This window comes from Oncorhynchus clarkii, chromosome 10, assembly GCF_045791955.1.
Source record: "Oncorhynchus clarkii lewisi isolate Uvic-CL-2024 chromosome 10, UVic_Ocla_1.0, whole genome shotgun sequence".
Lineage (NCBI taxonomy): Eukaryota > Metazoa > Chordata > Actinopteri > Salmoniformes > Salmonidae > Oncorhynchus > Oncorhynchus clarkii.
The window spans coordinates 46,089,933-46,154,041 of NC_092156.1; the positions used below are offsets into that span (position 1 = coordinate 46,089,933).

Below are 64,109 nucleotides of genomic sequence, written 5' to 3' on the forward strand. Positions count from 1 at the left end.
ATATTGTGTAATGTTACCAATAGTTATACTGGTATGTGTTACCAGTGCTACCAGTGATTTATCAGAACTGACATAGTTGGTGTTCTCTTAATTGGACTGTAAAGTAATGTTTTGGTAAAGTTTTAGGATGAGGAGGACAGATGACAAAAGTACCTAATGTAAAAGTGTCTGTTGTGATGAAAACAGGCTTTGAAGAGAAATGTTTGCGTTTTAAAGAAAAGGATAGTGAGAGAAACAGATGTGCTAACACTTGTATTTGTGTATGATACAAGTGCAGATTGTAAAAGAGAGGACTCAAACACTATTCTCTAAATGTTTGCGAAGAGTTCAAACGAATATCAGAACAGGGATGCTGGTTGCAGCTGTATTGACATAATACTACATTTGTGACCTGTACAATTCTGTATGGACCAAAATTGGATGTATTGTGTATAGCCACGGAAAGATATGAAAATTAAAAATACACGTATAGGCCTAACATATTTAGGCCTAACATATTTTCTAGGGATTTGTTCATAGAATGATTTGTCGTAATGATTTATTTGGGGAAAAAAGCATGAACTGGCGTACACCCAGAGAAAATTATTTAGTTTAGAGGTGCTGACTAACTGCAAATAATCGGTAAACTATAAAAATAAAGAGAGTCGCACACTGTATATATATATATATATATAAACTCCCAGTAATTTATTGGGTGAAACACCAATGTTTCGGCATCACTGTGACTTCTTTATTTTTATATGTTACAGTTTGTAATGATTTATTTTGACAACATAGTCAAAAGTTTGGACACAGCTACTCATTCAAGGGTTTTTCTTTATTTTACTATTTTCTACATTGTAGAATAATAGTGAAAACATCAAAAATATAAAATAACGCATATGGAATCATGTAGTAATAAAAAAAGTGTTAAACAAATCAAAATCATTTTTTTGTATTTATTGGTTCTCTTAATTTTGATAACAGAGATGAAAATGTATTGAATTTAAGGTTATTTGTTGAACAAAAAAGGTAAATATTTGTATTACGTCTTCACTGGTAGCTAGCTCTGCACTGAAGTTTATTTGAATCATTCTTTGTCATCCTCAAATCCGACAGAGTGTAGTGGAAAATTACTCCCAATATCACAAAGAACTGCAGGAAAACAAAGATCTAATTCTCCATGTTGCTATTTTCAGCTTTTCCTCAGCACATTTAAGTGGCATTTTAAGTAACGCCATTTTACAATATTTGGGCCTATTTGCTGAAATTAAACTGATTTTGATTAATGCATACATTGTCTCAATGCAAGAGCAACTACAGTAACACTTTGATTTTGTGTTACATCCTGAATTAAAAATGGATGAAAAATATTATTTCTCACACATCTACATACAATACCCCATAATGACAATGTGAAAACGTGTTTTTAGAAATGTTTGAAAATGTATTGAAAATGAAATACAGAAATATCTGATTTACACAAGTATTCACACCCCTGAATCAAAACTTTGTAGAAGCATCTTTGGCGGCAATTACAGCTGTGAGTCTTTTTGGGTGTCTCTAAGAGCTTTGCACACCAGGATTATACAACATTTGTCCATTACTCTTTTCAAAATTATTCAAGCTTTATTAAATTGATGGTTGATCATTGCTAGACAACCATTTCCAGATCTTGCCATAGATTATCAAGTCGATTTAAGTCAAAACTGTAACTAGGCCACTCAGGAACATTGTGTCGCCCTTGGTAAACAACTCCAGGTGTAGATTTTGCCTTGCGTTTTAGGTTATTGTCCTGCTGAAAGGTGAAATTGTTTCCCAGTAAAATGAACCAGGTTTAACCTCTAGGATTTTCTTGTGCTTATAGCTGTATTTTGTTTATTTTTATCCCTAGTCTTTGTCGATGACAAGCATACCCATAACATGTTGCAGCCACCACCATGCTTGAAAATATGAAGAGTGGTACTCAGTGATGTGTTGGATTTGCCCAAAACAACACTTTGTATTCAGGAATATTTTTTTTCTCTCAGTATTACTTAAGTGCTTTGTTGCAAACAGAATGCATGTTTTGGAATATTTTTTATTCTGTACCGGCTTCCTTATTTTCACTCTGTCATTTAAGTTAGTATTGTGGAGTAACTACAATGTTGTTGATCCATCCTCAGTTTTCTCCTATCACAGCCAATAAACTCTGTAACTGTTTTGAAGTCACCGTTGGCCTCATTGTGAAATTCCATAGTGGTTTCCTTCCTCTCCGGCAACTGAGTTAGGAAGGACACCTTTATTTTTGTAGTGACTGGGTGTATTGATACACCATCCAAAGCCTAATTAATAACTTCACCATGCTCAAAGGGATATTCATTGTCTGCGTTTTATTTTGTTTTAGACACATCTGCCCTTCTTTGCAAGACATTGAATAACCTCCCTGGTCTTTGTGGTTGAAATTCACTACTTGATTGAGGGACCTTACAGATCATTTGTATGGGGTAGTTATTAAAAAATCATGTTAATTAACCACTATTATTGAACACGGGATGAGTCCATGCAACTTATTATTTGATTTGTTAAGCACATTTTTACTCCTGAACTTATTTATGTTTGCCATAACAAAGGGTTGAATACTTATTGACTCAAGATATTTCAGTTGTACATTTTATTAATTTAAAAAACATTCTACAAAGAAAATTCCACTTTGACATTATGTGGTATTGTGTGTAGATCAGTGGCACAAAATCTCAATTTAGTCCATGTTAAATTCAGGCTGTAACACAATAAAATGTGGAAAAAGTAAAGGGGTGTGAATACTGTCTGAAAGCACTGTATATTTCTTCTGCAGTGAAGATTTGTTTGAATACTATTGCATGCAAAAAAAATGTTTTTATGCCTATGGAAGTTGATGCAATGCATTCTGTACTCACTGTCCAACACAATATGGCGATTCCAAACCAAGTGACTCCAGAGCAGTGTCTGATCAAATGACCAGCAATGTAATCATAACAACCCGAAAATAAAGATGACATTTTATATTAGAGCACTGTACTGTTTCATGCAACAGAACCCCTCTAGTCACTTCCATAATGGTACCACACATCAGTCAGATCTAAACTGGAAAACAGTGCAAGAAATAAAGGTTCTTCAATGGTTCCGTGGTTCTTCAGTGTCCGTTGGGATTCCTGGAATAACTATTCACCAATAAATCTTAGAAGTATTATAAAGGTTCTCTTGGAGTGACAAAAAGCTTCTTGAAAAGCAGGTGAGCTGCTGCTTTGCGATCGAAAATGTACTATTTTCAAACAGTCTAAACAAAAAATGGCATCATATTCAGACATCTTTGCCAGAGGCAAGCAAGTCCACGTGCCAATGTACTAACGATCTTGGTAAGTCACTTTCTATTTCTAACAATATTACTGATGTGTTTAATGAGCAATTAGATATGTATTTTCACAGTAGCTTGACATTATCTATCACTAGCAATCCAAAGCTAGCTAGCTAGCATTGCAAGTATTTCACTAGCTACTGCTAGCCAGCTAGCTACTAAAGGGGCGTCTTGCACCCCAAAAGTATGAAGAGGGCAGTAAGTACGTGAGGATGGCTGGGGGGGTTCTTCTAAGCTAACATATGGAATTGTTTTAAGATGGTCATAGCATGGATCATTTAGCTATTTTATTTGGAATTGTAGGACCCCTTTAGGTATCATAAAATATATTTACAAATTATTTTATTAAATATTGAATTTGACATTTACTACTATAGCCAATAGAAACACATTGAATAACACATTCGTAAATGGCAAAAAAGACAGTCAAACGATTTATCTTAAGGAATAAGGTTTGGTCTTATATCTAAGAAATATTTGAGTTTTTTTTGGATACATATTTAATGTTGGCACTTATTTTTGTTGGCACAAAACTACCTCCCTACTTTCATTCGTTTGTATGGGTTACCTTCAGATGAGTCCCATGACACTCAGGGTCGTAGAGAAAAATGGGCATGACGCCTTAGCTAGGGAAACCTTTGGCTTTGCCCTTTTTTGCTGTCCTCCCATAGACTTTTGTTTGTGGGGCAAGAATGAGAAGTTGGTGAACACTTCTGTGTGGGAATGGACAAAGTCATATTTGAAAATGACAGGCGCATGCAGGAAAGGGATGACGCCCATTTTGCAGGCCTTTACATGGTTGATGGCTCCCATAGTGTCCTGCTGTGACAGCACTGTCTCTAGGCCAAGGATAATCAGCATCTGTGTTCTGCAGCCTGAAGTGGGACTCACACTTCACCCAGTCCTCTGACCCATACACTTCACAGTACTTAGACTGCAAGAGGAGCACTCTGGTTACTAAAACACTTCAGTTAATAGAGTTTATTCAGAAGTTTATACAGTTCTGACTAGAGGGAGTGAGTACACCCGGCCTGAGGAGAGACACATGGAACGAGGGGTTAATACGGTAATCGGGGGGAAGCTGTAACCTATAACATACCTCGTTCAGTCTCCTCAGGACTTTAAATGGCCCCACAAACCGTGGACCCAGCTTCCGGCAGGGCAGGCGGAGGGGCAGGTTTCGGGTCGGGAGCCAGACCCGGTCCCCCGGTGCAAACACCGGGGCCTCACTGCGGTGACGGTCTGCGCTGGTTTTCTGGCGCAGCACGGACCGCTGGAGGTGAACATGGGCAGCGCCCAGTTGTCCACCGCAGGAGCCTCGGTCTGACTCTGATGCCAAGGAGCCAGAACCGGCTGGTACCCCAGTACGCACTGGAAGGGGGAGAGGTTAGTGGAGGAGTGGCGGAGTGGCGGAGAGCGAGTTCTGAACCATCTCGGCCCAGGGCACGAACGGCGCCCACTCCCCCGGCCGGTCCTGGCAATAAGACCGCAGAAACCTACCCACATCCTTGTTCACTCTCTCCACCTGCCCATTACTCTCGGGGTGAAAGTGATCGAGACCCCCAGACGTTCCATGAACGCCCTCCAGACCCTCGAAGTGAACTGGGGACCTCAATCAGACACTATATCCTCAGGCCCCCCATAGTGCCGGAAGACGTGTGTAAACAAGGCCTCCGCAGTCTGTTGGGCCGTAGGGAGACCGGGCAGAGGGAGGAGACGGCAGGATCAGGATCGTGGTGTGGGGGGAGGTGAAATCGGTTAGAAAATCAATCGACAGGTGCGACCAAGGCCTCTGTGGAACGGGTAAGGGGTGTAGCTTCCCTCTGGGCAGGTGCCTAGGAGCCTTACATTGGGTTCACACTAAGCAGGAGGAAACATAAACCCTCACGTCCTTAGCCAAGGTGGACCACCAGTACTTCCCACTCAAACAGCACACTGTCCTACCGATCCCTGGATGACCAGAGGAGGGGGACGTGTGAGCCCAATAGATCAGCCCGGTCACGGACGGCAGACGGAACGTACAGACGCCCAGCGGGACACTGGAGGGGAGCGGCCTCTGCACGTAACGCCTGCTCAATGTCCACGTCCAGCTCCCATACTACCAGCGCCACCAGGCAGGAGGCCGGTAGTATGGGGGTAGGATCCATGGGCCGCTCCTCTTGTGTCATATACTGCCGGGACAGTGCGTCTGCCTTCACATTCTGGGAACCTGGTCTGTAAGAAAGGGTGAAAACAAAACGGGTGAAAAACATGGCCCACCTTGCCTGACGAGGATTCAGTCTCCTCGCTGCCCGGCGCCGAGGTAAACAGAGCCCTTAGATGACCAAAAGCCCTATCCGCCTCAGCCGACCACTGCAACCGAACCGGACCCCCCTATAGCAGTGAGGTAATGGGAGCTGCTACCTGACCAAAACCCCGGATAAACCTCCGGTAGTAATTGGCAAACCCTAGAAACCGCTGCACCTTCTTTACCGTGGTGGGAGTCAGCCAATTACTCACGGCTAAAATGCTGTCACTCTCTATCTCCATCCCTGAGGTGGAAATGCGGTATCCTAGGAAGGAGACGGACTGCTGGAAGAACAATCATTTCTCAGCCTTGACATACAGGCCATGCTCCAACAGTCGACCAAGCACCTTGTGCACCAAGGACACTTGCTCAGAATGTCATCGATATACACCACTACACTTTCTCCTATAGAGCTCCATTTTTATGGAATGGTCTGCCTACCCATGTGAGAGACGCAAACTCGGTCTCAACCTTCAAGTCTTTACTGAAGACTCATATCTTCAGTGGGTCATATGATTGAGTGTAGTCTGGCCTAGGAGTGTGAAGGTGAACGGGAAAGGCTCTGGAGCAACGAACCGCCCTTGCTGTTTCTGTTATATCTGGAGTACTTCTCCTGTCATATCCAGTGTCCTGTCTGAATTTAAGTATGCTCTCTCTAATTCTCTCTTTCTTTCTCTCTCTCGGAGGACCTGAGCCCTAGGACCATGCCTCAGGACTACCTGACATGATGACTCCTTGCTGTCCTCAGTCCACCTGGCCGTGCTGCTGCTCCAGTTTCAACTGTTCTGCCTGTGATTATTATTATTTGACCATGCTGGTCATTTATGAACATTTGAACATCTTGGCCATGTTCTGTTATAATCTCCACCTGGCACAGCCAGAAGAGGACTGGCCACCCCATATAGCCTGGTTCCTCTCTAGGTTTCTTCCTAGGTTTTGGCCTTTATAGGGAGTTTTTCCTAGCCACTGTGCTTCTACACCTGCATTGCCTGCTGTTTGGGGTTTTAGGCTGGGTTTCTGTACAGCACTTTGAGATATCAGCTGATGTACGAAGGGCTATATAAATAAATGTGATTTGATTTGATTTGATTTACACCCTGCCCGTGCAGGTCCCTAAAAATCTCGTCCACAAAGGCTTGGACGACCCGTATGGCATGACAAGGTACTCATACACGGGCGCAGACCTCCCTAGCCACTGGAACAATGGGGATCCCTAAACTATGGGCGAATGATCTGTCTATAAAATTCCCAGCCGCGCCTGAATTGACGAGCGCCTTATTCTGGGAAAGCGGGGAAAACTCAGGAAAAGTAACATGCAAAAACAGGTGTGCAACAGAGGGCTCTGGGTGAGAATGGTGCCGGCTCACCTGGGGTGACGCCAGAGTGCCCTGTCTGTTTCCCTCGAACCCCAGAGGAACCAACCCGACACCGATCAGCACTGTGACCTCTGCGGCCACAGATGGTGCATGTGAAGGAACCTCCTCCGGTCTCCCTGAGCGCAGCACCTCCCAGCTCCATGGGTATCGGAGCGGTGGTGCTGGGGGATAGAACCGACAGATCCCGATCTGGATGTCCGCGGGTAGCCGGCAGGTTATCTAGCCGAATTGACAGGTCCACAAGCTGGTCAAAGGGGAGGGTGGTGTCCCTGCAGGCCAACTCCCGGCAGACGTCCTCGTGCAAACTGCAGAGATAGTGGTCAATCAGGGCCCTGTCGTTCCATCCCGTGCCGGTGACCAGAGTCCGAAAGTCCATCGCGAACTCCTGGGCGCTCCTCGTACTCCCTGGGAAGTGCGAGACGAATCCCACTGGAACCGGGTGCGGAGGGGGTGAGTAGTGGAGACCCCTGTTGTGCTGGTGGGGGCGCTGGAGGGACTCCCTGTCTCTACCAGCGGTCCATCGTCTGGACGACACGGTCCATGGCGGCGGCGCGATGGTGAAGCATTGCCGCGTGCTCCTGGACGCGCTCCTCGACTCCGCTACCAGGGGTACCTGCTCCTGCTGACTCCATAATTCAGGTGTGGAATTCTGTAATGGTGTGCGTAACTGGCTGCAGGGAAGTCAGGGGCAGGAGAGCAGAAATGCGTAGCAAACAGAGCCCTTTATTGAGGCGAACAAAACACCGCACTCAGAAAACTAAACACACATGGGTTACAATAACCCGCCGCAAACCAGTACACATACATTTACACAGAACAATTCCACACAAAGACATGGGGGGAAACAGAGGGTTATATGCAAGACCAGTAATGAGGGAATGCAAACCAGGTGTGGGGGAAAACAAGATAAAACAAATGGAAAATGAAAGGTGGATTGGCGATGGCTAGAAGACCGGTGACGTCGACCGCCGAACGCCGCCTGAACAAGGAGAGGGACCGACCTCGGCGGAAGTCGTGACATATACAGTTTCCAGAGAGGAAGGAAACCACTCAGGGATTTCACCATGAGGCCAACGGTGACTTTAAAACAGTTTCAGACATTGTAGTTACGCAGTGGAGATTTTAGCATGTAAATCTTGGTGTGGCAAACTAAAACACCTTTTTTTACGCCAGCAAACCCACTACACAGCACAACACTAAACAATACATGAATTGCACTATAACAGTGACAAATGGTGTCCACACACTGTTAGAGCCTACAGTACATAAAGCTGTCCCAAAAGCAGAGTCCCAACAAATTACCACTGCTACACCTGGCTATCAGCAGAGCCTTGTCTGGCAGTGAAACAGTTCATTCAGCCTCATTTACTGCCTTTTAAAAAAACATAGCTGAAATGGCTGACTTGCTTAAACAAATGTGGTTTCTACTGACAATTGAGATGTACAAACTATGGCATAAGGGGATGATGAGCAGATCAGAGGCAATCCGTAATTTCAATTAAGACATCAATGAGCGTGCTAGGACAGACGTAATGAATTTAACTATTACTTTATATGTGCACTTTTGAAATGTACAGTGACAGAATTCAGAACATGGGCCATTCTTACAGTGTTCTCGCTGTACACCAAGTCAGAACTGTAGGATAAATAAATGGGGCATATAAGCAATGAAAGCTCTTACAATATTCAATGAATACATTTCTCTAAAACAGGTTAAAGGCTACATGTGCACCACCAAGTCAGAACAGTAGGTGAAATTAGGATGGGAAAATAGACCAAATTATTATATTGAACTCACGGAAATCACATTTCCCAGTTCTGAGTTTCCAGTTGTTTTGAGCGTGGCAGAAGTCATGCTGGATTGACAAGATGGCCAATGTTGAATGTTTATAATTTTAAGCTTGGAAAAGAGACCCTTAAACCAAGACTTGAGACCACACACCGACTACCCTGAATAGCAGGCTAGTGATCGCTTTGCAATGCTTGCAGTTAGCCACTGGTTCCTTCCAAACCACTCATTGTTAAATTTGCAATATCCAACTTGTTGTGTAATGTTTATGGCCGATGAGCACCGATATGTTTTATCTATAATTTATCTTCATGTGACAAGGATCAAAAAGGATTTGCCAGTAGATTGTCGACTTGATTCATGATGATGACTGCTAGCTTGCTTGCTAAGATTTTGAAAGTATGATGTTGAAATGAGCAGTCCAATCAAAGCTGCTGTAGATATGTGATTTGACGTCATTTTATCTGTGGCCAATGACATTGAGCCTTCTTGGATGGGCACTTCTAATGTAACTCTATGGGTACCCAAGGGGCTTGACTTTTCGAGCTCTACCCTTTTTGCTGGGCTCATTTGGTGGTGACATAGTTGATGCGACTCATTATCTTGAATGGTTCTATATAGCGAGGATCGAGCTTCTGCGAGTCCACCTTTAAGGGAAGATCACAGGTGGACAACCACACTCGTTGACCTGGTCGGAGGAGCTGAAGAGTTCTTCGGTGACGGTTTGCCTGATGTTGGTGTCGGGTAGAGGACCGGAGCAAGAGGATCACGCTCTGATTCAGGTGTGGCAACATCGTCGAATAAACGCCTCGGCTGATGGCACCCCCGTTTCGGGCCTCTTGTTCAGGAATCGACCAAACTGACACACAAACGGTGATAGTCCCGTGGACGAGTTCGTCAGTGTGTTATGAGCATACTCCGCTCAGACAAGGAACTTGCTCCAGTTGCTGGTCTGAGTGGAGGAACTTCTCCAGCTCCTGGAAGGCCTTCCAATCCAGTGTGACAAACTGGGGTCCACGATCTGAGACAATGTTCTGGGGAAGTCTGTGTAGTCGAAATACATGGATAATCATGAGAACAGTGGTCTCTTTCACGAAAGGCATCTTGGTCATGAACTCCAGTGTCCGCCTCAGGTACTCCAGTGTCCGATTAACCCATGGATGCCCATTTAATTTAGAGGAGTGTCCCCATTGTAGTACTAAGGACCGGGATGATCACGGAATGTAAAGTCTGTTAGTGGGACCCACGCCGGTGTCAGGGTCTCTGGTCTGGGCTTGTCGGACCGTGGTCTCAATACTCCATATCACAGGGGCCACAACGTGTGAGCTGTGGATGATGGGCACCAGCCCTCTCCTCGTTAGAGACATCATGTTGACGGGACAGGGCGTCTGCCTTCTGATTATTGGATCCCGGGCTATAACCTAGTGTGAAATCGAACCTGTTAAAACTTCTTTGGGATAGGTGGAGCGCTAGCATCCCACCTCGACAACATCCGGTGAATTTGTAGAGAGCAAAATTCAAAATACAAAAATCATAATATTAAACATTCATGTATATACAAGTGTCTTACATCGTTTAAAAGATTAACTTCTTGTTAATGCAACCGCGTCATCAGACTTCAAAAAGGCTTTATGGCGAAAGCATACCATGCGATTATCTGAGGACAGTGCCCCACACATTAAAGCATTAAAAACATTTTCCAAACCAGCAGAGGCATCACAAAAGTCAGAAATAGTGATAAAATAAATCACTTACCTTTGAAGATCTTCCTCTGTTTGCAATCCCAAGGGTCCCAGCTACACAATTAAAGGTTGTTTTGTTCGATAAAGTCCTTCTTTATATCCCAAAAAAGTCAGTTTATTTGGTGCGTTTGATTCAGTATTCCAACCGTTCCACTCGTTCAAAGTGCATACAAAGTAATCCCAAATGTTACCAATAAACTTTGTCCTAACAAGTCAAACAATGTTTCTAATCAATCAAATCCTATATAAATTATACAATTTAAGACGGAATGTAGTATGTTCAATACCGGCGATAAATAATGAAGTGCACCCCTCATCCATGTGCGCCACAAAATGACCATTTGTCCAAAATGAAAGCCACCTTGAAAAACTACAATTACTAAGTCATTTTTCAAATGACTGAAACCCTTTCTAAAGACTGTTGACAGAAACCCTTTCTAAAGAATGTTGACTGTTTCTATGGAAGCCATAGGAACTGCAATATGGGAGGTAATTCCTTTGAATCTCCCATAAACAAGCATTTGAATGGACTGTGACCTCAAAAAAGACATTTCCGGATGGATTCTCCTCGGGTTTTCGCCTGCCATATCAGTTCTGTTATACTCACAGACATTATTTTAACAGTTTTAGAAACTTCAGAGTGTTTTCTATCCAATACTACCATACATATCCTAGATTCAGGGCCTGAATAACTGGCAGTTTACTTTGGGCACGTCATTAATCAGAATTTCTGAATACTGCCCCCTAGCCCTAAAAAGTAAAAGAAAAACACAGAGCCCACCTAGCTTGGCAAGTGTTCAACCTCTTGGCTTCTTGAACAGAGACCAAGTTCTTATGGACCGTCCAGATCACGAAAGGATTAGGTGACTCCTCCAACCAGTGGTTCCACCCCTCAAGAGCCCACTTAACTGCTAAGAGTTCCCGGTTGCCTATATCGTAGTTGTGTTCCACTGGCGAGAACCGCTCGGAGAGAAAGGCGCATGGGTGCCGTTTCTTGTCCTCCTCGTTCCGCTGTGAAAGGACTGCCCCTGCTCCGGTGTCCGAGGCGTCCAACTCCAAAACAAAGAGATGAGTCGGATCAGGATGAACGAGGATGGGTCCAGAGGTGAAACATCCCTTGAGCTCCATGATTGCCCTGTCACCCCCGGGATCCAGCAAAAATGGGTCTGGGTTTGGACCGTGAGAGACACTGCCACCACACCAAAGTTAAGTATATAACGGCTGTAAAAATTGGCAAACCCGAGGAACCGCTAAACCTACTTGAGTGAGGTGGGACGGGGCCAGTCGGCGACCACCTCAATCTTTACAGGGTCCATTTGGATGCCTGTGGTAGAGATAATGTGACCCAGGAAGGAAACCTGGGATTATGTGGAACTCGCACTTCTCTATCTTGACATATAGCTGACTTTGCAGAGGCGTCTCAGGACTTGGCGGACGTGCAGTATGTGTTCTGGAAGGGTCTTGGAGAAGATCAAGATGTCGTTGAGGTAAATAAAGATGAACCGATTCAACATATCCCTCAATGTGTCACTGACCAATGCTTGAAAGACTACTGGTGAGTTCAATAATCCAAAGGGCATGACTAAATACTCATTGTGGCCATTAGGGGTGTTAATATGTGTTACCCATTAAGAAGAAGCCTGTACCAGCAGGGGATGTGGAGTGGCGAATGAAACTTGCCTTCAGCGACTCCTGGAAGTAACTGTCCATGACTGCTGCGTCAGTGGTCGAAAGGGAATACAGACGACCCCAGGGAGGTGTGGCGCCAGGTAGGAGTTCTATGGCACAGTCGTAAGGACGATGAGGGGACAGGGTGGAGGCCTACCTCTTACTGAAGGCCTCCCAGAGGTCGAAGTATTCGGGAGGGAGAGCAGAAAAGTATTGGTCTTCAAGGGATGCTGGAGGTCATGGCAAGGCTCCCTACCCCAGTCTAGTAGGTGTCCCGTGGACCAAGAAACTAGTGGGTTATGTAGCGCTAGCCAAGGGTACCCTAGGATAAGGGGGTTCTCGGGAGCAGTGATCAACAGAAAATGAAGAGTCTCACACGGAACCCAAACTGGCTGCGCGAGTGCGCCATCGTGCGCCATCATGCATACATTTATTTTGTCCCCCCACACCAAACGCGATCACGACACGCAGGTTAATATATCAAAACAAACTCTGAACCAATCACATTAATTTGGGGACAGGTCGAAAAGCATTAAACATTTATGGCAATTTAGCTAGCTAGCTTGCACTTGCTAACTAATTTGTCCTATTTAGATAGCTTGCTGTTGCTAGCTAATTTGTCCTGGGATATAAACATTGAGTTGTTATTTTACCTGAAATGCACAAGGTCCTCTACTCCGACAATTAATCCACACATAAAACGGTCAACCGAATAGTTTCTAGTCATCTCTCCTCCTTCCATGCCTTTTCTTCTCTGGACTTTATATTGCGGTTGGCAACTTTCATAAATTAGGTGCATTACAGCCACTGACCTCGTTCGTCTTTCAGTCACCCACGTGGGTATAACCAATGAGGAGAGGTGGAGACATGACTTGCAGCGAGATCTGCGTCACGAATAGAACTGACTTCTATTTTATCCCTTGGCAATGCAGATGCTCGTTGGTGTGTGCGGTGTAGTCAGCCTGTCAGAGTGGTCCACCCCAACCTGCAGTAGAATGATCTTGGTCTGATATTCCACTGCCAATGGGGCGTCCATCGAGGGTTTGAATCTGCAGAGGGATGGTACATTTCATGCAGGGGATCTGTAACTCTGGCGAAGTCTTAATCAATGAAATTATCAGCGGCCCCAGAGTCCACAAAGGCTTGAATATGGTGCTGACGGATGTCACAGTGGAGGGTTGAGGTGGTGACTGGGTCGCCGGGAGGTAGCTGCACAACTCATCACGGTCTCCACCTGTCCTGGCGAGCCCTGGAATTTTCCGTAGGTAGCACGGAGATGGCCAAGACCTCCGCTGTAGCCTTCGTGCATGCACATGTCACTCTCCTGTGGACTCAGATATGTGCAACCCACCTGCATGGGATCCTACATGCTGGGCCCAGTGGGCTTGGGGTGCTCACGAAACCGGAATGCTGGAGTGGTGTCTCACCCGTTCCCGGATGTGGTTGTCGGTCCTGATTTCCAGCTTTATCAGGGACTCAAGGTCCTCTCCCAGTTCCTAACCGGGCCAGTTCATCTTTGATGGAGTTAGACAGACCCTGGTGGAAAGCGGTCATCAGTGCCTCTGTATTCCACTCACTTTCGGGGGCGAGGGTGCAGAACTCAATGGCGAAGTCAGCCACTGGTCTGGCCCCTTGGCAAAGGTTGAACAGTCGGCTGACCACTTCTCGTCCGCCTACTGGGTGGTCGAAAACTCGTCGCAGCTCGTTGCAGACTTGTCGCAGCAGTAATATGGAGCTACAGGACGGTGGCTCCCACACCACATTTGCTCACGTCAAGGCCTTGCCCGAGAGTAGAGAGATGATGTAGGCAATTATGACCCGATCGGTGTGGAACGAAGAGGACTGTAGCTCGAACACCAGAGAACACTGAGTGAAGAACCCCTTGCATCCTCCCGGGTAGCCGTCATACCGCTCGGGGGCTGGGATCTTGGGTTCCCGGTGCAGGTTCCCGGGAGGAACCACTATGACGTCTGTAGCTCTGGACGATGAGACCTGGGCATTGGCTCCTCCTGGGTTGGGGGCGTGCAGTGGTTGGAGGGACTCGGCAAGCACCAGAAGGGTCCCGGAGATTTGGGAGAGCTGTCCTTGCTGCCGTCCTAAGAGTGCTCCTTGATGGGCTACCACATTCCGGATCTGGGTGATATCTGCTGGGTTCATGTTGTAACGTGGTAAGGTTGTACCCAGGTGCAGAGAAGAGACCAGATGAAGAATCAGTGGTTAAGGATAAACATAATACTTTACTGAGAAACAGTAGTCATAGGATCGCAGTACACTTAAAAAAACAACAAACACTAAGTCTCGAAAACTCACTCAGGAAACGCACACGGAATACAATTCAAGCTTCTGCAAAGGACCACAGAAAACACACCTCAAAACACAACAGGGACACAATCATGAAATAATAAGATACACCTGAGGCCTATAAAAGTCTCTATGGCGGTCTCTGCCGCCCTCTGGTGTCACGAGGAACCATGACAGTTCCTATAAGTGACAGAACATTGAGCCAATCACAACACAACTAGAGAACATTACCAACCCCTACGCTCTATTTTCCAATGGCTTCCTCACCACCACAGAAAGCACTGAGCTAGGCTGAAACACCTGCATTTTGAAGCTGCCTTACTCAATTAAGCAAAACAGAACAGCTGTTTGTATGCAGCTTTATTAACTCAATGATTTGTATATTTTTTTTTACTTTGTTTGCAAACTGATTGTGACATGCAAAACAGGCATCCCCCCTCAAAAACAATAAAAATATATGTATGTACACTACCGTTCAAATGTTTGGGGTCACTCAGAAATGTCCTTGTTTTTGAAAGAAAAGCACATTTTTGGTCCATTAAAATAACATCAAATTGATCAGAAATACAGTGTAGACATGGTTACTGTTATAAATTACTATTGTAGCTGGAAATGGCTGATTTTGAATGGAATATCTATATAGGCGTACAGAGGCCCATTATCAAGAATGTGATATCCAATGGCATGTTGTGTTAGCTAATCCAAGTTTATAATTTTAAAAGGCTAATTGATCAATAGAAAACCCTTTTGCAATTATGTTAGCACAGCTGAAAACTGTTGTCCTGTTTAAAAAAGAAATAAAACTGGCCTTCTTTAGACTAGTTGAGTATCTGGAGCATCAGCATTTGTGGGTTCGATTACAGAATCAAAAGGCCCAGAAACAAATAACTTTATTCTGAAACTCGTCAGTCTATTCTTGTTCTGAGAAATGCGAAAATTGCCAAGAAATTGAAGATCTCGTACAACGCTGTGTACTACTCCCTTCACAGAACAGCACAAACTGGCTCTAACCAGAATAGAAAGAGGAGTGCGAGGCCCCGGTGCACAACTGAGCAAGAGGACAAGTACATTAGTGTCTAGTTTGAGACACAGACAAGTCCTCAACTGGCAGCTTCATTAAATAGTACCTACAAACACCAGTCTCAACGTCAACAGTGAAGAGGCGACTCCAGGATGCTGGCCTTCTAGGCAGAGTTGCAAAGAAAAAGCCATATCTCAGACTGGCCAATAAAAAGAGAAGATTAAGATGGGCAAAAGAACACAGACACTGGACAGAGAAAGATTGGAATAAAGTGTTATGGACAGACAAATCTAAGTTTGAGGTGTTCGGATCACAAAGAAGAACATTCGTGAGACGCTAAAAAGATGATGGAGGAGTGCTTGACGCCATCTGTCAAGCATGGTGGAGGCAATGTAATGGTCTGGGGTTGCTTTGGTGGTGGTAAAGTGGGAGATTTGTACAGGGTAAAAGGGATCTTGAAGAAGGAAGGCTATCACCCCATTTTGCAACGCCATGCCATACCCCGTGGAAGGCATTAAATTGGAGCCAATTTCCTCCTGCGAGAGGACAATGACCCAAAGTACAGCTCCAAACGATGCAAGAACTATTTAGGGAACAAGCAGTCAGCTGGTATTGTGTCTATAATGGAGAGGCAAGCACAGTCATCAGATCTCAATTCAATTGAGCTGTTGTGGGAGCAGCTTTACCATATGCTATGTAAGAAGGGCCCATCAAGCCAATCCAAATTGTGGGAGGTGCTTCAGGAAGCATGGGGTGAAATCTCTTCAGATTACCTCAGCAAATTGACAACTACAATGCCAAAGGTCTACAAGGCTGTAATTGCTGCAAATGGAGGATTCATTGACGAATGCAAAAAAATCATTATTATTAACCTTGTCAAGGTCTTGACTATATTTCCTACTCATCTTGCAACTCATTTCATGTATGTTTTCATGGAAAACGAGGACGTTTCTAAGTGACCCCAAACTTTTGAACGGTAGTGTATATATTCATTTATTTTGCTAGAAAGGTTCTGCCCCACCTGCCCTGAATGACGGGTCACCACTGTAGTTACACCACAATACTACCCTAATTGACAGAGTCAAAATAAAGTATTTAAAAATATGCATCCTGTTTGCAACAAGGGCCTAAAGTAATACTGCAAAAAAATGTGGCAAAGCAATTAACTTTTTGTCCTGAATACAAAGTGTTATGTTTAGGGCAAATTCAATACAACACATTACTGAGTCATGTTATGGGTATGCTTGTAATCGTTAAGGACTGAGGAGTTTTTCAGTATAAAAAAGAAACATAATGGAGCTAACCGCAGGAAAACCTGGTTCAGTCTGCTTTCCACCAAACACTGGGAGATGAAATCACCTTTCAGCAGGGCAATAACCTAAAACACAAGGCCAAATCTACACTGGAGTTGGTTACCAAGAAGACAGTGAATGTTCCTGAGTGTACGAGTTACAGTTTTGACTTAAATCTGCTTCAAAATCTATGCAAACTTAAATGGTTGTCTAGCAATGATCAACAACCAATTGTATAGAGCTTGAAGACTTTTCAAAAGAATAATGGGAAAATATTGTACCATCCAGGTCTTAGAGACTTACCCAGAAAAACTCACTGCTGTAATTGCTGCCAAATGTGACTCTAACATGTATTGACTCAGGGGAGTGAATACTTATTTAAATTAGATATTTCTGTATTTAATTTTCAATAAAAATTTCAATAAACAGGTTTTCACTTGGTCATTAAGGGGTATTGTGTGAGAGATATGATAAGATTTGAATTCAGGCTGTGGAACTGTCGGGTTCACCTTTGGGTCATAATAGGGGCTATACCAAATGTTTGATGTATTATAATAATTGACTATGCTTATGTTGTATTAATGTAAGGGGAGGGGTTATAAGACCCCTCCCTCCTTACATGTATAGGGTCCTAGACTACAGATTAACAATATATATATTCATTATAAAGGTTTAGTATTGTTCCACAGTTTTTTCTAGTCTCTGCCTCTTATAAAGAAACGGTCTGAGAAATGTGTGACTGTGAGACAGAATTCTGCAGGTGATAAGAGACTAGTCAGACATTCCACTATAAATCAACTTGGGGAGTGGACATTTACTGCTGAGCTTTTAAATAACACTGAAACTCTTGTTTATATTTATTTTATTTTATTTTTATTTCACCTTTATTTAACCAGGTAGGCTAGTTGAGAACAAGTTCTCATTTACAACTGCGACCTGGCCAAGATAAAGCATAGCAGTGTGAACAGACAACACAGAGTTACACATGGAGTAAACAATAAACAAGTCAATAACACAGTAGAAAAAAAGAGAGTCTATATACATTGTGTGCAAAAGGCATGAGGTAGGCGAATAATAACAATTTTGCAGATTAACACTGGAGTGATAAATGATCAGATGGTCATGTACAGGTAGAGATACTGGTGTGCAAAAGAGCAGAAAAGTAAATAAATATAAACAGTATGGGGATGAGGTAGGTAAATTGAGTGGGCTATTTACCGATAGACTATGTACAGCTGCAGCGATCGGTTAGCTGCTCAGATAGCAGATGTTTGAAGTTGGTGAGGGAGATAAAAGTCTCCAACTTCAGCGATTTTTGCAATTCCACAGCACCCAACTCTGTTTTCACCCACCCCGAATCCACAAATGGATCAGACAATAGGCAAGGGTCCACTTTTTCCAAAAACTTCACTCCTACTGTCACAGACTCCTGACCGTCAGTGCAAGCCTTGGACTCCGAGAACTTCACCACACCTACCACCACAGATAGCTTTTCTTAAACAAAATGTGGAGGAAAAAACTGGGGGGGGGAAATAGAATATTAGGCATATACAGTGCATTCCGAAAGTATTCAGATCCCTCACTTTTTCCACATTTTGTTACGATACAGCCTTATTTTAAAATTTATTAAATAATTTTTATTCCTCATCAATCCACATACAATACCCCATAACGACAAAGTAAAAACTGGTTTTTTAGACATTTGGGGAAATTTTAAAAGAAACCCAGACATACCTTAGCTACACATGTATTCAGACCCTTTGCTATGAGATTTGAAATTGAGCTCAGGTGTATCCTGTTTCCATTGATCATCCTTGAGATGTTTCTACAACTTGATTGGAGTCCACCTGTGGTAAATTCAACTGGACCCTGTTTAGAAAGGCACACACCTGTCTATATAGGTCCCACAGTTGACAGTGCTTGTCAGAGCAAAAACCAAGCCATGAGGTTGAAGGAATTGTCTGTAGAGCTCCGAGACAGGCTCAGATCTGGGGAAGATTACCAAAAATTGCTACAGCATTGAAGGTCCTGAAGAACACAGTGGCCTCCATCATTCTTAAATGGAAGAAGTTTGGAACCACCAATACTCTTCCGAGAGCTAGCTGCCTGGCCAAACTGAGCAATTGGGGGAAAGGGCTGTGGTCAGGGAGGTGACCAAGAACCCGATGGTCATTCTGACAGTGCTCTAGAGTTCCTTCCAGAAGTATAACCATCTCTGCCGCACTCCACCATTCAGGCCTTTATGGTAGAGTGGCCAGATGGAAGCCACTCCTCATTAAAAGGCACATGACAGCCTGCACCTATAAACTCTCAGACCATGAGAAACAAGATTCACTGGTCTGATGAAACTAAGACTGAACTCTCTGGCCTGAATGCCAAGCCTGGAGGAAACCTGGCACCATCCCTACGGTGAAGCATGGGGTTGGCAGCATCATTCTGTGGGGATATTTTTCAGCAGCAAGGACTGGGAGACTAGTCAGGATCGAGGGAAAGATAAACGGAACAAAGTACAGAGAGATCCTTGATGAAAACTTGCTCCAGAGGGCTCAGGACCTAACACTGGGGCGAAGGTTCACCTTCTAACAGGACAATAACCCTAAGCACACAGCCAAGACAATGCAGGAGTGGCTTCGGGACAAATCTATGAATGTCCTTGAGTGGCCCAGCCAGAGCCTTGAATTGAACCAGATCAAACATCTCTGGAGAGACATGAAAATAGCATTGCAGCGATGCTCCCCATCCAACATGACAGAGTTTGAGAAGATCTGCTGAGAAGAATGGGAGAAACTCCCCAAATACAGGTGTGCCAAGCTTGTAGCATCATACCCAAGAAGATTCAAGCCTGTAATCGCTGCCAAAGGTGCTTCAACAAAGTACTGAGTTAAGGGTCTGAACAATTACGTAAATGTGATATATACGTTTTTTATTTTTAATACATTTTCTAAAAAACTGTTTTTGCTTTGTCATTATGCGGTATTGTGTGTAGATGGATGAGGGAAAAAAAACAATTTAATAAATGTTTTAATAAGGCTGTAACGTAACAAAATGTGGAATTAGTCAAGGGGTCTGAATACTTTCCGAATGCACTGTATGTGTTAATACACACAGGGTTAAAAAGAGTGATGAAAGGACTCAAGAAGGTTCAGATTACTGTGACAGTATTGTGGCCTTGATGCCCAGAAGCTAGGCAAAACATGCAATAGGCCTAGTTATTCTACCTGTATGGTCTCTAGGCCTATATCTAAAAACATAAAGGAGTCTAACCTGTTCTAACATGAACTGAAGCGGCTCCTCTGGCCTGTCAAAAAACAGGTTTTTAATAATCTCCTGTAGAGAGATCACAAAAAAAGACTGCAAACCCTGCATGCCTCATGATCACCAACTTTTGTTTCACCTCAGGAGGTGCTTATTTTTCTCACCTGAAAGATCTGAAGAAAGTTATGGCTTTCCATGTAGGATGGCACAGAACGAAAAGACAGATCAGCAGTATCGATTATAAGCACTTTGTTGTTCCTGGTTCTGCCATCTGAGCAGAAAAGTTATTAAATTTCCATTTTGCAATACCGCATATGACACTCCAAAAAGTGTATAGGTTACAGTGATGCAATTGGCACGAAAAATGACCTCTGGGGAATGAAAGAGTAAAATGGTCTGGCAAATTGTCCATAACCTATTTTTCCACTGGTGGTCGATATGCATTTGAAAGTGACAGGTTCTGGAAGAAAAAAATAATGGGTCTATAATTTTGTCTTCTCTCATTAGCCTACCTGCCGAACACCTGCCCTCACCTTCGTTAACAGAACTGCAGGAAAACAGTGCCCGACAGGCGGGGGTGAAGGACACTGTCTACTGGTCACCCCGCCTCCCACTAGCACAGTAGGCGGAAGTTTGGGGTGACACCATGTGCTAGCTAACTAGCTTGTTTGCGACACCGTGTCATGTGCTAGCTTGCTAGTTAGCCTATACTACCACTGGCACAGCAGGTGGAAGGAGGGGGGAGCATGTGCTAGCTTGCTATTGTGCATTAACCCCACCTACTGTACTGGTGCGCCACCGCCTCCCGCCTGTCCTAACTTAAAAAGTTACAAATAGAAGTATAAAGAGGGCTTCCCAAATTCAGGAATGTCCACATGCAGGAACTCCCCGAATTGCACTCTTCGCGACACCGAGCAAGTGTGGGTAGCTGCAGCCCAACATGGCGACCAGAGTAAGAGTGAGTGGGTGTATCGAAAGGAGTGGGTTTATGGAAAGCGAATCAGCTAATTGGGCAAATTTGTTGGCACTCCAGACTATTTTGCGTGGCGGATTGGACTGCACAAGTCGACATGAAGTGCTTCCTACTCTCTATCACGGTCCTGTCACCGGCGGTAACTAAAGTGCCATTTTTTCTCTCACATGATTTTATTTTGAGTAGGACAGCAGCCTACACAAGAAATAACTAATATTGATAACCATCTAGATGTCACCTTGATGCATACAGTACCAGTTAAATGTTTGGACACACCTACACATTTCTGGGGTTTTCTGCAGAATAATAGTGAAGACATCAAAACTACCAAAAAGGTGTTAAACAAATCAAAATACAGTATATTTAATATTTTAGATTCTTCAAAGTAGCCACCCTTTGCCTTGATGACAGCTTTGCACACTCTTGGCATTCTCTCAACACGCTGCATGAGGAATGCTTTCCGGCATATGCTGAGCACTTGTTGGCTGCTTTTCCTTCACTCTGCAGTCCAACTCATCCCAAACCATCTCAATTGGGTTGAGGTCGGGTGATTGTGGAGGCCAGGTCATCTGATGCAGCACTCCATCACTCCTTGGTCAAATATCTCTTACACAGCCTAGAGGTGGGTTTTGGGTCTTTGTCCTGTTGAAAAACCTATGATAGTCCTACTAAGCAAAAAACAGATGAGATGGCGTATCGCTGCTGAATGCTGCGGTAACCATGCTGGTTAAGTGTGCCTTGAGTTCTAAATAAATCACAGACAGTGTCACCAGCAAAGCACCATCACACCTCCTCCTCCATGCTTCATGGTGGGAACCATGCATGCAGAGATAATCCGTTCACCTACTCTCACAAAGACACGGAGGTTGGAACCAAAAATCTCACATTTGGACTCATCAGACCATAGGACAGATTTCCACCGGTCTAATGTCCATTGTTTGTGTGTTTCATAGCGCTTGATGGTTTTTGCGACTGCACTTGAAGAAACTTTCAAAGTTGTTACCGAGTGACTGACCTTCATGTCTTAAAATAATGTTGAATTGTAATTTCTCTTTGCTTATTTGAGCTGTTATTTTTTAACAAGGCACACCTGTTAATTGAAATGCATTCCAGGTGAATACCTCATGAAGCTGGTTGAGAGAATGCCAAGAGTGTGCACAACTGTCATCAAGGCAAAGGGTGGCTACTTTGAAGAATCTAAAATGTAAAATATATTATGATTTGTTTAACACTTTTCTGGTTACTACATGATTCCATATGTGTTATTTCATAGTTTTGATGTCCTCCCTATTATTCTACAATGTAAAAATAAATAAAAACCCTTGAATGAGTAGGTGTGTCTAAACTTTTGACTGGTACTGTATATTTCGTCTACTAGTCAATTGGGAGGGCATGAACAGCAACAAGAATGGGACACAGTGCCCTTAGCTCTGCTTGACAAGCACTACTGTTCGGCCCTTGGGAAGTAGCTACCTAGTATCCAATATCAGGGTGACAGCTGCACACGCATAGAACGCATTAAGTACACCCGCCATCAATACTTTTAATCAAAAATAAACAATTGCCAGTTTTATAACTTAAAATGAACAATTATTTGTGTAAACCAAACAGTGAAATATGACTCAGACTCATCCTCTGGCTTAAAAAAAGAAGTCCAAACTCTCACGGTAAGGTAGGTCAATGTATGGTAGTTGCATGGTAAGAAACTGAAGAAAAAAAACACTGATCAATGAAAACCATCAAACCTATAGCAGAGCACTTTTGACTCACATACTTTTTTCCACACGCCCACTAATTTCCTTTCGACACACCCACTCGCCCATAATCCAGTTGCCACATTGGGATGCAGCATCCAAAGATTTTTATAACTAACCCAAGATACACCACAGCCTGCCATTTCCAACGGGAACAAATGAGTCATATTGGGCAGAACAAACAGGAATAGAGGGAGGGGGGCAAGCACGAGCTAGCGAGATCCTATTGGCTAGTTATATCATTGATTTGCGTATTTCCGTTAGGGAACATCTACTCTGTGATGGCGCGTGTGCATGAACCCAATTCACCATTGCACTCCTGAACAACGCAATTTCTTAAAACTTTGGCAAAGGGTAAAATCTACAAAACTTAGTCCACTCGTGTTCGTATAAGAATGTAGTTTTGGGAACAGAAAATTGTATTGAGATTAAACTTTTACTCGATTATAAAATGTGCATTATTTCGGCCAAAATCCATTTCGCTCGATCTTCTCCCACTGCCGGCCACTGAGCTTCCTCTCATCACCATATTTGTTGGTGAGCGGAAAAGCCCAACCCGATGCTTCACACGTATACATCTGGTGAAATGTTTGGCTCATTGTTCCATCTGTGGCTACCCCTTCTCACGCCGCGGGTGTCCTCCATTAACCCGCAATGAAATTACACTAAAAAAATATATCCGCCAGATGGCGCTCATAATCAACCAAATGCACATGTCTCACAAAATCCGGAAATCTACAATTCGGGATGAAAGTTTACCATGAGAAATGGCGATTGTTTGAGTACATTGTAGTTATGAGATGTGTCTTGCGGGACTAAGCAAAATAGGAAATACGCGTATTTAATGATAATGAACTACGTTTTCTCAATGGTTCCCGTCATGTTGTCTTTCTTAGTCTAATTTCATAGTAGGCCGAAGCACGCGTATTATTTAGGCTATGAGTCACACCTAATTATCCTACAACAGAGCATTAAGCATGAAACAGAACCCCCTGATAAGCATCATTCCAAGAAAGAACCTACTTCGGGTTCTGCAGATATGTTCGACATCTCATGGTGTTGCCGGTAACGAAAAGCCCATGATGTTTAGAATATACAATAAACATTAACTTCAGCTTTAATTAAGGCTGATTATTCAAGTCTAGACATCAGACAAGCGCGCTCGCACACACACACCTGTCACTGTCTAGACAGGGAGGGGGCATGAAGGCCGGAGGGGGGTGTGGGGACTTGAAAGATCTACTATTGCTATATTTTATGCCAGTCAGAACATATCTGTGAACGCATTGGAGAACAAAACAATTTAATATTGCATTACTCAATCTGATTGGCCAGCTAAACCGTCAGCATTTTTTAAAAATCTTGGCTTGAGGTCAGCTAGGGACGTTAAAAAATAAATAAATGAGAAAATAGAAATGCGTAGAAAGTAAAAGACACGGCAGCCAATCTAGCTTGTTGGTACTAAAAATGATAGGCAGCAACGTCATCCAATATGAAGCTGCAAACCAATCGGTAGCAGTTACTGACAACGACTTTGTCCAATGCAAAGTACAGACACATGATAGACATAATTCTTCAATTGACTGCCCTTTTGATCAATGGAATATTGAAACTAGAGTTATTCTCTTTACATTATAAACCAAGCGTCATGATTCCAATATAGGCCTATATAATTAGATATATATATATATATATTTTTTTTATTTTTATAAAAGCGTGTAAGAGGAAATGAACCCTTGATGACTTGAATGAAAATTATTTCCTTAAATAACATTCTGCGAATACGTACATTCTGCATGGATGAACATTTCAAGACACAGAGAGTGGAATTTCATTAAAACTACGGTCTTCGGTTGTTCATATTGGATCAAACAACCCTGTCTGCGTAAGAGGACATGTACTATTTCGGAGCCACAATGCCATGGAGACAGTTTCACCGGCCCACTGCACTCCGTAGAGAGGGTGCACGGCTCAATGATTGGGGCAAAACCACGTTGACCGATTTATGTTCCAACCTACATAGCTCAAGAGAGGCTCTGTTCCAATCGTAAGTGAAAAGGCGTGCCTGTCCAAAATATTCAACGTATAGTTAAAAAATGGGAGGGCGCACTTGAACTCGTTGAAGTCCTTTATGAAGGTAGGCTGCAGCGTGTGTTTATTGATGAGATGAAAGAAGATGGAAGTGAGAAATGAAATAAAGTAAGGGAAAATATTAAACAATTCGAAGCCTTGCCGGGGAAAAACCGGTGAAGCTGTGAATCGCTGTCGCCATTGGAAAAAAAGCTTAGGAGAGCAGGTAAGAAATAGGAAAAGTGAGGGAAGGGGCTGGTGTTAAAACGGTCTATGTTAGTCTATTTATAAGAATATATTACAGTTATTCCCAATATATGATATATACTAAACTTAAGTAAGTGAAGTAAGTGAATCTTAAAACATACAGACAATTTTACGCTTAGTTCCATTGCCTCCATTTCTGGATTTCCCAACCAGATTTACAGCAGAATCAGTAAAACTTTATTTCCTTCCAGCATTCCAGAGCCTTATTGAATTAGAACGTAAATGCAGAATGATATACGATATTGTGGGGTCTATTGATTACAGATAGTATGGATTTACAACAGTCAGTTTACGTTACACCCGACCAAAAAGACGCTCTGCTCACTTTCATGACGTCCTAGGTTGCCCATCTGTCATTATTTTCAACATCAATGCTTATTTCCTTAGTTTTACTCCTTTCTATTCTGGACAGAGATATGAATTGTGTTGACTGTTCTACTTCGGACCGTCACGTTATTATGAATGGGGCTCCATGGTTAAGACTGTATAACACAAATTAGACAACATAAGGATAATTTACAATGAACATCTGGAGTTTAGTGCATGCGGTGTGGTGCGTAAAGCGGAATAAACTGATATATAAGGGTCAATCATTTGGGAATGAGAAGGAGCAGGCATACAATTTAAAACCACTATGTTGTATCTCCGTCTGTTGGCTGTTTTCTCGGACTATGTCCAAATGTGTCCAGCCCCCTACCAAGTGAACACTTGTTGGACCGAACAATGGGCGAAATAGAACTAAAATTGCAATAAAGCCCTCAAATATTTTAGTTTGGCACATGCTGTACCTAAATTAAAATGAGGATGCAAGGTGTCAGACGTTTGTCAAATGAAATTATACATTAACATCTGCCTGACACAGAAAGGTAGCCTACACATTCAGCCAATATCCTAGGCTAAAACTATGAAAGACACTGCGGATTTAGTTTCACCGATAGAATAAAAACTGTCCATCTGTTCTGGATTTTGGTGCCATGTTTTACAAAATGAATGCTCTCTTTTATTGTCACGATCTTTGTTGCGCAATTCCAGCTATATTGACGTACATGACCGTATAGGAAATTAGAAGAATATCATATAGAAGAATATCATATAGAAATATGATATCATTAGGCATAGGTCTATAGTCCTATGGGAGACAGTCCGGTTAGTTTGATAAATGACGGCACAGGGGTGCTTGAAGCAGTGAATTGGCTCATCAAGATGTTGGTTTCTCCAACTTCAAACAGTTTCATTAGTTTTAACAATTTTATTGACGGTTTATTTGACAGTTGATCAGTGGGGCAAAACGTCCTATCCATCTCTCAAAGTTGTTGAGACTATTGCCTCTGCACCGCATGTTGGATGTCAGCACCAGACTTGGTCAAAAAGGTTATGAGTAGCCACAGCCTATATAGTCTATTAGAATGAAACATTGTACAAATGTTGCAGGTTGAAGAGATTTATGGGTGAATAACAAACTTTATTGAATCAGTCAGAGATGGTTCACAATGTCCTTTTCGGATTATTACATTTTTAAATATAACTGTTTCGGTTTGGCTTGTTTCCCATTCACCCCCCTATAACAGTCTTCTAATGGTCATAGACTACTGTGGAGGCATGTCTGCCCTATATAGAATAGGCTTACTATATATAGCTGGAATATACCGGTAACTCCACAACAGAAACCTTGCTTGGCACTGTGAGTTGTAATGGATAACCAGCCGCACGTTTTTAAGCACATGTGCACTGGCTGCTGCAGGCATGAGTGTGTTGAGTTGCGCATCTTATCCTAAATGATCTCGTGAATCATAGGCTGTAGACATAATGAAGAATAGTGTTGAACTGTAGGATAGCAAACACGCATCGAAGAATCCATTTTTTTTTCTCCAAATGCCTGTTGACAAGTAGCCTACGTTTACCGATCAATACACATCTTGAGCTAAGATAAAACTCATAACTGAAATGCACATTATAAAGTTTATAGCCTACAAGTATGTTCCCTCCCATTTTTGATATCCATTTCCCTTTTGATGATGAGATTGAGATATGCAGTTTTATGTTAAGTTTGATAAGTGGTTTGATATGGAAAGTTTTCATTTAACACATCCACCATTGTAGTGATTGAGGCTGTATGCAGAGTGGGCCTATGCTTTGATGGAGGGAATTATAACTATTGTAATGAGTGCAGTATCACACATGAAGTATTGCAATTCAAGCCTGTTGGTTGGACATTTAGGCCTACTCTTTCGAGCGATTTTGGCATCCAACAGCCTTTTCTCCTCTTCGGTTTCAAGTTAAATCCAATTTTCTTACAGAGTTCATTCATTCAACCACAACACATAGTAAACAGGCCCAGTTGTCCATAATTGTCACATTTTCATTGTAATCCCATTAATAGTGTAACTACATACACATCGTTACATAGTACTTACAACTATTACAACATATTTTCAGATTGTGAAGAAAAACCTCACTGGTTATTCAGGCTACAATTCAGAGGGGCAAGCAGAGTTGAAGGAGTTTGTTTGTTAACTATGTCTTACAAGAACTCTTCATATGAGCAATCACAAAACAAATATTTTAAATGCAAAATGTCAAGTTTCGATTCATGATAATTGATTCAGTACTTTGTCCATAGCGATACGTCTGGATTGGCTCACAAAGACACTGCCAGGACATCAAATGTGATCTGTGATGTCATTGCAAGGTGGGGAGGTTTTGGAGGTGTCCAGTTTAAATTGAAAGGTAAGCCATGTGCCTATTTGTGCTCACAGAACAAAAGTTTGATGAAAATGTAATGGCATACCCTTCGGCTCTCAAGGGAACCACCTGATTGCTTTGTGTGGCTAATTCCATAATCATGCAATGGGTACCACATCTTGATTAGATATACATTTTTGAAAGAATTGTAACTATCACAAAGCCAGAGGAAGACATTGTATTTGCCGTTTTAATATTGCTTCCTGTCCTCTTTTGCTCAAGCACATAGTAGAATGGTTTCAGCCTCTCAGTTTTTGTAGTTCTAGCTTCCAACCAACTTAGGCCTGCTGTTCAATCAAAGCTGCCCCCTATGCAAATACTGTAGTATGTTCTACAGTGTTAGCAAGCCCAGCTGTCAGCTCTCTGGCAAATGGTCACTAAAATATTGACATATTGAGACATTTGTAAGTGCATCCTCTCCACAGAATGCATCCACAGAAGGCCTCCCTTTCTCTTCAACACAGCAAGCTTTTAAACTGAAGACGTAGAAAACTGTAAATTAGCTAAGCAACAGCTGTGTTGCTCTCATTTGCTGAATAAATCAGTAAGTGGCAAACTAATGCTCCCGACACATTATGTAATGATATTTTAGCATTGGGCTATACTCAGAAACATATATTGGTGTGGTATCTAGGGCACAGATTACAATATTGTGCATTTTTTGAAAGCCCATTAAAGGCTTTTCAGGAGCACGCTGTAAGATGTCCTGCTGCTAATAGCTCCTTTTAGCCCAGAAATATATCCTGAAAATGTGACAAAGAGTTCACATTATTATGTCATGTCCTCTAGTCTACATGGGGGGGGGGGGGGGACGGAGACGGACAAGCATAAGATATTCAGTAGTAATTGTCTGAGCATATATGTAACATGATTTAAGCTTAATAGTGCTATTGTGCCCAAATTGTGTAACAGATTTCTCTTTCAGCTTTGAAAGGGATACTTCGAGATTTTGTTAATGAGGCTCTTTATCTACTTCCCCAGAGTCAGATGAACTCATTGATGCAATTTGTATGGCTCTGTGTCCAGTATGAAGGAAGTTAGAGCTAGCAGATACCCATAGACGTCCAGTCATTGTGCTAATGCTAGTTAGCATTGGTTCGTAAAAACAACTCTAACTTCCTTCATACTGGACACAGAGACATAAAAATGGTATCCACGAGTTCATCATTGACAACATCTCAAAGTATCCATTTAAGGCCTAGCCAACACGCAGAAATGTGGCCACACTGCTACATATGAGTTTGTGGATTGTTTATATGAGTTGTAATTATTTGGAAATATTTTAGTATTTGCTGTTTAACATACTTCAACCTTACTTTGCGTATTGTAGCGACCTAGGCATTAGAAACCATTCATCGACTACTGCCAAGGACATATGCCTAGTAGGCCAAGGAAGTATTGAGGCCATGGAAAGAAAGTTGAGGAGGGGTAGAGTGCAGTGTGCCTTCCATTGCTAAGTGTACCACAATCACTGCTAAGAAGTGGGTTCTCTTTTAATTATTCGTTTTGACATCCCATTCGTGGGATTCACCAGAATTTCCTAAGTAACTCGAAGAACCAATCATACATGTCTGTCGGAGACAGACAGGTCGAGTGGTGAATGAAGGAGCCCCTCCCCTGATATTAAAGAGCCACTTGCCTGACCTGTGATCATTCTCACTTCTTTTCCTCACAGAAGACTTCTACTTAGTATTCTTCAGCACAACTTGATCTGTTTTCCTGCTTAACTGTTCACCGGTGTGCAGTCAAGGTTGCACCAACAAGCACAGGGTTATCAGATCTCATATTTTGTCCTGGGTGACTTTCCTGAAAGGATACTTTCTACTTCGGGTAAGAATTAGCTTCACCGCTTTTCTTCCTTCATCTCCTGTTCTAGCTAGTGTCACACGGCTAGCTACGGAGACTTGGCTAGCTTAGCTGCAAGGCTAGCTATCCTACCGACTAGGTTTTATACCTGCAATGGTAGAATTACTAGTTCGCTCTCTTGTTTAGTTTAACCCACTACCGGCTGTGACTAGATCGACCGTCCTGCTTATCAGTCGAGAAGCCATGCTTTTGTTCATCGCAAGACGAACATAGCGCTAGCTTCCTTTGGCTAACTTTGTGCTAATTAGCTAGGCTACTAGCCCACTTGGTGAATACTAGCTACGTTCACATTGTTATATGATTAGCTTCTCCGACCAGCACTGTGTTAACTAGCTAGGCTACTAGCCCACACCTGTATTTGGGGAGTTTCTCCCATTCTTTTCTGCTGATCCTCACAAGCTCTGTCAGGTTGGATGAGGAGCATCGCTGCACAGCTATTTTAAGGTCTCTCCAGAGATGTTGGATCGGGTTCAAGTCGGGCTCTGGCTGGGCCACTCAAGGACTAGTCAGAGACATGTCACGAACACCACTCCTGCGTTGTCTTGGCTGTGTGCTTAGGGTCGTTGTCCTGTTGGAAGGTGAACCTTCGTCCCAGTCTAAGGTCCTGAGCACTCTGGAGCAGGTTTTCATCAAGGATCTCTCTGTACTTTGTACTTTTCTGTACCATCGGGTTCTTCTTCACCTCCTTGACCAAGACTCTTCTCCCCCGATTGCGCAGTTTGGCTAGGCGGCCAGCTATAGGAAGAGGCTTGGTGGTTCCAAACTTATTCCACTTATTCCATTTTGGTACCCTTCCCCAGGTCTGTGCCTTGCCACAATCCCATCTCTGAGCTCTACGGACAATTCCTTTGACCTCATGGCTTGGTTTCTGTTCTGACAGGCACTGTCAACTGTGGGACCTTACAGTATATAGACAGGTTTGTGCCTTTCCAAATCATGTCCAATCAATTGAATGTACCACAGGTGGACTCCAATCAAATTGTAGAAACATCTCAAGGATAATCAGTGGAAACAGGATGCACCTGAGCTCTACAGACAATTCCTTTGACCTCATGGCTTGATTTCTGCTCTGACATGCACTGTCAACTGTGGGACCTTATAGATAGGTTTGTGCCTTTCCAAATCATGTCAAATCAATTGAATTTACCACAGGTGGACTCCAATCAAGTTGTAGAAACATCTCAAGGATGATCAATGGAAACGGGATGCACCTGAACTCAATTTCGAGTCTTAAAGCAAAGGGTCTGAATACTTATGTAGATTTTTTTACCTTTATTTAATTAGGCAAGTCAGTTAAGAACAAATTCTTATTTTCAATGAAGGCCTACCAGAAGGCAAAAGGCCTCCTGTGGGGACAGAACAGTGGGTTAACTGCCTTGTTCAGGGGCAGAACAACAGATTTTTACCTTGTCAGCTCGGGGATTCGATCTTGCAATCTTTTAGTTACTAGTCCAACGCTCTAACCACTAGGCTACCTGCAGGGATTGCTTTTTTTTCAATACATTTGCAAAAATGTCTAAAAACCTGTTTTCACTTTGTCATTATGGTGGAATTGTGTATACATTAATGAGAACATTTTTTAAATATTTTTTTTTAAAGAAGACTGTAACGTAACAAAATGCACCGTATTCCCGGTTCTTTGATATTATCTCACCTAGGGTTGCACATTTTGGGGAATATTCAGAGGTGGAGTCTTTCCGTGGGAATTAACGGGAATACATGGGAATTAACGGGAATATATGGGAATTAATGGTAATATATGCAAATGAATACAATTTAAATGTAGATGTTTTTTGCATTGGATATGTTTACCATATCATATGGAGACAGAAATATAAACCTTTTACCTTATCATAAGTAGACATAATTGCAAATGGTTAAATCCTTCCAATAGAAATAAAAAAAACAATTTAGTTACGAATTGAACTTTAATTAAATTAGTTGACTCTTCACATGGGATGATTTCACTGAACAACAGAAGAAAGGGAATATTGAGTTATCCCCAATGATCCATTTCCCCAAAATGTTTCCCCAAAACATTTTCAACATACATCTGTAAAATGATAGTCTAGAAACTAAAGCTTTGGCTGTCTCCCTCTCAGGCTTCTATGTCTTCTCCCTGGACCTCCTCAATGTCCACCTCTTGAACATCAGACTCTGAGGCCTCATCTTCAATGTCACTTTCCAACCTTGTTGAGGATGGCTCATTGTCAGGCTCAAAAAGCCTCAAATGTGCCCAGATGGCACCATCTGCAAGCAGAGTCTGAATATCAGACAGGATGGCATTGTCTCCCTCAATACATGCAATGGATACTGCTATAGGTTTCAGGAGTTTCAGGCTGCTTACCACTCTCTCCCAAAATATATCATCCTGGAGGATCCTCTTGATGGGGCTGTCCATATCGGCAGACTGTGAAATCGCCATTTCTTGGGAGAGACTCCTTCCCCTCCAGGAGACTGTCACACTTTATGACAACATCACCCCCAACGGGTGTTGCTGGCAGCTTCAATGTGGTGCTCTTATTCTTCTCACTTTGCTTGGTGAGGTAGATTTCTGCTATTACTTGATGACCCTTCACATACCTAACCATTTCCTTGGCTCTCTTGTAGAGTGTATCCATTGTTTTCAGTGCCATGATGTCCTTGAGGAGCAGATTCAATGCATGAGCAGCACAACCAATGGGTGTGATGTGAGGGTAGGACTCCTCCACTTTAGACCTTCATGTTCGCAGCATTGTCTGTCACCAGTGCAAATACCTTCTGTGGTCCAAGGTCATTGATGACTGCCTTCAGCTCATCTGCAATGTAGAGACCGGTGTGTCTGTTGTCCCTTGTGTCTGTGCTTGTAGAATACTGGTTGAGGGGTGGAGATGATTTAGTTAATTATTCTTGCCCACGAACATTCGACCACCCATCAGAGATGATTTCAATACAGTCTACTTTCTCTATGATTTGCTTGACCTTCACTTGGACTCTGTTGAACTCTACATCTAGCAAATGAGTAGATAAAGCATGTCTGGTTGGAGGGATGTATGTTGGGTGAAGAACATTCAGAAATCTCTTCCAATACACATTGCCTTTGAGCATCAGAGGTGAACCAGTTGCATACACAGCTCGAGCAAGACATTCATCAGCATTTCTCTGACTACGTTCCTCCATTGAATCAACAAAAACATATGATTCCTGGAGGACCATGAGCTGTTGCTATTGATAAGGTGTCTGATTCATCATTTTCCCCTCGAATAGAAGTAGAGGGACTTTTATCAGAGGTTGCTTGTTGTGAGCGCTGAGGGAACTTTATGCACTTGGCCTGATGATTCCGCATCTTTGTTGCATTCTTCACATTTGGCACAGTATTTGCAAATGTACACAGCTTTTCCATCTACATTAGCTGCAGTGAAATGTCTCCACACAATTCAGATAGTGCCCGTGGCATTTTCCTGTAAAGAGTAAGAAACCCCCAAGTACAATTCCATGTATGTAGTGTGGGCCCAATAGCATCTCATTAGTGTGCAATATCTTGAGAATCAACTGTACATGTGATGGAAGAATGCACTGTGCATGCAGAGGGTTGCAATTCCATTGAATTGGGTAAAGTTTAACCAAAATATGCCACAAGATCTAGAATTGCCTTATGTGTATCCCCCCAAAAAGATTCACTGTTATAAGCTAACAGTGATGAATTTAAGAAAAATTCCCGGGCTTAACTTCCCATGGAAAAGTTTTCCGGAAAGTTTCCGACCCTTTGCAACCCTAATCTTACCACATTCTCATACTCGCAAGAATGTGAGGAAGTTTGGCATGCTTGAGAATGTTCAGAGGGCAGGATCTTTAGTATGAGGGGAGGGTCTCACTCATTCGCCACTCTCTCACAGATAAACAGTGCATTCGGAAAGTATTCAGACCCCTTGACTTTTTCCACATTTTGTTACATTACAGCCTTATTATAAAATGGATACACGTTTTCTCCCCCTCATCAATCTGCACACAATACCACATAATTACAAAGTGAAAACAGGCTTTTAGGAATGTTTGCAAATTTATAAAAAATTTAAAAAACAGAAATACCTTATTTACATATGTATTCAGACTCTTTGCTATGACACTCAAAATTGATCTCAGCTGCATCCTGTTTCCATTGATCATCCTTGAGATGTTTCTGCAAGTTGACTGGAGTCCACCTGTGGTACATTCAATTGATTGAACATGATTTGGAAAGGCACACACTTGGAAAGGCACACACATTCACAGTTGACAGTGAATGTTAGAAGTGGAGGAAATTTTCCGTAGAGCTCCGAGACAGGATTCTGTCGAGGAACAGATCTGGGGAAGAGTACCAAAACAGTTCTACAGCGTTGAAGGTCCCCAAGAACACAGTGGTCTCTATCATTCTTAAATGGAAGCAGTTTGGAACCACTAAGACTCTTCCTAGAGCTGGCTGCCGGTCCAAACTGAGCAATCGGTAGAGAAGGGCTTTGGTCAGGGAGGTGACCAAGAACCATATGGTCACTCTGACAGAGCTCAAGAGTTCCCCTGTGGAGATGGGAGAACCTTCCAGAAGTACAACCATCTCTGCAGCACTCCACCAATCAGGCCATTATGGTAGAGTGGCCAGACGGAAGCCACTCCTCAGTAAAAGGCACATGACAGCCTGCACCTAAAAGACTCTCAGACTATGAAAAACAAAATTCTCTGCTCTGATGAAACCAAGATTGAACTCTTTGGCCCGAATGCCAAGCATAACATCTGTAGGAAACCTGGCACAATCCCTATGGTGAAGCATAGTGGTGGCAGCATTATGCTGTGGGGATGTTTTTCAGCAGCAGGGACTGGGAGACTAGTCAGGATCGAGGGAAAGATGAACGGAGCAAAGTACAGCGAGATCCTTGATGAAAACCTGCTCCAGCGCGCTCAGGACCTCAGACTGGGGGAGAATGTTAACCTTCCAACATGACAATGACCGCAAGCACACAGCCAAGACAACGCACTAGTGCCTTCGGGACAAGTCTCTGAATATCCTTGAGTGGCCCAGCCAGAGCCCGGACTTGAACCCAATCGAACATCTCTGGAGAGACCTGAAAATAGCTGTGCATCGACTCTACTCATCCAACCTGACAGAGCTTGGGAGGATCACAGAGAAGAATGGGAGAAACTCCACAAATACAGTTGTGCCAAGCTTGTAGCGTCATACCCAAGAAGACTTGAGGCTGTTATCGCTGCCTAAGGTGCTTCAACAAAGTACTGATTAAAGGGTATGAATACTTACTAAATGTGATATTTCTGTTTATAATTGTTTATACATTTGTAAAAATGTATAAAAAATGTTTTTTCCTTTGTCATTATGGGGTATTGTGTGTAGATTGACGAGGGGGGAAAACAATTTAATTCATTTTAGAATAAGGCTGTAACGTAACAAAATGTGGAAAAAGTCAAGGGGTCTGAATATTTTCCCAATACGCTGTATTGCATTGGTTCTTCAAGCTACTTAGGAGAATCTCACAAATCTCACAAAAGTCGAAAACAAATAATTAAGAGAACCCACTTAACAGTGATTGTACTACAGAGAACTGGGGTTACGCAAGTAACCTTAAGTTACCCTATTATCAGATGAAGAAGAGTTGTTAACACATTTTACTACCAAAAGAATGTACAGTGTCAAACCACAATGATGTTGATCACTAGGCTATATTGTTTATTTGATAAACTATCAAACTTCACAATAGTGATACGCTTGAAAACGACCAAACTCTGGCAGCAGACTCGCAAGTTGGAGAGCACGCTATCTGAGCAGATCACTGGATAGTGTTAACATTCTTGCCCAGTGACAGTCACTTTTGACTTGTGAAATATGCATATAACTCAAGTAATGCTTGAGATGGCAAACCCGACTGGTTCACCAGGGCTATGTTTTAGCACAAAGGTACACAGTGTATGCTTATAGGCCTACCTCTAATAGTCATGAACCGTGTGAATAGATTGCCACTCCCTTTCCAATGTTTAGATTGCAGTTATTAAAAAAAAAGAACCAAAAGTCCAACAGGAAACTTTGTTGAAAGGCTTTTCTATATGGTGTCAAGCAGTAGGCCTATATTATCTCTCGTGTCTAGGCTTATTTTGTTGACAGTACAATGTAAGTCGGTTTTCTGTGCCAGATCTAACATGACTACTTCTTACAATGTAGAGTGAATCAGCTTGATCGTCAGATAATAAGGCTGAATTACAATCAAACCCACACCGCAGCCAAGGGGCACAATGGAAAATAATATTGTTACCATGTTTATGTATTTGGGATTTATTAGACAATGTTTGAGTTAAATAAAGTGAAACAAAGCCATTATTATTCAAACCATGCATTTTTCTAAGCACATTCAAAAGAAAATACCTCCGTGGGGGTATGATGGAGTAGAACAAGTAAGCACTAACACATATTTAGTGAACTTTATGGTAGATTGCCATCGATCTAAGGACTTTGTAACCTACAGTAGTTTATTGTTTTAGAATCTCTTTTAGCCTTTACGGTAGTGTCTGTATGTTCTTGCTGTGCTGTTCTTGAGTTCCTTAAAAACTGATTTGATTTAGGCAAAAGACATGGTCATGTAATGACTTTTTTCTCCGTCTTACTCTTTAAACACATCCACGAGGACTCGGGCATTTCACTGATGTGAGAAATGTATCTTGGATTCTAATAGGGAAGTTGTATGTTTGCCAAGGTGCATGTGTGTCCTCAGCTAACCCCGCCAACCATATGGTTTTCTACAAGTCATGGTGAGATCACTGTGTGTTCAAAAGGGAAAGTTTCTGAAGATGTTTTTTTAGAAAATAAATAAAATGGTTTCTTCGGGAAAATGTGTGGATTATCCCATCGTAAATTTAGACCTGTATTCTACTTGTTTACACCTAGACCTCCTGAAAAGCCTTTTAGACCCCATGCTAGTGAACAACACTTGTAGCCAAAGCTGTAAGACGGACTATATCCCATTAAAAAACACACAGTGACATTAGTGTGCAATGGAAAAACCGGAGACGTGTAATCTGCACAACAGCATTTGTGTTATAAAACCAGAGTTGACCCACAAAGTAAATGCTACTTGGACTTTCCACACCTTGTTACTTTTTATTAATAGGGTAGCAATTATTTTTCAGGAAATAGTTGGCAGTCATATCTTTAGATGTTTTGCTTTGCCGATGAAAACAGTTAGGCCCTATTTCTTTTATGAAATGATTTTGGTTTATGCACAAACAAATCTATTTTTGCTTTATGAATATCCACTGAAGAAACAGACACTCCGCTTTTGCATTCTTTCTCTAGCCGAACACTTGCATGAAATGGATCAGGATTGTCAAATGATACTCATAATATACTCTTTACATAAGCTAGCTTCTCAGTATTATTTTTAGAAAGTGTGCTGACTGATTCAGAGTATTTAACAGCTAGGTAGCGAACCTTTTTTTAGATAGATTGTGGCAAGTGTGCTTTCTTGTAGGGGTAAGAGAAAACAGGTCACAATGGGGATATGACCTAGTGATCCAGACACATTGTTATTCTTCTTTCAAGAATTTCTCAGAATTTCTGCTCTCTACTTGCTTTTACATGTTGCAGCAGCTTGCATGTCAAGCATAGTAAAACTAGCTTGTCTCACGTGTTGTTTAATCTCTGTTCAATTGTTATACTGTGTGAGATAATACATGACTGTAACCTATGTTCATGCAAGCTTTTTTGGTCTACTGCAGGCCATTTTACATTCTAAAGGACAATTATCAAGGTATCACAATTACATTTTGACAAATTAAATATTTGCTAGAATGACTTGTACATTCTAGCAACATTGCTGGTCAAGGTTTTTATTTGATTTGTCCTCGTACCATCTGTGTCTGCAACAGCCTTACACATTAGCCAGTAGTTGTGCAAATGATTGTTTTGTCCAAAGCCTAAATTGTGCCGTCAAAGAGGATATAGTTCACTCAAACGTATTGTCATGGAATGTATTGATTTAAGAAATATATTTTATGTAATCTTGTGAAGACGATAGAAGGCGTTTACCTATTTCATGATTTGGTTGTTGCACTTTCCTTGACAACGTTTCTGTTGAGCAACAACAAAATATTTGTTATCACGATTAGCTGACATAGCTCTTATTTCATTTTTTTTTAAGAGTCCCTCTGTCATTACAAATTGAAATATTGAGACAATGCCACATGGTTTATGGTTTTAATGGATTACTAAACCTTTAATACAACACCGTAGTCGTCACTGTTCACTCTAGCCTAAATCACATTGCTATTATTTTCTGAAACAGGAAAAACAACAGCGAGCTTCTGGCCCGTTGCTTCATTCTTGTGAAATGGCTGGCTTTCTTAACTAGTTCTCCTTGCAACACCGTTATTAATCTATGGGTCAAGTTTATAAAGACCTTATATTTTCAGGTTGGCAGTTTGCGTCTACCCCTTCTGGATTAACAACAAACAATACTTTGTGTAAGTGTTTGTGTGTGTGTGTGTGTGTGAGAGAGAGTGTGTTTGAAATGTTCTCTATCTCTGATGCAATGTGTAAGTTTTTGTAGCTAGTTACAGTAGCTGGATGAGAAGCTGGCCAGCAGGCCATTGGCACCGAAGTAAGATGAGTCTGCCAGCATAACTATTATAGAGAGGTCAAAGGTTATAAGAGCTAACAAGACACAATATTTTATACAACATACCCTTATTCAGAAGTCTGTGTTGAGTTTGGCTTTGGAGTGTGGTATGGTATAAAGCAATGACAGAACGCTTTGTTTGTAAAATCTATGACTGTTTTTTTCAGAGATTCCTTATTACATTCTATAGGTCAAGTGTTTATACTGTTTCTCTTGAATTAAATATTTTCTTCCTTTTTCTCTTCTTCCAAATGTGGCAGTTGCCATGGACACCTGCTGTGCCAAAATAATGAGACTGCAATTGTGCAAATATCTGCTTCAGGGTTAAAGCATTTTAAAGATGGTCACATGAGTGGTCAAATGGTTTGTTTTCTGAATGGCTTTGTGAAACACGAAACCCACTAAAATGCATATCAAAAGGCAACCAAGCCCGAGATTCAAACAGCATCCTGATATTGACTGCTTTTACAAGTACTGTTTGTAGTCTACTGCAAGATGAACTTGATCAATGGTTTGAGAATAATTTATGGTTGAGCCTCAACTTTGTTTTGAGTTCCTGTCTTGATTAATGTTAAGATATTCAAGATACTTTAGCCATTTGTACAGATGTAGGATTTTGAGCCAGTTTGAAATAATCCTGCAGCAACAGAAAATGTGAATTATTATTATTATGTTATAATTAATGGGCATTTTTGTAGGCGTTGACACATTTTTCATGAGGGAAAATCCAGTCTGAAATTTCTTTAGAAGCCTTTTTAAACCTCAAATCCAAGTTTTAAATTGTTCTCCTGCAACAGGGTGATCCAATTTAAATCCTACATCTGTAAGTATTTATGATAAACATCATGAATGCTAAGTAAATCATGCTAGGAATTAAGTAGAAGGGGTGTTGGCTGGGAGTTCTTGACATGCAATGAATTAAGTGAACAAGTTGTTCAGCCAATTTTTTTGTTGTTGCTATAGTTAGTTAGTGCTATAGTTAGTTAGTGCTATAGTTAGTTAGTGCTATAGTTAGTTAGTGCTATAGTTAGTGTTAGTGCTATAGTTAGTTAGTGCTATAGTTAGTGTTAGTGCTATAGTTAGTGTTAGTGCTATAGTTAGTGTTAGTGCTATAGTTAGTGTTAGTGCTATAGTTAGTGTTAGTGCTTTAGTTAGTTAGTGCTATAGTTAGTGTTAGTGCTATAGTTAGTTAGTGCTATAGTTAGTGTTAGTGCTATAGTCAGTTAGTGCTATAGTTAGTGTTAGTGCTTTAGTTAGTTACTGCTATAGTTAGTGTTAGTGCTATAGTTAGAGTTAGTGCTATAGTTAGTTAGTGCTATAGTTAGTTAGTGTTAGTGCTATAGTTAGAATTAGTGCTATAGTTAGTGTTAGTGCTATAGTTAGAGTTAGTGCTATAGTTAGTTAGTGCTATAGTTAGTTAGTGCTATAGTTAGTTAGTGCTATAGTTAGTTAGTGCTATAGTTAGTGTTAGTGCTTTAGTTAGTTAGTGCTATAGTTAGTTAGTGCTATAGTTAGTTAGTGCTATAGTTAGTTAGTGCTATAGTTAGTGTTAATGCTTTAGTTAGTGTTAGTGCTATAGTTAGAGTTAGTGCTGTAGTTAGTTAGTGCTATAGTTAGTTAGTGTTAGTGCTATAGTTAGTTAGTTAAGTGTTAGTGCTATAGTTAGTGTTAGTGCTATAGTTAGTTAGTGCTATAGTTAGAGTTAGTGCTATAGTTAGTGTTAGTGCTATAGTTAGTTAGTGCTATAGTTAGAGTTAGTGCTATAGTTAGTTAGTGCTATAGTTAGTTAGTGCTATAGTTAGTTAGTGCTATAGTTAGTGTTAGTGCTTTAGTTAGTTAGTGCTATAGTTAGTTAGTGCTATAGTTAGTTAGTGCTATAGTTAGTTAGTGCTATAGTTAGTGTTAATGCTTTAGTTAGTGTTAGTGCTATAGTTAGAGTTAGTGCTGTAGTTAGTTAGTGCTATAGTTAGTTAGTGTTAGTGCTATAGTTAGTTAGTGCTATAGTTAGTTAGTGCTATAGTTAGTTAGTGCTATAGTTAGAGTTAGTGCTATAGTCAGTTAGTGCTATAGTTAGTGTTAGTGCTTTAGTTAGTTACTGCTATAGTTAGTGTTAGTGCTATAGTTAGAGTTAGTGCTATAGTTAGTTAGTGCTATAGTTAGTTAGTGTTAGTGCTATAGTTAGAATTAGTGCTATAGTTAGTGTTAGTGCTATAGTTAGAGTTAGTGCTATAGTTAGTTAGTGCTATAGTTAAGTGTTAGTGCTATAGTTAGTGTTAGTGCTATAGTTAGTTAGTGCTATAGTTAGAGTTAGTGCTATAGTTAGTGTTAGTGCTATAGTTAGTTAGTGCTATAGTTAGAGTTAGTGCTATAGTTAGTTAGTGCTATAGTTAGTTAGTGCTATAGTTAGTTAGTGCTATAGTTAGTGTTAGTGCTTTAGTTAGTTAGTGCTATAGTTAGTTAGTGCTATAGTTAGTTAGTGCTATAGTTAGTTAGTGCTATAGTTAGTGTTAATGCTTTAGTTAGTGTTAGTGCTATAGTTAGAGTTAGTGCTGTAGTTAGTTAGTGCTATAGTTAGTTAGTGTTAGTGCTATAGTTAGTTAGTGCTATAGTTAGTTAGTGCTATAGTTAGTTAGTGCTATAGTTAGAGTTAGTGCTGTAGTTAGTTAGTGCTATAGTTAGTTAGTGTTAGTGCTATAGTTAGTTAGTGCTATAGTTAGTTAGTGCTATAGTTAGTTAGTGCTATAGTTAGTTAGTGTTAGTGCTATAGTTAGTTAGTGCTATAGTTAGAGTTAGTGCTATAGTTAGTTAGTGCTATAGTTAGTGTTAGTGCTATAGTTAGTGTTAGTGCTATAGTTAGTTAGTGCTATAGTTAGTGTTAGTGATTTAGGTATGTTAGTGCTATAGTTAGTGTTAGTGCTATAGTTAGTTAGTGCTATAGTTAGTTAGTGCTATAGTTAGTGTTAGTGCTATAGTTAGTGTTAGTGCTTTAGTTAATTAGTGCTATAGTTAGTGTTAGTGCTATAGTTAGTGTTAGTGCTTTAGTTAGTTAGTGCTATAGTTAGTGTTAGTGCTTTAGTTAGTTAGTGCTATAGTTAGTGTTAGTGCTATAGTTAGTTAGTGCTATAGTTAGTGTTAGTGCTATAGTTAGTTAGTGCTATAGTTAGAGTTAGTGCTATAGTTAGTTAGTGCTATAGTTAGTGTTAGTGCTATAGTTAGTGTTAGTGCTATAGTTAGTTAGTGCTATAGTTAGTGTTAGTGCTTTAGGTATGTTAGTGCTATAGTTAGTGTTAGTGCTATAGTTAGTTAGTGCTATAGTTAGTTAGTGCTATAGTTAGTGTTAGTGCTATAGTTAGTGTTAGTGCTTTAGTTAGTTAGTGCTATAGTTAGTGTTAGTGCTATAGTTAGTTAGTGCTATAGTTAGTTAGTGCTATAGTTAGTTAGTGCTATAGTTAGTGTTAGTGCTTTAGTTAGTTAGTGCTATAGTTAGTGTTAGTGCTATAGTTAGTTAGTGCTATAGTTAGTTAGTTAGTGTTAGTGCTATAGTTAGAGTTAGTGCTGTAGTTAGTTAGTGCTATAGTTAGTTAGTGTTAGTGCTATAGTTAGAGTTAGTGCTATAGTTAGTTAGTGCTATAGTTAGTGTTAGTGCTATAGTTAGAGTTAGTGCTATAGTTAGTTAGTGCTATAGTTAGTGTTGGTGCTATAGTTAGTTAGTGCTATAGTTAGTTAGTGCTATAGTTAGTTAGTGCTATAGTTAGTGTTAGTGCTATAGTTAGTTAGTGCTATAGTTAGTGTTAGTGCTATAGTTAGTGTTAGTGCTTTAGTTAGTTAGTGATGGCATAATTGCCTCAAACTTTGATGAATTGTTACCTCATTGCATGTTTTCAAGTAGCTCTATTCTTTACTTTTGTTATCTCAAGATCACAGGAAACTGTGTCATGTTCTGGTCACGTAATACATTTCTCGTAATCTCAAGAAACGTCTTGTGTGCCTACGCCAACATCACACTCATTACCAAGACGCTGGACTGTTAGCATTTCCCATAGGACAACATGTCCTAATAGATTCAGTAGTGCCATCGAAAGAAAAAGAACGAGGAAAAACTGCCTTAGCAAAGCATCTGGGCGCTCGGGGGGTTTCCCCCCGCTCTGAAAACGTTACTTTCCTCACAATGATGGTATTCATATATGACAAACCCAATCTACATCTTTGGCAATGTTTGATCGAAAGACTAGCTCTATGAGCTCACCCACAAACCCCGGCCCAGCTACTGATCTCCTGGTATACCACAACGCAACAGTTTTTCCCATTACGGCTAATGCTAATTAGTCGATTCTATTGGTTTTACACCCTATTTGGCTACCTTGCATACTTGCATAACTCAGCAAGCCTCAGAAGAAGGTTCACAAAATGTTTACAGAAGAATGCAAATATACAGAACCTTATTTTGTCATGTTTCAAATAAAAATAAAAACTGAAGTACAATGGTTGAACAGACCATAATGTTCCCATTACACTGTGTGTAGGCTACTTGCAAATAAGCACACAGCGTAAGCTGTAGTCCATTCAATCATTTTTTATTTAACCTTTATTTAACTAGGCAAGTCAGTTAAGAACAAATTCTTATTTTCAATGACGGCCTAGGAACAGTGGCTTAACTGCTTTGTTGAGGGGCAGAATGACAGATTTGTACCTTGTCAGCTCGAGGGATTCGATCTAGCAATCTTTGCAATTACTGGCCCAATGCTCTAACCACTAGGCTACCTGCCGCCCCGATCGTTCTACCTATCATAAAATGTTCCCATATTTCCAGCTCATTCTGGAGAATTTTTTTATTATTTTTTTTAAAAGCAATGCAGGCTACAGTTATGTCACAACCGACAACAACAAGCTTTTAACGCAACATCCCCTCTAATGTATTTGTTATAGATTGTTGCATAACGTTCAGTAGTGCTTTCATAACAATTCTGAGATGGTATGGCAACAGTGCTCTTACAGTCCCTAACCTAACATTTTGCTCTCATTTTACTGGAACCACAATGAGTAATTTCAACAGCCTGAGCCTGAAATGTAACCACTGTCAAATTCATCGATATGGATACAAGGACTGATCGTTTGATCATTTAAAAATGTTTTTTTTTTTTTGAAGCTTATACATTGTTGGCAAAAACTCAAATGACCCCAAAACATTAAGAATGGAGAGAACTTAGATTTAGAACAGGGAAATGTTTATCATCTTATTTATCATTCATGAACTCATTCTGATGTGTTGAGTGGTGGTATTGCTTTGATTTCAATGGCCTGTAGTATTGGCACGTACCAATTACTGTACCTTTTTTAGAAACATGCCCACAGCGCATGCTTCAGCTTCGTTAAGTCCCACACATGTTTTGAAAATGAGAAAAAAAGCTAGTAAGGAGTGTAGACAACTCAGCACATCACGTCATGACAACTTGACCTTCTTCTTTTTGTTGTTGGAGGGATTTTTAGATATTTGTAGCAGTGTGTAGGTGTTTTGTTAATGTTGATTTTCAAACGTGATGGATTTTCTGCCAACAAAGTTCATTAGCAGAACAAAGGATAAATCTATTAAAACCTGAGATTGAGCTTCCAGTCATTCTACTAAAGAGTGTTTTTGCATTTTGGGTGCATTAAGCATGTTATCAGGTAATTTGTGTGTTTATACTTAATAGCACAAGGGTTTGATTTTAAACCACTCAACTGTAATAAGAGATGTAGTCCTGTATATTGCTCATTAATTGAATTACCCAACAGAATGTTGATGGGAGAGAACTGAACAATCAATTGGCCAATAATGTATTCAGATCAGAGTGTCATTTGCAGTATTGTTCCATTTACCTTCTGTTTATTTATGCCGTATCCAGATTTAGTATACTTTTTGGTGAATTTATGTGCAATGTAGCTCCTTACTGTGAATGAATAGATGTAACCTATGTGTATTTGGTTATTCATGTTAGTCAAACAATTTAGAAAATTGTGTGAAATTATAGACATGCCTGGATGAAACCGTAGGGCAGCTGCTAATGGGTTTGATGTCGGTCTGACCAATACCTTAGTTTACATAAACAATACCGTGACAGGAAACAAATTAGCTTTGAATGACTTGAATTAGGTTTTCCACTCATGACATGTGTGTTTATAATTATTTTGTCTGGTGTAAAAAAAATATATATATTTTTTTGCAACATCGTCAGTGTGCAAATACTAAACAATTGTTGAACGCGGACCCATTGTCTTCGGCTTTATTTTCGGCATGGCAGTATGAATTACATGGCGATGAAATGGTTGAACCAGATTGATAGTACTCAGGTGCAACAACAAAAAGGAAGCAAAACACTACGTGCTGGCACTAATGGATAATAGCTATTAGCAGTAAATAAAATCAGAATAGGTCGGAATATTCTTGTGAATGGCACAGTATGCACAACACAATACACATCCCAGATTATTCATCGCCCAAGGAAGCAAATGGGTTGGTTCATTTCCATGAACCCCCCCCCATGTAGGCTCACATGTATCAAGGATAAAATATACGCTTGTTGTGTGTATTGAAGTCACATTTGCATATTCAAGATGTATATTATTCACATGGCTGACATCGTCTCCTTTCACAAACCCGCCTCTCATCTCTGTCCTCAACCCCATCCCCCATCTTTTCATTTCCCCCCCTAGATGAAACTGATTTGCAAATTCAGCACAGTATTTGTCATGAGGTTGCCAACTAGTTAAAGCAGCTCTGATTAACCTGAAGTCAGACTGGTGATGCTGCTCTCTTCCCACCTTTTGTTTCTTTCCCTGTGGTCTTTGTTGTGGCAGTAGGGCATGGCACTGGCAGTCTGGAGCATTGTGTCTGATTTCTAGCAGACGAACTGACCTCTGGGGACTTATTGACAGCTAACTACAGAGGGAAACACAGTGCAGGGAGAGAGAGATAGAGAGAGAAAGGGAGAGCTGTGGGGAAGATCGATATCAGACAAATAAATGCATTTTTGTTTTTAAGAACATATTTCGCAAGTATAGTTGGATTCTCCCTGAACGGGGATGAAAATAAAAAGCTACAGATTTTGGCAGAGGCATAATGAATGAAAGAAAATGGCTGCCTCCAAAAAGGATCTAATTAATTTTGAAGGATCATCAGCCCCTTTCGTCCAAGGCAGGGGAGGGAGGAGGGAAGGAGGCAGTGATACAGACCCCTGGACTGATTAGCATTCACTGCAGGTAGGAGCTGGCTGCTGCTCACCCACTGTGTCACAGCTAAAATGGAATCACTGTTGTGAGTGACAGTCTGAGCAGCTGAAGCCTTTGTTGCCCGTATTCACCTCACTTTACCCCTCAGGCAGGTGGCTTTACATGTCTAGATTGCAACTGAAGCCAGGGAGGAAATGTATATGCTCGTCTTGTCTAAATCTAGCCATGCAGAGGCCTTTGTCATCAGGTCATCATAGAATGTCCCTGACCGCACTATTACACCTGCATTGGCTGGCTTATTGTAAACTAGTGTAATTTCCCTCATGATTTCAGCACTTTGTCACTTTTCCAAAGCACTATGGTGAGAATAGAAAAGGGCCGCTTTATGTGCTTTCAAATGTGAGTGAGTGAGAGAGTGAGTGCATACCGTGTGTGCGCTTGCATGCGTGCATGATGATATGTACATTTTATGACTCTCCTTAATATAGAATGTACTATTGTACTTGAATTCAAATGCATACTGAGATATTTACCACAAATGATCTGATACTAGGAATAGGAAGGTCTGACGTTTAGTCAGTGTTGGGCAATGGGCATACTGGATAGGCAATAGAGAAGTCAAAGAGTGACTACTGTCCTGGCAAGTGTGCTTCCACATTCAACTTCATCAGGGGTCCGCAAGTGTAGCTGCTGGGACCTTATTGTGATTGTATGGATTATAAGGGGTCACTAGACAATTGAGGATGTCCTATTGGTATTGGTGTGTTTCAGCTGTTGCCATGCATCACTCAACATCTTTTCAGCTGCATAGCAATGGCTTGAGACTTGGTTCATGGCTTCAGGCTTGGTTCATATGGCTTCAGACTTGGTTCATGGCTTCAGACTTGGTTCATGGCTTCAGGCTTGGTTCATGGCTTCAGACTTGGTTCATGGCTTCAGACTTGGTTCATGGCTTCAGACTTGGTTCATGGCTTCAGACTTGGTTCAGGGCTTCAGATTTGGTTCATGGCATCATTGGAAGGTCTTTTGCAAAGTCCCTATATCCAAATAATATGGCTGCCATGAGAGAATCATCAACATCTTAGCTGTGATTTTAACACAAAAAAATGGCCATAGTGTGTCTGAGCAATTGAATTATGATGTAATTTCTTGGATGGCTTAGTTGGCGAGGCTATCCAAGCTTGTTTCCTTTGAGCTGTTTGACCTAAAACCCTGTGATTTAGTACAAAGCAATGGCTTGTTATGGAACCATGGTGCCATTTTGTCCAACATAGAAAACAAACAACACAAGCTCACAGCTTTATTTACTGTGCCGCAAACTATAATTCAGTAAGACAATGGAGGTAAACATTATTAATGTTGTGGCACACAGCTATCGACTTAGAGGTGATGTTGCATGTCAATCTGCTGTACTGTAACCACCACAGGCATTTGGTTGTTAGGAAACAGGTTAATGAGGTCCATATGTATTCAGTAAAGTAATATTTTCAAGGAAATTAAAGCTTAATTAAGCCTACTATCTCTCTATTTATTTCAAACATCACACTAACAATCCTACTCCAAACTATGCCTTCTAAAATAAAAATGATAAACAATGACTCTTCTGTAAAAAAATAAAAAAATAAAAAAGTGTTATCTAGGATCTAAAAAGGTTCTTTAGCTGTCCCTGTTGGAGAACAGGATAACCCTTTAAAGAACCCTATTTGGTTCCAGGTACAACCATTTTGGTTTCAGGAAGAACCCTTTTGGTTTCCTTGTAGATCCCTTTACCCGGAAGGTGTCCACAAGGAACGCAAAAGAGTTCTACCTGGAACCGAAATGGGTTCTCCTATGGGGACACCCGAAGAACCCTTTTTGTACCCCTTTTTTTGTGTTTTAACTAGTCGGGCATCACATTGTGTTCTCTTGGTTTATGATATTTTACTGTATGTCAATTTCATTGTTTTTCCCAAAGGTTGTCTTTGACTGCTGCTGTGCATCTACAAATCAGTGTTTAATTCTGTTCATCTGGCTGGTCTGCCAGGGGCATGGGCCTACTAATACAATGGAAAGTATGCAAGGATAAATAAAGCCCCCTTTTTTTGGGGAAAAATAAATATCTCAGCTCAGAGCAGACTGGGTAAGATAACCAAAAGCAGGAAATAAAATCGGATGAAAAGATAAATTACATAAAGTATTTATGGAGACAATTCCGTATTCATTGCCGTCACATGTTATGTCTTCTTTGTCTGTTGCAGTCAGGAACGGAAGTTAATACAAGTTGTGTAACTTGATGCGAGGACATTTTCCCAGTCAAATAAATGTAAGGATTGTTGGCGCCTTAGAATATTAAAACTGTTGTTGGTTACCCACATACACATCTACTGAAATGTAAGGGTTTTAATCGAGCTCAGTGCTTAACATAATACTCCTACTGTATACTGTATGATCCTATTCATGAAGACCATTCAGCAAAATAGATTGCAATAGACGAAGGACACATATGGACAGAAATATTATTACATTTTTTGAATGGGAAGACATTGACACATTTGGCTGAGTTGACGAGAATACATTTGCCTGTGTTGTACTATAAGCATATCAGTCGCAGCATCTAAACAAGAAGACCACAACAGAACGGTTCAAATGAAATATGAGTATTTATTTATCCCTCAGCAAACTTCATGATATGAATAGGTTTATTTTGAGTTTGACATATGGACATTTCCACCATTCTGTGAACAGTAAAAACCCGAGGAGGCATAAACTGGCCGTAGTTGGACTCTTACAGTTTGTGGTCGTGCACATAGAGCATGATCCAAAATGATTGACACCCTTGATAAAAGATGAGCAGAAATGACTGTATAAAATAAATAATTGAAACACTGAGCTATATTGTATGGTCAAATGTGTTTCTGCTAGCACAATTGCTCAGATAAATATTTTGTTTAACAAGTAACAATGTCTCTAAACGCTAGGGGTCATGTTATTTCTTCTTTGTGTCACCCAACAAATGTACATCCCTCGAGTTGGCACTTGGATTGGAACCAGTGCTTTGGTCGGATGACATGAAAATAAAGGGCTTTGGCCACTAACACCACTGGTGGGTTTGGCGTCCAAATGAGAATTTATGAGCAGAAAAGAACCACTACTGTAAAATATGGGGGTGGATCCTTGATGTTACGGTCAACGGCATCATGAACTTTACCCAGTACGTGGACATTTTAGCCCAAAAAAACCTGGTTGCCTCTGCTATAGGAGGCTGAAACGTGGCCACAAGTGGATCCACAAAGGCATGCTTAATTTGGCCACAAAATCTGCATTTTGCAATTGCCATTTTAGTCTCCATACTTGAACCCCAATGAAAACCTATGTTTTGAATTGAAGAGGGAAATCCCTAAGCTCAAGACGAAGGAGATCAAGGATCTGGAAAAATTCTGTATGGAAGAATTGTCTACGATCCCACTCAATGTGACCAATGCGTTCTCTTTTAGAAAAAGGCTCAGTGTCGTTATCCTCGCAAGGTGAGCTATTGGAAGGTATGGAAAACAGCGGTGTCAATCATTTTGACACATACCTTTTTTTCATTAAAAAAGGTGTAATTTCTTGTTAACTCGTGGGAATTGGCCTATATGGATAGGGCTAAATTGAAATGTTTCTTACAGAATAAATATAAAAGGTATAACCATGGTAGCAATTGAAAGGGAACAGTTTGGAGATTATGGGAATTAGGCGAGGACACAAAAAAGGTGAGGACACAACAGTTCACCTGACACAAGACTGAACACAAACATTACACTGTTGATTTTATGTGCATTTGACATTTACTGTACTTTTTGCCACGAAATCTGAAAATACTCTGGGATACATTCAGTAACATGGTAAGAACATTCCTGAAACATGTGTTGTAGGTGCAACATAAGACAAAATAATTACAAGAGCTTGAGTGAGAGGACTAACTGGTGTCTCCAAGTGGCCACACACCTCTCCAAAGTGTGCACATTTCCCAAGTAATCTCAAAAAAAGAGTCTTCACATGTAAGGTGTTTTTTTGTTGTTGAGCTCTCCTAGCTGTGCCGTTGAGGAACTCGAGCAAGAACACTTGCAGTCGTTTTGTTTGGAACACAACCCTGCATCTCCGCCGTCACACAATTACTGTTGTTGTTTACACAACCCCCCCCCCAAAAACGGTCCACTATAAAACACAATATTGCGGTCTTAAGCTTTCACAATGCAATTGAGGGGAACAGATATAGGTGCTCATAGAAAGGAGTTATGAAGGTGTTCAAGTGCGTGTGTCGCTGCAAATGTTCATCACAGTAGACAAACATCGGCTAATTCTGTTCAGCATAACCCCGGGTATAATAAATAACATGTCATCGAACATAGTGATCATAAACGTGGACACTGTATATGACATGAGTTTTATGACATGGAAATGTGAAGTGCACATTTGGACTTCCTTGTATGACATCAAAGCAGTATTTCCTTTTTAATCCTCAACGTCTAATCTTTCAAACATACACCGAGTCCTCTTAATTTACAGAATTTCCCTCACTCGGTCAGTCCAAATTTTTGCGACAGTTGCCCAATTAGCGGGAGGGATGGGGGCAGTTTCTTGTTGCGCGCAATGCTCACGTTTTAGAGCGTCTTGTCAGTCAAAACCCATACAGAGCTGTGAAGCACAGAGGCCGAGCTCGGACGTTATGTAGAGGATGTTACTGTTCCAATTTAGGCATTTATCAGTGCCCATGCCATTTTCAACTTCTATACAGAGACGAGTGTAAAGGGTTAAACAAAATATATTTCTGAGCAAATTGTATTAGTATAAAATAATATCATTTCCAAAAATGTTTTGCGTGCAATATAGCTCAGTATTTCAATTATGTCTTTTATACAGTCATTTTTGCTCATCATTTTCAAGGGTGTCAATAATTTCGTACCCCACTGTAAACTTGTATAGCTTAGAGTCTCTGTAAACCTCAGAATCACATGCCGGGTGTAGCTGAATGTCTTTTTGTGTTTCTCCATGAATGCCTTATGTGTTATGGTATATATGATTTGACTGTTTATTTTTTATTTAACCTTTATTTAACTAGTCAAGTCAGTTGAGAACAAATTATTATTGACAATGAATGCCTACCAGAAGGCAAAAAAGGCCTCCTGCGGGGACGGGGGCTGGGATTAAAAATAAACTAACAATAAAATAAAATATAGAACTAAACACACATCACGACAAGAGAGACAACACAACACTACATAAAGAGAGACCTAAGACAACAACATAGCATGGCAGCAACACATGACAACACAGCATGGTAGCAGCACAAAACATGGTACAAACATTATTGGGCACAGACAACAGCACAAAGGGCAAGAAGGTAGAGACAACAATACATCACGCAAACCAGCCACAACTGTCAGTACGAGTGTCCATGATTGAGTCTTTGAATGAAGAGATAGAACTGTTCAGTTTGAGTGTTTGTTGCAGCTTGTTCCAGTCGCTAGCTACAGCGAACTGAAAAGACGAGCGACCCAGGGATGTGTGCGCTTTGGGGACCTTTAACAGAATGTGACTGGCAGAACAGGTGTTGTATGTGGAGGATGAGGGCTGCAGTAAATATCTCAGATATGGGGGAGTGAGGCCTAAGAGGGTTTTATAAATAAGCATCAACCAGTGAGTCTTGCGACAGGGTGTACAGAGATGACCAGTTTACAGAGGAGTATGTGTCCTATAAGGAGCGTTGGTGGCAAATCTGATGGCGGAATGGTAAAGAACATCTAGCCGCTCGTGAGCACCCTTACCTTCCGAAAGTTTTGTCAAGTGCTACTGGATCATAAGCTCCTAATATGGTACGCCATAGTAACACCATTTTTTAGATTTACAGTTGAAGTCGGAAGTTTACATACACCTTAGCCAAATACATTTAAACTCAGCTTTTCATAATTCCTGAAATTTAATCCTAGTAAAAATTCCCTGTTTTAGGTCAGTTAGAATCACCATTCATCATTTATTTTAAGAATGTGAAATGTCAGAAAAATAGTTGAGAAAATGTTTTATTTCAGCTTTTATTTATTTCATCACATTCCCAGTGGGACAGAGGTTTACATACACTCAATAAGTATTTGGTAGCATTGCCTTTAAATTGTTTAACTTGGGTCAAACGTTTCAGATAGCCTTCCACAAGCTTCCCACAATAAGTTGGGTGAATTCTGACAGAGCTGGTGTAACTGAGTCAGGTTTGTAGGCCTCCTTGCTCGCACATGCTTTTTCAGTTCTGCCCACATATTTTCTATAGGATTGAGGTCAGGGCTTTGTGATGGCCACTCCAGTAATTAGATTTTGTTGTCCTTAAGCCATTTTGCCACAACTTTGGAAGTATGCTTGGGGTCATTGTCCATTTGCTTGGAGTCATTGACCCATTTGCGACCAAGCTTTAACTTCCTGACTGATGTCTTGAGATGTTGCTTCAATATATCCACAGAATTTTCCTTCCTCGTGATGCCATATATTTTGTGAAGTGCACCAGTCCCTCCTGCAGCAAAGCATCCCCACAACATGATGCTGCCACCCCGTGCTTCACGGTTGGGATGGTGTTCTTCGGCTTGCAAGCCTCCATCTTTTTTCACCTAGCACAACGATGGTCATTATGGCCAAACAGTTCTATTTTTGTTTCATCAGACCAGGGGACATTTCTCCAGAAAGTACGATCTTTGTCCCCATGTGCAGTTGCAAACCATAGTCTGGCTTTTTTTATGGTGGTTTTGGAGCAGTGGCTTCTTCCTTGCTGAGCGGCCTTTCAGGTTATGTCGATATAGGACTCGTTTTACTGTGAATATAGATACTTTTGTACCGGTTTCCTCCAGCATCTTCACAAGGTCGTTTGCTGTTGTTCTGGGATTGATTTGCACTTTTCGCACCAAAGTACATGCATCTCTATGAGACATAGCGTGTCTCCTTCCTGAGTGGTAGGGCAGCTGCGTGCACCCATGGTGTTTATACTTGCGTACTATTGTTTGTACAGATGAACGTGGTACCTACAGGCATTTGGAAATTGCTCCCAAGGGTGAACCAGACTTGTGGAGGTCTACAATTTGTTTTCTGAGGTCTTGGCTGATTTCTTTTAATTTTCCCATGATGTCAAGCAAAGAAGCACTGAGTTCGAAGGTAGGCCTTGAAATACATCCACAGGTACACCTCTTATTGACTCAAATTATGTAAATTAGCCATCAGAAGCTTCTAAAGCCATGACATAATTTTCTGGAATTTTCCAAGCTGTTTAAAGGCACAACTTAGTGTGTGTAAACTTCTGGCCCATTGGAATAGTGATACAGTGAATTACAAGTTAAATAATCTGTCTGTAAACAATTGTTGGAAAAATTACTTGTGTCATGCACAAAGTAGATGTCCTAACCGACTTGCCAAAACTACAGTTAGTTATAACAAGAAATTTGTTAGTGGTTGAGTGTCTGTAAATTTCCCGACTTCAACTATATATATATATATATATATATATATATATATATATATATATATATATATATATATATATATATATATATATATATATATATATATATATATATATATATATATACACACTGCATCACCAAAAGTATTTAGACACCTTCTTGTCGAACATCTCATTCCAAAATCATGGGCATTAATATGGATTTGGTTCCCCCCTTTGCTGCTATAACAGCCTCCACTTTTCTGGGAAGGCTTTCCCCTAGATGTTGGAACTTTGCTACGGTGACTTGCTTCGATTCAGCCACGAGCATTAGTAATGTTGGGTGATTAGGCCTGGCTCGCAGTCAGTGTTCCAATTCATCCTAAAGGTGTTCAATGAGGTTGAGGTCAGGGCTCTGTGCAGGCCAGTCAAGTTCTTCCACACCGACCTCAACAAACCATTTCTGTATGGACCTTGCTTTGTGCCACAGGGGACATTGTCATGCTGAAACAGGAAAGGGCCTTCCCCAAACTGTTGCCACAAAGTTGGAAGCACAGAATCATCTAGAATGTCATTGTATGCTGTAGCATTAAGAGTTCCCTTTACTAGCCCAAACGATTCCTCTCTACAGTTGGCACTATGCATTGGGGCAGGTAGCTTTCTCCTGGCAACCGCCAAACCCAGATTTGTCCGTCGGACTGCCAGATGGTGAAGCATGATTCATCACTCCAGAGAACGCGTTTCCACTGAGTCCAATGGCGGCAAGCTTTACACCACTTCAGCCGACGCTTGGCATTGCGCATGGAAACCCATTTCATGAAGCTCCCGATGAACAGTTCTTGTTCTGACATTGCTTCCAGAGGCAGTTTGGAACTTGGTAATGAGTGTTGCAACCTAGAGAGACGCAAGACATAGGGACTGGGAAAACCAGGGATTTGAAATCACGTTCAGTACGGCCTTGGTATGCACGCACGACACGCACGCACGCACACACACACACACACACACACACACACACACACACACACACACACACACACAATCCAGTTGGAGACTTTTATATTGGAGAGCAATCCTTTTGCGATTGTTGCAACCTTTTATTAAATTGATTCAAGCTCCTGTGTCCTCTGTAGGTCCGCTCGAGGCAGGTTGTAGACATTTCTGGTCTCTAAATGCTTTTCTGATAACGATCGGACTGTGAGCATAACAGTATGTCTATAGCCTTTGACATTTTATTCACAACTGACAAATATGATATGAGGAGATATAATATAATTGTGGGTACATCAGACCGAAAGGTGGATGGATCTCCTTTGGCTGTGTGTGGTTCACTGACCAGTGGTTTAGATAACGGCTGAAAAGAGATTTGGCCACGTGATTTCCAACCTTGACGTATAGTTGGCGGTTAACTGTCCACTAGAGTATTAGTCTAGAAGGTCCACTCACTCTTTATTTGAACACATCCATTGCATTGCATCCAACGTCACCACTTCCAAGTTTCCCCAGTTGTCTTTTGTAAGTTACGAATACATTCGCTGGAGTCGGTCTCTACGTATCAAGGTCAGACACTTCTGCCTCAGAATGAGCATGTTGATTTCTGAATGGTTTCTTGTTCCCTCTATAGGGCGGTATTGCAGAGACCACTGTGGCAGATCGACCTGTGATAGAGGCAAGCAGAGAGGACGGAAGGTATTGCCTAGCACTGGTCTTCTCTCAGCCACCTCCACCAGGAACCTGTAGCAGTGTGTCCCGTGCCTCATCACCAGCCTCACACACATCTTCCCAATCAAGCGTCATCTGACTGTGTGAGTATATTTCTGTGGTCAGTCGGAGAGTGCCCCTCATAGTTAGGCTAGACTAGCAGCATGGGTGTGTTTTGCATGTATTAAAACAGACATTGAATATGGTTTTATTCATATAGGCCAAATCTGTCCTGCATGTTGCAATCATTAACATGTTCTGTTTCTGATTGTAGTAAGCCTAATGGATGTGATTTGGTTTGTTCTTTGAATTCGTTATTTTCTGTTTCATTTATTTATATAGATTTGCGATCATATGTGGTTTCCCAGGAACTAATAATAATAAGTAGTATTCATTAGTCCTTCCCTTGGTTTTTGATAGAATGTCTTCGACAATACCTTTTATAGTAAATAGTCACCTAGATACAAGGCTTTCACCTTCACTGACAGGTGGTCAAAGGTAATCACTTGAGAGCTCTCCTTTTGTTGACCTAAAAGCAAGGCGTGGCCATGAATATACATTATCTAGATAGATCTTGATGATCGTGTTTAACATCAAGGGGAGGTGGGTTTTTTTTTCTGTCACCATGGTTGCATAGTAAAGTAGCCTAATTTCATTGTGGTTTTACTGCTAAGCATAAGATAATTACAAGGGTGATAGTAGTGAAAAGGGGTCAGGTGCTATATGAATAAACGTGTGTGTGTGTGATGTACAGTACGTACCCAGTGAGTAAAGGGAGAGGCGTTGTATTATAGCAGTGGTTTTAAGAACCCTTGTGCTCCGGGTGTGGGTTATGTGGATGAATGAAAATATGTAAAACATATACAGATTGTATGAACAGGTGTTCAGTCTCACAGAGGAGCCATTCGTTTTTGTTGTTGTTGAGGAGAGTAATAATGAGGCTGTTTGCTGGAGGACTAATGCAAAATCATATTGAGTGGTTTGATACAGATGAGGTTAATAAAAATCGATGATGTTACGTTGAGATGAGATGTAATGGTAAAATAGTAGAACGCCCCATTTACACCACTCAAATGAATCTAGATTCCACGTGTGGAGGGACAAAGCGATTGGATGCCATTGATTGTCATTGTCATATCCAGTCTTGTTAAACGGATCTACAAATGTCCGGGGTAACAGTAAAACATTCAACAAGTAAGTCGTGTGTTGTTTTGTAGCAATTTGTTAATTCTACATGTAGATATCTAAGAAGAGCTTTAACAATGTGTGAATTGAGAGCAATACTGTAACGCGGGAAATATCACGAAGCCTATAGCTGAGCCATTTTTTAGATTTGTAGTTTAGGAGACGGGCGCAAATACAAACTTAAACACGGCTTAAGCCTAGCTGTGTAACGTCCTGACATCCGGAGAGTAGGGTAGTTAGGAACCACGTCACAGTGCACGCTGACGGCTGGTGAACGAGGCTTTATAGTCTAAACCCACACCACCACCTACTGGGGATTTGGAGTCTCATAGAAAATATATCACCAGACTTGTAAAGATAGGAACAAAACTAATTGGATGGGAACCATCTTGGTTGTTTCGTTCTCGCTATTGCCCTACAGATCCTCTGTCGTGCTGTTTTGTGCAGACATTCATCCAACTACGAACCAGCCAGTTTACCTCGACTGATCGGATTGTTTCAATATCAAATGCCAACATAAGATGAAAGAACAAAATAAATAAGATGACCACCGAAATGTGAGGAAATCACATGGGGTGGATGGGAAAGGTCATATGTTGAAGTGGATTAAATTGGGCATATCTGTGCTAAATATCGTGATTATGTCCCTACAACAGTGCAGCTGTGTTTTGCTTCTCAAAATGTATTTGATAATCAATTTCACGTTTATTTTTATTAGATTGTTGCTCATCATGTGGCCCACATTTCTAAAGATTGAGTCATCATTTAAAACGTTTGGTGTTTTCTTCTTCTTTTTCCAAGGTGACATCAGTTGCAAGGGGATGACCGAGCGCATTCATAACATCAATCTCCACAACTTCAGCAATTCTGTACTTGAGACCCTCAATGAGCAGCGCAACCGCGGGCACTTCTGTGACGTGACTGTTCGGATCCATGGAAGCATGCTGCGAGCCCACCGCTGCGTGCTGGCCGCTGGGAGCCCCTTCTTCCAGGACAAGCTGCTCCTGGGCTACAGTGACATTGAGGTCCCCTCGGTGGTCTCGGTGCAGTCCATCCAGAAGCTGATAGACTTCATGTACAGCGGGGTCCTGCGGGTTTCCCAATCGGAAGCTCTCCAGATCCTCACTGCTGCCAGCATCCTGCAGATCAAAACGGTCATCGATGAGTGCACCCGCATCGTGTCCCAGAATGTGGGCCTGGCCGGGCCAGGGGGGTTCCCTGTCAACCCAGGAGACTCTGGGCAGGAGACGCCCCGGGGCACACCTGAGTCAGGCACCTCTGGGCCCAGCAGCGATGCAGAGTCAGTGTACATGCAGGCCACGTCCCAGCAGAACCTAGAGCGTGCGTACACATCGCATTACTCCTACTCCGGCCTTTCACTGCAGAATGGAACCCGTGAGCGCTCCCACTACGTAACCAGTATGACAACAAGCTACGACCCAGCCCTCGGCACGCAGAAGGACCAGCATGACCAGGACCCGCCGTGGATCACCCGCATCCATGAGAGGTCACAGCAGATGGAACGCTTCCTATCCACCCCTGAGACCACCCACTGCCGCAAGCAGCCCCGACCGGTACGCATACAGACAGGAGGCGTTCACATAAAGCAGGAGGCAGAGGACGAGTACAGCAGCTATGGTATGGATGAGTGCACAGAAGACACAGAACACGTTGAGGGTGTGGAGAGTGAGCCGAAGGGTGAAAGCTTTGACTCAGGGGTAAGCTCCTCCATCGGTACTGAGCCAGACTCCGTGGATCAGCAGCAGTACCTGCTTGGCTTTGGGAGGGAAGGGGTTGGAGAGGGGCAACAGTGCGAGGGGACCCCAGTGCAGATCGATGTCAATGACTCCTCCCCAGAGCAGATGCATGAGACGGAGGACAGGGGCACATCCCACGGCACTAGCGACAGTAACATGTTGCAGCCCCTGCCCAACCCAATCATGGCCCAGTCCCTGCCAAGTGCCCCACTCTATATGCGTCAGGCCGAATCTCACACCAGCAACCTGAGGATGCCGCTCACCATGACCAGCAACACCCAGGTAATGGGCACGGCCAACAACTCCTACCTGCCCAACCTCTTTGCCACACAGTCGGCCAGCAACAACAAGCCCTTCCTCTTCAGCCTGCCACAGTCCATGGGAGGCCAACAGACCCAGTTTGTGGCCGTGCCGCCCCCTTGTATGCCCCCATTCTCTCAGCAGTTGATGGTACAGCAGCAGGCAGCGCGGGAACAGCAACAGGCGGCCCAGATGGGACAGGGGGAGAAGAAGCCCTATGAGTGCACTCTATGCACTAAAACCTTTACTGCTAAACAGAACTATGTCAAACACATGTTTGTGCACACTGGTGAGTACACTAGCTCCTCTTACCATTTTGCATGTAACACTAATATATTGCCATGAGTGGTTTGTGGTTCAAATAATTTCCCTGTACATTTGCAAACATAAAATACACAAACGCAATGAATGGTTCTTTAAGTTAACATGTAGCAATGGATAAATGTTTATTGTGTTTAGTGGCTTGAAGTATGTAGGCTATTTCTTGATGGTTGACTAATAGCAAACAAATATTTTACTAGCATAAGGACAATTACATAGGTTTTCTGTGAATGAAAGAACTATTCATTTTAGGGATTAACATTAAGGCTTCCCCTACTGGCCGGGCAAGTGAACTTTCTGGTTTCCCATTGGTCAGGTAGTAAAACAACCAAACTGCAAATAATTCCAGTAGCTTAAATATACTATTTTTTTGGTTCCTGCCCATGTTTTAAGTGAAAGACAGAACATTTCTGGCATTTTATGGCCCTAGTTTTTTTACACAAAGAAATGCCATCAATTGTCTTCACTTAAACAATGGGGAGGAACCAGAAATATCAGCTTTAGGCTACCTTAATGTCAATCCCTGATTTTGATTCAGCTGAGCGGTACAAATGAGTTCTAAGGCTGTCACATTGAAAAATGAACTTTGGCGGCCTGCATCATAGCTGATATTTCTGTATTTGATTAATACAGTGAGTGATACTTAAGGTCCTGTATGGTTGCCAGTGAAGCTAGTCCTGTAAAATATGACACATTGATTACTATTTGTAATTTAGAGTTTTATCAGTGGGTGGTGGTTGGTGCATAAATATTAAAAATGTTTTAAAAAAGAGGGATGGCAACTACCACTGAGCAGGACGTTGGAAGGGGTTCTAATTCTACCAGAATTCATAACCGGGCTCTTTAGATTCCAGTTAAGAGCAGAATTATGTTATTTTAAATATTTTAAAAAATATATACAAGCCAAGATACTTATTCGTAAACAGATGGAGGACGAGTGTGCCGATCAACAATGGCTGCTTGGCAGTGAGGTCAAACTTTGTTAGGGCATTGGTTTTAACTTGGTTTTTTTTGACGGGCACAGTCCTCGTTCATTTTCAAAATGACATTTTCAAGGCTACATTGGAAGAATCGAGTTGCGCTGTCGGTGTCCTTCGTTGTTTAGCACGGTTTTGTGTTTTCCTGTCTCCCATTTTTCCTCCTAATGACTGTGACTTCTGTGTATATCCAGGTGAGAAACCACATCAGTGCAGCATCTGCTGGCGCTCGTTCTCCCTGAAGGATTACCTAATCAAACACATGGTCACACACACAGGGGTGCGTGCCTACCAGTGCAGCATCTGCAACAAACGCTTCACCCAAAAGAGCTCCCTCAACGTCCACATGCGGCTGCACCGTGGAGAGAAGTCCTACGAGTGCTACATCTGCAAGAAGAAGTTCTCGCACAAGACCCTGCTGGAGAGACACATGGCTCTGCACAGCACAGCGGGCGCCGTCACAGGGCTGTCGGGGGCAGCAGGCGCCGGTGGTCCCGTCTCCATTCCCATGGCCGTGCCCGAACCCGGCGCCGGAGTGGTGGCCCTCGCCATGCCCGTCAGCGGAGGCGCCGGAATAGTGGGTGGGGTCGGAACAGGAGTGGGTGTGGCTGCGGAGGCAAGCTGCCAAGAAGGGACCACCTACGTGTGCTCCGTCTGTCCTGCCAAGTTCGACCAAATTGAGCACTTCAATGACCACATGCGAATGCATGTCTCCGATGGATAAGTACAAATAGATGCACTTCTTTAAAAAAAAGAATGAAAAAGAAAAATGGCACTAGATTTTTTTATTTTGGGGCATGAAGAGTAATGAGTATAGACACTGGCACATTAAGTTTCCCAGAAAGGAGTTTTTTTTGTTGTTATTCTAAAAGAAAAACAAGATGGTGGCCTTAAGGCTTTGTAGTTTGATATTGATCCACTGGATGGATCCTTACTACAGGCCTCTAAATGTATGCTTTCCTAAAATTACTGATTTATGTGTTGAACACTACCGAAAGGCCTACGAAAGAAACACACACATACACAAATTCAAACTTACACACCTATATACAGTATAGATATATGTTTGTATGAGTGTATGTGTTCATGTGTGTATGTGTGTGCTTGTGTATTTGTATGTGTGCGTGACTGCTTGTGTGTGTGTGCGCGTGTGCAAACATTGCCATGGAATTTCTAACATGGTAAATGTGATCCCATATTGACCGTTTTGGGCACTATAGGCGTCCAAGCTTACTGTGGTATGATTTTCAAATAAACAAAAAAAAAAATATCTGGCTTGGGCTAAAGATTCCCTCTTAAAAAATATTGTTGGTCACAAGTTTGCCTTCTTATGTCGGATAAGAAAAGGAGAGTAATTAATTTGACACTGGGTTTTTATTTATTATTATGGTATCGAGGGATTAAAATGCAGCTGTTGTGGAGGTACAAGTTGATTTGACTAATTGTACTGAAATGTAACTTCCTGTGAGTGGGTATAGGAATGGTTATTTGGTTAATGTTTTACTGTCCATGCAGTTTGATGGTTCAGGTTAAGTTGACGAAATTAGGGTTGTTGATAAGACAGTATTTGAGCAACAAACAAACAAAAAGTAATATTGTTAGGAGTTTATTTCGTTTGCATACACTGCCACTAATATCTTAGAAGACTGTTAAGGCTATAACTTATTAACAGAAGACAGAAGAAAGTTCTTCTTGACTTAATCTGTTTCTAAAGGATTGTTTAGTTCTATGAAGAGGATTTGACATGTGCAGTTGTGGCAGGCTTGAGTATGTCACCAGACTTATCATGATTGCTGCTCCCACAACGTGTACCAGACTGTTATCAGCTGTAGATTACAATGCGATTCGTCATTATTACTATTATCGTTGAAATGATTCAAAAAAATATATATATTATTTGATAATGGAATGATTTACCAAGGAAGTTTAAAGACAGCCGTCAGATGGATTACCGGTGAATTGAGAATGATTCTGTGAACTTGCATTGGACAGAAATATCATCCTATGACCTAACACTCTTGTCTACCCTGTTCCTAAGGATATGACCCAGCTATTTGAGCAGGTGGAGAAAATGAAATGCACTACTCCTGAAATCTTAGCTCCACCTGGTGGCCCAAATGGCATGTCATGTCCAGACATGACATGCAGACAAGAGAGACACGAGGCAAAATAAAGCACGATAACATATACCCGGGGTCAATAATTAGCCTACTTCATAATATACCACAATTTGCAGATGGACTTTCCAGACAATAAGATACATTCCTGTTTTCACCGGATACCTAGACACAAGTGTGTACAGAATAGATTTGGGAGTAGGGAGCGGGGATACCGTTCAAGTGTCACGTCACTCAAAGGCCCTGCTCTGATATTTGTCTTGTTGTTCTTGCATTTTATCCAAAATAAGACAGACACGTCTGCCTGCAACTGCAATCTGACGTTTTTGCTCATTTCTTTGAGTAGACACTTTTTTTTTATAGTTACAACGATGAGATCGTAACTAACCACAATTACAGTACAGTCTGAAAACAATATGTTGTAGATAAAAACAAAGTGCTGCATTGCAAACTTTCTTCAAATGCCTGTGCTTAATATTGAATTGTTTTACTTAAGAAATTAAATTCTATGATTTTCGTTTTTTTTCTTCATTTTCTAAAGGAAAAAAAAAAAAATTCTTAAAAGCTTGATAAGAGGACTGCATTATTTTCTTGCATATATGTTGCACTGCTTAAACCGATAAGTGCACTACTGTTACCAGAGATATTTTAGTTTTAGAGAATAATAATCATTTTTTATCGAATGTTTGGTTGTAGAATTCACGTGTTAGAATAGCTTTTGTTCTATTTTTCGATAAGGTAATTCAACGTTTCTTGGCTTTTGTTATTGCTTGCTACTATATGTATTGACTTGTGCTGTGTTTGTGCAAGCATTTATTTTTTATTCAAATCCGAACCATCGTGTGAGCTTCTCTCTGTTTTTACCTTTTTAATGTATTCTTTTCAGGAGTTAATCCCTTCTAACAGCAGTTATCGCACTGCCTACATTAGAACAGATGCTGAATTTTCATACAAAAAGCATTCATGCCAAATGATCCCCCCCCAAAAAACGTACTTTTTTTATATATAGTGCGCGTGGACATAAATGATACACATCAAACATAGGCGTGTTTTAGACATTTCTTTGGGAATAAGAGGGTGGGTGGGAGATTGTACGAGGCTTATTTGCTATTTGTAAATTGTTTCACAAGTGTGTGTCTCTTGTGTTTTGTGTGTCTGTGTGAGTGTTTGTGTGTGTTGTATAATCAAACTGTTGGTGTCCCAAGTGGATGTGTAATACCTGAACTGTAGGGCTTCCTTTGCAATATGCAGTGCAGGTACTATGAGAAGCAGCTTTTGCTAACCCTCATGGGCTAATAAACACATTTGTGATGCACATTTACGAAGACATCTATTGATCAAACATTGATACTGGTAAATACATTGCCCCTATTGGAAGAAGTATATGGCATTTTGTGCCTAGTCTTCATTCAGCTGGTTGCTATTTAAAAAGGCAAGGTGTACCTGAGAAAACTCTCCCGCCAGCTTCACTGTGTTCTATCTTTGTCTCTTTCAAATGGGAAAAGCAAGGACGTAATGAGGACTGTAATTAACTTAGATCACAAAGTTCGGATATCCTCATATCAGAAACAACGGACCTACTGCATGCATCAGAGCGGTGTCTTCATATTATGTCATAGAGTCTCCATCTGGTCACTGAATAGCATGTGGTTGTCAAGCGAAGGAAACAATATACACTCCCCTACGTGTTTTGTGGAACAGTGAATCTACATGTTTAATTTGTCTCTATACCCCAGCATATTTTCATACATATCTGTTTTACCGTTTAGAAATGAAAGCACGCTATGTATGTAGTCCCCCCATTTGAACGTATTAGAAGTATTTGGACAAATTCACTTATAGTGTATTATATTTAGTCAAAAGTTTATTATTTGGTCCCATATTCCTAACACGCAATGAGTACATCAAGCTTGTGACAACAAACCTGTTGGATGCATTTGCAGTTTATATTGGTTGTGCTGTTGTGCTATGCCCACTAGAAATGAATGGTAAATAATGTGTAGTGTATTTTGGAGTCACTTTCATTGTAAATTAGAATATCATATTTCTGAACGATTATAAATTAAGGTGGATGCTACCATGATTATGGATAATTATGAATGAATCGTCAATAATGATGTGTGGTAAAGTTACAGAGACATAAATATCAAAAATGGTAACCTCCCTGTTATTGGTAATGGTGAGAGGGTAGCATGTTTTTGAGGGATCTTTGTGCATCTGTAACTTGGTACATTAATGTAAAAGTGTCCAGAAACATATTATTTTCTTATTTACAATAAAAGCGACACCAAAATGGCACAATAAGTATTCACTGTAAGTGAATTTGTCCAATATTTAAAATGGGGAGGACGAGATACATAAAGTGCTTTCATTTCTAAACGGGAAAACAGATATGTACTGTATGAAAATACCTTCAAATAAAAGGTGATATTCTGTACTGGCGCTTCATAAGGCAATATTAAACGTTTTAGCTTCGCTGTCCAAATAAATACGTAGGTGAGTGTATGTGACTTGTGATTGGCCAGCAGTTTGTTATCCTCTGCTGCAGAGATCTCTAGGGGGAACATAAGCCTATACCTGCTTCTACTCTATAGCTTAAATTGCCACACTAAGACAAGGAACACTGAATGGCTGCATGCAATGTTAATTTGTCTCTATTCTTGGAGGACTCTCTGTAGGCGTAGGTTTGCTGAGGCAATGTCCTTAACAGATGGGCTACAGTATGTAA

The 64,109-nt window shown here is 41.3% G+C and overlaps 2 protein-coding genes across 3 annotated transcripts in view; both read left to right on the forward strand.

The window, feature by feature from the left end:
- LOC139418626 (Rho GTPase activating protein 31) overlaps positions 1 to 444 on the forward strand; it is a 15,332-nt gene extending 14,888 nt beyond the window's left edge. For both annotated transcript variants that reach the window (XM_071168228.1, XM_071168229.1), the window contains one exon: positions 1 to 444. This exon is cut by the window's left edge and continues 2,896 nt beyond it. The gene's annotated coding sequence lies outside the window, so the exon portion shown is untranslated.
- Positions 445 to 24,851: 24,407 nt separating this feature from the next.
- On the forward strand, positions 24,852 to 60,034 carry LOC139418627 (zinc finger and BTB domain-containing protein 20-like). Its single transcript, XM_071168231.1, has 5 exons — positions 24,852 to 25,109; positions 27,771 to 27,877; positions 54,648 to 54,828; positions 56,711 to 58,255; positions 59,459 to 60,034. The coding sequence occupies exons 4-5, from the start codon at positions 56,731 to 56,733 to the stop codon at positions 59,986 to 59,988; spliced, it is 2,055 nt and encodes a 684-aa protein (XP_071024332.1). The 5' UTR covers positions 24,852 to 25,109; positions 27,771 to 27,877; positions 54,648 to 54,828; positions 56,711 to 56,730; the 3' UTR covers positions 59,989 to 60,034.
- The last annotated feature ends 4,075 nt before the right edge of the window (positions 60,035 to 64,109 follow it).

Bases quoted from the DNA above. Each gene is read 5' to 3' on its own strand.
- LOC139418627 (XM_071168231.1), top strand. From the start codon at position 56,731: ATGACCGAGCGCATTCATAACATCAATCTCCACAACTTCAGCAATTCT. The intron at 58,256-59,458 runs GTGAGTACACTA...GTGTATATCCAG, and splicing joins ACACATGTTTGTGCACACTG to GTGAGAAACCACATCAGTGC.